This window comes from Cibotium barometz, chromosome 17 (genome assembly GCF_041138505.1).
Source record: "Cibotium barometz isolate CiBa-2024 chromosome 17, ASM4113850v1, whole genome shotgun sequence".
Classification (NCBI taxonomy): Eukaryota; Viridiplantae; Streptophyta; class Polypodiopsida; order Cyatheales; family Cibotiaceae; genus Cibotium; species Cibotium barometz.
Window position 1 is genome coordinate 41,078,806 of NC_141062.1, and position 72,089 is coordinate 41,150,894.

The following is a 72,089-nucleotide window of genomic DNA, read 5'->3' on the forward strand; positions in this document are numbered from 1 at the left end:
CGAATTCCGGGAAACCTATTGGCTTTCCGAATTCCGGGAAACCTTTTGGCTTTCCGAATTCTGGGAAACCTTTTGGCCTTTCGGATTTCAGGAACTTTTGACCTTTCACATTCTGATTTTTTTTTGTCTTTTCATTTTCCCGAAATTGTTGGCTTTCCGTATTCTAGACACCATTGGGATTCTGAATTTTTTTGATCGTTCGTATTTTTATACGTTGGGGGTAAATTAATTTTTTTTAAAGAATCTTAAAAATTAGTGGAAAATTAGACAAAGGTTATTTTAAATTTTTGGAAAATGTGGGGTTGGTGTTTGGCACGTGGTCTGTCCATTCGGGCGCCCGTGACAATTCAAATCCTTTAAATATATATTTTTTGACCCAAAAATTTAAAAAATCCATTAAAATTATAAAGTTTCATTGGATTTGAGAATTGTCAGGCGGAATTAGAAATTTTATGAATGATGGGATTCTCAGGAAAAATTAGAAATTTTCTAGAAATTATTTTTAGAAATCTTAAAAATTTGGTATTTATAAAATATCAATGGTATTTTTGTAAATTAAATTGCTAAAAATTTTCTTGAAAAATATAGGTTTGGAATGCCATAAGATACGTTTGGTGGAGTTCAAAATTATCGTATTTTGAGGCCCTATAAAATTAGGAAAAATTAGGAAAAAATCATGATAATTTTTTTCCTCGAGAAGTTAATATTTTCGAGTGTTATTTAATGTTGAAGTACATTTTCTCGTACTGACATTACATAGATGCAGGTTATTCGCATATTATTAATACGATTGTACCTCGTATTAGTAGTTTTTTTGTTTGGATTAATTCTAAACGATGTTTTCATGATTTTTTTACCGTTGTTTAGCCATTCTTTTTGGACATGTTCCTTAATTTCTCCAATGATGGCTAGAATCTGTGTTCAAAGTGTGTTTCACCTTTGACACTTTTCCATGATAATTTATTTTGCACTTATTTAAGTGTGTCTATGCTTAATTTCTTAAGCCTAAGACAAATTCTATCATGGGTTAGTTGATCTGTTTGTTTTGGTGGATTTTATTGGATGTTTTCCAAGTTTTATATGGACTCATCAGGTTCTACCTAGATCACTTGTGTCTAGGGGTTTTTAATGAGTGCTACACGTATGTGTTTCACTTGCTTAGTTTGGAGTTTAGTTTGAACAACACCACGTTCGTATACTCCGGATTGATGAGTTGGCCACCAATTTTAATGCTTCTTTTGGCATGATTAATGACCATTAGATGGTATGCATTGATTTTTATGATCAACTATGGTTTTAATGGATTCGAGGAGCTTCTATGCTTTTATAAGGATCTTTTGATCTTTTGGATAATTTTATGTGCTTTGAAGATAGCATTTGCCTTTATTTTTGCACGTAACTCTTGTACATATTCCAACTCGAATACCTAATTGTTTATGTATCTAGGTGAGTTATTTTTCTACCCTAACTTTATTGTGTTTATTGGGTAGTTATCATTAGAAAGGCGCCAATAATTCAATTTCTTTTCTAATGATGTTCTCGGAAAGAGTTATTCCTTGATGTAGTCTCACGTATATAGGGACAGGTTTTAGTATGTGAAAGTCTGGGATAAGGCCATCTTATTCCTTTTATACAGGATTTTATTCATCTTATATAGGGACAGGTTTTAGTATGTGAAAGTCTGGGATAAGGCCATCTTATTCCTTTTATACAGGATTTTATTCATATTTCCTAGACGACATACTAGGGAGTTTCAAATTGGTAAGGTATGTATGGGTCGTATCATGGTGGTATGGGATGCTAGCGATCCCTCACATATATTATCTTATGGGATAATTTGGGCTCAAGATTGTTGCTTTGCTAACATCACTTAGCATGTTGACCTCAACATTCAAAGACAATCTCATTTTCTGAATTCATTTAAAGTTGTTGTGTGGGCCTTCTCTAGATAAACTTCTTTTATCTATAGCCTATATGTTTTGATGGATGTAATCTCGTCGGCATATTCATTTGTTGAAATCTCTTTCTTTAGAGTTCAACGAGTTTATCTTGTTGTGTTCTGATTAAGGAAATTTGGATTTTTCCTTTGTTGGCATTTCTTTCTCTAGTTTCGTACTTTAGGTGATTTATACAGTCAACCTGATGGTTTACGGATGGACATATGTGACTCATCGAGACGTTGATGACACATTATGTTGATATAGGTAACTCGGGATGTCGATAATTCCATAAGCAGATGTGGGTATATCGGGCCGCCAATGGACACGTGGTTCCTGCTGTTATAATGCCATGTTTTCCTACTTTATTCCGAATGGTTTACAACGAGAGGAAACTACTTTGAGTATGAATTCCTCTGATCATCCGTTAGTCTGATGGGCAAATAGAGCGTATGAATCAGATTGTAGAGGATATGCTTCGTGCATATGTCTCTAGAAAAGCATCAAACTGGGAAAAATATATTTCAATGATGGAATTTGCCTATAACAGTTTTAAACATACGGCTATTGGTTTTAGTCCGTTCATGCTTATGTATGGGTATCAACCCAGGGCACCTATTGATATCGGTCTTAAGGACATCGAGCTTGATGCATCAACGAGGGATTTCTTGCGTAATATGCAGGAAATGCTGATCGAAGATCGGGATTCTATCAGGAGTGCTCAAGATAGGGCATGGTTCTATGCTGATAGAGGACGCTCAACTTAATGCTCGAATTTATCTCCTAGAGATTGTGGTTTATTTCGAGTTATACATCGGATTGGCACGGTTGTGTACGAACTAAAGCTACCTCCAATTGTTAGTGTTCATCCAGTCTTTCATATCGATAGATTGAAAAGGAAATTGGGAGGTGAGGATAACACAGTTACTCGTTGAAGTCGAAGATTTATCCTATGTTCCACACATGAACCTGATAAGGTACTTGAATTCAGGGAAAGAGAACTTTGTAGTTGACTAATCCCTAAGGTTAAAATTAGGTGGAAAGATAGGAAAATAGAGGATTCGACTTGGGAGTCGGTTGAGATTGTTCAGCGTAGTTCTCCTTCTTTTCATTGCAAGAGTGCAATGTTTTGAGAGAGGGAAATTATGTTATATGCACATTATGTGTGCATATACTAGGAGGCTAACCCACATTAGGCTTGTGCATGGGAGCATGGGAACAAGCTCCAGTGGAGCATGGGTTAGGACTAACTTTAAGGGTTAAGGTTAGGGTCAGGCATCCAAGGGTCACACATGGGAAATGGAGAGTTAAGAGACACTTGAGCACCCTCCTATATAATAGGGGCATGGGGCACACTCAAGGGAGGCTAAGGCTATGTTATCTTGAGGCTAGGTTATGATATGATGTTCTTTTGTATAGAGGATTATATCTACTCACCTACCATTTCACACTATAGCTACATGCTACTGGATTGGAGTTATACCTCTTGATGGTATGGGACATCAAGGTAAAGGTATGATGTACTTTGTTATAATTCATGTGTGCATCCCGTGGTCGAGTGGATGAGTTTATGCCTGATTTACGCATGTTTATGCATAACAATTATCTAGAGAGATCTTAGGGTTTTAACAACCTCCCTTTTTTAAAAATGAGTTACATGTGGAGTTGTTTCATTAAAGATTTTTTTAATTCTTGAATATTCTCCCTCCCTCCCCACTGTCTCCCCACTCCCTTTCACAGTTTGGATGAAATTCTCTCTCTCTCTCTCTCTCTCTCTCTCTCTCTCTCTCTATGTGTGTGTGTGTGTGTGTGTGTGTGGATACGCATAGCTCTCTTTCTCTCCATGCCTTAGAAAATCTCTATATATATATGTAAGATGCATTGATGATCTAAGAAGATCTCATAATCTCTCTCTCTCTCTCTCTTTCTCTCTCTCTCTCTCTCTCTTCAGTTTTTACAATAATATGGAGTGCAAAAGAGACAGATTTGCAGAGAATAGAACGTTTTTTGAGGAAGGTATCATGGACTTGTTTTTCTTCATCTTTGAACAAATTTGTCTAGATTGTTTTGCCGTACTGCATGTTCTCTTTTTATTGGAAGGTGTGAGATCCTAGCCCCCTCTGTGCATCAAACCTGGAGTGTTGGTAGCAGAAGCAGCAACCTTGCGCATAGGGCAGAGCTTCCCACTCGTCGGGGCCTCGCCCACAAATGTCCAGACAAGAGACTAATCCGGCGGTTCTTCCAAAATCGAACCCGGAAAAAACTTCCCTTGCCCAGAACTGTCCGGACAAGAGACTAATCCGATGGTTCTTCCAAAATCGAACCCGAAAAAAACTTCCCTTTCCCACAAATGTCCGGACAAGAGACTAATCCGCCGGCGGTCCTTCCAAAATCAAACCCAGAAAAAACTTCCCTTGCCCAGAAAGCATAGGCAATTCCTCTAGGAAAATCTTCTAACTTAGTCAATGGCCTTATCTATCCTTTGTATTCTGACCGAACCCGCGGGTCACATGGCCAAATCAAAGGAGGAACTTGCACTTGGTTCATAGAGACCAACGCTTTTTTCCCCATCAAAAGAGGCACATCTGTTGATTCTTTTCCATAGAACAAGGATTATCATATGACTTACTTCAACTATCATAATTCAATTTTATTATAGGAATCCATCGATCCAGCCTAACCCCATCCAATCCCATGGGTCAACCACTGTATTGATAGGATCCATGAAAAAAATTTGGTTATGTTTTGTCGCGGGTACCAGGAAAAGAGTTCCCAGGCCCCCTAGCCGGTTCTCATGCAAAAATTGAATAGACATACCACTTACGCACCCAATATGAAATTGCCTTTTTCTTAGATTCAACTATTCCCAAAACAGCATTGCAATAAAACCACAATGTTTCCATCATAGTCCTCAGTATTCCAGTTCCAGCGTCCAATTCCAACTTTTTCACTTTCCAACCATAAAATCCAAATTCCAATCATTCCTTCCTTGGCGTACCTATGGCATCATCGGCAACCAGAACGCTCACCACCTACTCACTCAAGAGCCTTTTCAATAGTTCCTAACCCATAGTACCTAGGAATATAATCAAGTATTCCATTCATTCCTTCCTTAGCGTACCTATGGCATCATTGGCAACCAGAAACGCTCACCACCTGCTCACTCAGGGGCCTTTTCAAGAGTTCCTAGCCTATAGTACCTAGGAATATAATCACATAAAATTCATATGGACTCTCCATTGAAGATCAGCTAGATCAACCAACAAGGTCTATGTAAAAGAGCCATGAACTCATCCGTTGATCAACTAGATCAACCAACAAGATCCATGTAAAAGAGCCATGAACTCATCCGTAAGACCAGCAAGGCCAATCAACTAGATCCATGCCCGTGTTCATAAAACAACTTCAACTCATTTTCTTCCTCGTCGACACACGCATGGGAATCCTGGGCGAGCACAATATGGTCAGCACCCTCTAGGCTCCTTCACAGGTGACCTAGCGCTTCACTCATAGGCCGCTTCCTTGGTCCCTCATCCACCATACTGGAAGCTCACCATTTTAATCAAACCGAGACTGGTCAAGACCTTGATCGACCTTGCCATGCGAGACATCCTTCTTTGACTCTCCGTCGGCTGTTGTTGCAACGTTTTCACTTAGGTCCCCACTACGACCTCATTCCACAAGATAGTCAAAATGCTTCCCCCAGCATTCTTGACGTAAAACAATCCTTTAAAAAAACACGTTTCATATGCAAATACAGTTTCCAACAAAATTTCCATCTTTCCTCATCATTCCACATCCTTTCTCATCATTCCATGTCATTTCTCATTATTCCACATTTTTCTACATCAATTTACATCCATTCACATTATCCCACATCAATACACATCAATTCACATCATCTCACATTATTCTCACATTTATTCACATCATCCCACATCGTTTCCACATTCATTCACACATTGTTTCCACATTCATTCACATCATTCCACATCATTCCCACATTCATTCACATGATCCCACATCGTTTCCACATTCATCCACATCATTTTCACATTCATTCACATCATCTCACATCATTTCCACATCATCCACACATCAATCCACATCATCCATATCAATGCACATTAACCTCATTAGTCTACACATCAATCCACATCAACCACACATCATCCACACATCACTTCTCATCACTCCACATCATTCCACACATCCCACACATCACTTCTCATCACTCCACATCATTTTCCACATTCATTCCACACCTCAATCCACACATCCCACACATCACTTCTCATCACTCCACATCATTTTCCACATTCATTCCACACCTCAATCCACATTAACCCATCAATCCCCACATCAATCCAATCTCTACAAACAAGATGGTCTCTTTTCGCTTTGAGCGAATCAGGTTTGATTATCAACTTTCCCTGATCTAGTTATCAGAATCTTCATTCCACATCAACTAGGTTAAAAGTACAGTTACTCTACTTTTCATATTGATAGAACTTCTGATCTAGTTATCAGAATCTTCATTCCACATCAATTAGGTTAAAAGTACAGTTACTCTACTTTTCATATTGACAGAACTTCTAAGTTTCGGCCATTACTTGGCTCAGTTAATTGTAACTTTTTCTTGACTCAATTCCATTAAATCTAAGTTTCCATTCACTTTTGGATCCTTGATGCTTTCAAGTTTTCCAGATTCCTTTCCCAGGGAATCTAGGAATAAGTCAATCACAAGAATTCACGTTCATCCAACTAAGCGTGTTTCTAATCTTTTTTCGAGAAATTCTTTTTCCGTTTAGAATGTACCCAAGATTCTATTTTTCGAGAATCTAAACGTATTCCCAAAAGTCAATTATGTTCGTGATTCCTCTTTCTGATTAAAAATTAATCTATGTTTTCTCAATGCACCCCTATGAATATTTTCACCTTCTTTTCTCTATTTTCCCAAAATAAAATATCATGGAAATCCCTCTTTTAGCATAAAATATTTATGCACCCAAAATAATTCATTTTTATCTAAATGAATTATATTCATAATCATTTCTATAATTCTCATAAATTGAATGAATCTAGAAAATTTGTGCATAGCCTTCTTTATTTTTCTAACAAATGAATAATGCTCAAAACTCCACTTTTAACATAAATTTTATTTTGCATAAATTCATTGTCTAATGATATAAATTTTTCCATAGCTTCCCCACATTTTCTATGAAATGATAATACTCAAAATTCTACTTTTAATATCAAAATTATCTATGCATAAATTCCATTTTCTAATGATAAAGAATTAACCATAACTTTCCCATATTTTTTATGAAATGAGAATGCTTAAAATTTCACTTTTAGCATAAAAATTAATTATGCATAAAATTCATTTTCTAATGATAAAAATTCTACCATAGTTTCCCCGCGTTTTTTATGAAATGAGAATACTCAAACTTCCTCTTTTAGAATAAAAATTATTTATGCATAAACCTTCATTTTCTATTGATAAAATTTTGCCATAACTTTCCCGCATTTTCTATGAATTAAGAATGTTCAAAATCACACTTTTAACATAAGAATTAGTTTATGCATAAACCTAAACTTAAACATAAACATTAATTCATCATAAATCAAGAAAAGCATGGTTTTAAGAGAAAAACCCATAAAATAAAATGCTTCCCAAGCATGAGGGAGGTTGGGAAGAAGATTAACAATAAAAAGAGAGCATAAACTTCATTGTTTAGGATTACCCTTGGTTTGCTTGATTCTTTACCTTGCTAGAATTGTGTAGCACTCAAAGAAAAGGCTTAGCCACCAAGGGGAAAGGGTAATCTCCAAAGCTTTACAGTGGAGGGCCAATGAAGAGGGAAGAGGAAAATACACTAAATTAAAAATTACATTAGCATAGAATTACTCTAATATGAAAATACAAAGGAATATGGGTCTATTTATAGGTGAGGGAGGCCACCAACCAAGTCCAACTAGAATCTAGAGGTTTCTAGCTTCAGTTTGATCCAATTTGGACAAGTTTTGGACCAGTTAGGCCCACTTTTCTGATCTAGTTTGAAAAAGGTAAGAGGAGAGATGAAAAATCTCATTTTTTTTAAATTAAAAAATTAGAGTAATCATGAGGATTCTAGGCGCCTCCTTCATGAGCTCCACTCACCCTCCTGAGGTGTCAAAATTTTATTTTTTTACTAATAAAATCCTATTTTTTACTATTAAGTCCTGTACTAGTCAACTCTTCATCTTATGTGAGAATTTACTCCTTTTGGGGGGATTTTCTTTTATTCTTGCATTTTTCTCATTCCAACACTTAGATTAACCCTATTGGCCCTTTAGAACACTCTTTGGACCTTAATCTATAATTTTCTGAAAATGTGGACCCTTAGGCTAAGGTGTCTAATGCACATATTCAATTAATTTCTAATGCACATTAGAAAACTCTTTTTAAACTTTTGTTTCAGGGGAATTCATCTTAAATAAACAGACTGCCAGTTTAGAGTTAGCATATTAGCTCACACGGACCTAGAATGCAAAAGCACACTAAGCCACGTGAAACTAAAATGCATCACACCATGATCCACAAGAGATCAAAATCTGATTAATTACAATTTTATTGTTATAAAATTTTAAATTCATTTGCATATTAACACACTTGAGCCTAGAATGGAATTGCACACTAGACCACAAGAAGTTAAAATGCACCACACATTGATCCACAAGAGATCAAATGCGGTATTTTCATTAAATTTTTACTTTTAAAAATATGATTAAATGATTATAAATTAATTAAATCAATTAATATAAATTTTCATACCTATAATATAAAAACTATAGAGGAAAATAATATAAAATAATGAGAGCAGATAAAAAAAGACTAAAAAAAGGAGTGATACAAAATAAAACAAGCATACGATAAAACTTATCTATAGACCTGTTTATATAGAGATATATATCTATTGTGCGATAGAATTCCATCGTATGATAAATTTTATCATACGATGTAATTTTATTGTACGATAGAAACTATCGTATGATAGATTTGGGAAGAAATTCCTATTCATTGAATAATTCCATCAAAACATGAATTATATGGAATTATTAGATTTTTTTTTAAAAATCAATCGAATTAATGCAACCCAAATTGCCACCGACATATGCCAAGCATATGCCTCATGCTAGTGCCTCCATTTGGCTTCACATAGAACGGACATGGTCGTCCCCACCAATGCTCTCCACAAAACTCTAGTTTTATAAAGCATTTCCTAGGAGTAGCAAGGATGCAAGGTTCATTGAGCGACATGGCTATCTGCTGCTGCAATGTATCTTCTTATCTCCTTCTTTCGATTAAGTTAGGGAGGGCAACAAGCATTCTATAGGAGCACATTGGATTGATTCAGGGAGGGTGACGAGTATTCCATATGATGAGGACATTTATAGATTATGAGACAGAGGTATCCTACATTGGAGAGAAGAACTAATTTGTTTTATCCCTTCAAACAAGCACATTTGTAGATTATGAGATAGAGGGATCCTATGTTGGAGAGAAAGACTAACTTATCTTATCTATGCTTCAATAAAAGAATTTTGAATTCACTGAGATAAACATTAACCTATCTATGGTGTAACACAATTTTAGGCATGAGTAGAAAAGCAATAACAAAGTTTCTGTTTAGCAAGGGCCACCTTATGTGTGAGAGGCATAAATGCACCAATGGAGTCCCAATAACAACAATAACAATAATTGCACTAGTGGAGTCCCAACAACAACAACAACAATAACAACAAGGCTCCCTCCTTGAAAGTGACATAGTGTAGCGATCAATGATGGTAGGATTTTTAAAAATGTATAGCTAAGAAGATAATATATATCATTGCTACAGTCTTAATCCATACCAAGGATCAATCGATCGAAATATTTAAGCATATTGTTAAGAAAATGTTTTGACCTTTCTATTTCCCTACTATGGAATGGTTGTTTTATGTGCTCAAGTAAGCTTTATCCAAGTTTCCTCTCCCCCTCAATCTTCTATCAAGTTCTATGTTACTCTCTCGCAGCTCGCTTTGCTAGAGGCTTTACAATCATGTACAATGTCTTTTAGGTCTTGAAAGGCTTTGATTTCATAACGAGTTGCGTGCTGCATGTTGTCACGTAGCCCATCATGAATCTTCAATGGTACACTACCAACATGAGTAATGAGATGCTGCATATGATCTAGAGAAACCAGGCTTGATTTTTGGTGGGCATCCTTGCCCTTCAAAACCGACGGATTTGATGAAATATAGCAACAACAAAAAATTTGCATTATAGTGTAATTTTGACGGGCATTTCAAATTTTACAAGTATTTTACGCGTCAAAAAGCAACAATGAGAGAAATCACGTATGGTGAGAGATTGATTAGAGTCTTTCCCAAAGGGGACAAAGAAAAAATAAAGGGCCCAAGGAGGACGCCTTTTTCCTGCGCATGAATGCGATTTTCATAGTCAAGTTTGAACTTTCGGGCATGACGGCTGTCCAAAAAGCAACTATGAGAGAAACCACCAAGTCCGCCAGCCCGCCCCCCCATAAATAATTAATGCATGCACCCTCGTTAATTATAATAATGTCATCCACCATCCCCATTTGCAATTCTGTTATATTAATCCGACCATTTTAAATGTAATCCAGCCCATTGATGCAATTATATTAACCCGACCTATTCGCCTATGATCTCCTCTATTCGCCTATGATCTCCTTCATGTCTCGTGATTATGCTCAGTGCTTTTCACCTTAATTGTCTCTGTGTTCATTTCTCCATTAATTAACAAAAATGTCTAAAATTTCCTAAAACACAGAAGAGACTAGATTAATCAAGGATCTCAAAGGAGTGGTGCAATATATTCCTATTGTCACGGCCTGTCTTTAAACATGCCTTGAGAATAGGGGCAGTACCACATCCCAACTCAAGGCAAATACCACCATCACGCGCAAAGAAAAGTGTCCAAAAAGAATCGTTAATTATAGCCTGTATTGTTTTTATTTTTAAATTTAATTTATTTCCTTGTTTTTTTAATTTTTTTGCGAAGATCCTTTTATGGATTCGCATCGCACTTCCCACGACGCTGACGCAACTCTGAGGAAGTGCACTCGCCTGAAAAAGAAAAAGAAAACGAAAAAAAGCATTTTTTTTTGCCACAATTATAAAGATAGATTGAATCGAAGAGTTGTCTTTATTTTGATTGGTTGAAAAATATCCGCTTGAATAGATCGAATCGAAGAGTTGTCTTTATTTTGATTAGTTTAAAAATATGCGTTTTTCAAGCACTCGTGGTGCTTATTTAAAAAAAAAACCTTTCTTATCTAGCCAATGATATTTAAAAAGATGGACAACGTGGGAATACAAAAGAGTTTCGTTCATCTCGAAAAACTCATTTAGTTTCATGTGATGTGTGTGGGAGGTAATATCGTGATTACATTGAGAACTCAAGTTGAGTTTGATATCGTTCTAAGATGACCACCTAGGGTTGCAAGAACTCTGACTTTGACCAACACTTTAATGAGTAGATCATGGCCTCTCGTTCAGCGCTGGTCGAAAAACACATATTTGTCAACCAATCAAAATAAGGATAAATCTTAAATCTATCCTGTTTTTGTTTTAAAATCTCTACAATATGGGTGCCCAATTTCATTTTTGGATTAATCAATTAAACCTTAGTGAGTCATTCGAAAGCAAGTGAGGATACAAAACCTTAGTGGGAGACGTGATGACACAAAACCTTAGTGGGAGACTTGATGATACAAAACCTTAGTGGGAGACGTGGTTATGTGGAGACTTCTCTTTCAAGCAGTTTCCAGAGGCTTCTAAGGTGCCTTTAAGAGGGCCTTGCATTTTTTTAAAGGTTCGGGCCAGAGCCCCAAACAAAGCGAGATGTCTGAGAGAGAGTGTGTGTCTTATCGTGTGGAATATGAGAAAGCGAGAGAGTGACGATGTTAGTGATTTGAATAGAGAGAGAGACGATGTCTGCAACTTGAATTAGGAGAGAGATGATGTTTGTAATTTGAATAGAGAGAGAGAGAGAGAGAGAGAGAGAGATGATGATTGTGATTTGAATTGAGAGAGATATAATGTCTGTGATTTGAATCGATAGAGAGAGAAAGAGATGATAACGGTCTAAATAACAAATAAAAACCTTATCTGTAAGGTTCGTATCACATTAATTAGTGCCCGCTTGCAGGCACTAATTACTATAGTGCCCGCTTGTTGTTGCAGGCACTATAGTAATGTGATATGGGTGTAGCCCGCTAGCAGGCACTATAGTAATGTGATATGGGTGTAGCCCGAATATATGAAATAAGGGCAATATGCCAGTTTTATAGCTAAAATATATGAAAAATCATTCCTTAAAATAAGGGCTACTTAAAATATTAGCCGGTTTTTCTTAATTCTGGCCGGTACAATTACACTAGAATGCTATTTTTTTCCGAGCCCTGCTTCTCAACTCCTTCCTATCATTATCGACAACTTTTAAAATAGAAATCACAACACCATAATCATCATTTTGCAACCCATAGACCAAACTTGTTTCATTTATAAAGCAATAAAGTCACTAATTCTTAAAATAATAGACTCCATACATGGGTAAGGTTGCATAAAGGCTATAATGTAAGAAAATAATTTATAACTTATTGAGATGTAATTACAAAAACTAGTATAGACGATGGATTGAGATCTAATTCAAGATACAAGGATTTTCTAAATCCTAGAACATCTCTTCGTTAAAGATAACACATTTAAGAAACATATGTTTCTCATGTGCCTAAAAAATTATGGGCTCCAGGATTGATGGTTTGATTGCCCGAAAAAACCAAATTCAAGTCAACCCTAGTTATTGAGAACATTTCTTTCACTTTTGATGAAGATGAACTTTTATAAAATTTGATAGGGGAGATCCATCTACATGTACATGATATTATTATCATAGATTACAAACATCAAAACATAGTATTTGTATATCCCATTCTGTGTGTGTGTGTGTGTTCACATTTTGAATTTCAAAGCTAACTGGTAGTTTGGGGATAATTTTCAATTTAAGAATCGTAAGCCTAGATTTTTCATGGGTGCCCCAAAGCTATTTAGAAACTTGCAAGGATTTTGTAAGAACATGTTAGTATACACTTAGCACATGTGTCACACATCTATGCTTGGTGCATATTATTTAGAGCGCATGGGTGGATAGCACTGCATAATCACCCTCCTAAAAGGAAAGAGTACTCATGTGGTAAAAAAAAATACAAGTAGCCTCTTCTATCTCTGTCAATCATACATCCATACATATAAGTAAGTAGATGCATGACTACTATGTGTGTGTAAATTTTAATTGTACCTACTCTATGCATGCGCATGGGTATAAAAAAATAAATTACAACTACTGTGTGTGTACGTGTATGTTTGAATTAATACATGTAAGTCAAACCCTTTCTTCGGTGCGTGTATAAGTATGTGTGTGTATAAGAAGTTGCTCTTACTAATCCACTCCCCCTAGGTGTAAGTGCAACTTGGATTCTTAAACTTGCTATACAAAACATATGGCTAAATGTATACCACAAAGTTAATGCACATATTAACTACATGCAATTCAAATCACAATCCCACATAACCTTTTGTCATACTTTAAAGGCAACATTCTAAAAAACTCACTTTCCAAATAAAAAATTTCATACTTTTACTTTTCAAATTCTTTCTTATACCACATTTTTTTAAAATAATTTCACCCACAAACGCTATTCAAATTATTAAAACATTTAAAACACTTTCAACTTCAATATAAGAACTCTCTCAAACACACACAGCACACGTTCACACACGTGCACACACAAAGTTTCAACTATCACTCTCTTTCTCTCTCTCTCTCTCTCTCTCTCTCTCTCACACACACACACACACACACACTCTCTCTCTCTCTCTCTCTCTCTCTCTCTCTCTCACACACACACACACACACACACTCTCTCTCTCTCTCACAAAGTTTCAACTATCACTCTCTCTCTCTCTCTCTCTCTCTCTCTCTCACACACACACACACACACACACACACACAAACTTAAGACACCAAAATAACTCTTCGTCTCTCTCTCTCTCTCTCTCTCTCTCTCTCTCTCTCTCACACACACACACACACACACGCATCCATCCCCACACACGCTTTTCTCATTTGGATGACTAAAATATTTTGAAACACTTCCACTCTCTCTTTCTCTCTCTCACACACACTCACGCACACCCACACACTTTTACTATTCAAATAACTAAAATATTTTAAAATACTTTCACCTTAAAAAAACCACTTTTTCTATTTGAATAACTAAAATATTTGCCTCTCAAATATTTACTTCTATTCAAATTATTAAAACATTTAAAACTTTTCAACTTCAATATAAGGACTCTCTCAAACACACACGGCACACACACACACACATTATATACATATACATATTATATATATGTATATGTACATGTATATATGTATATATGTGTATGTACATGTATATATGTATATATACATATATACATGTATATATACATGTATATGTACATGTATATATACATGTATATGTACATGTATATATGTATATATGTATATAGATAGGTATAGTGTGATGGAGCTATCCACCCATGCGCTCTAAAGTAGAGCTTAGATGACGATTTAGACAAACTCCAGATGGAGTATGTAAAGTAGAGCTTAGATGACGATTTAGACAAACTCCAGATGGAGTATGTACATACTCCATCTGGAGTTTGTCTAAATCGTCATCTAAGCTCTACTTTAGAGCGCATGGGTGGATAGCTCAAGGTCTTCTTCATTCTTCTATAAGTCAATTCTAAGTTGTGCCAAAGAACATTTTTGCCAAATGGATATTACATTAATACTATTTTCATTGATATGAAAATGTCAATATCCATGAGTGGATTATCACATAAGCATTCAAGTTCTGATCCAAAGGAACAAGTCGTCCAACCAGTACCACCGAATGTCAGAGCCTTTGCCCCCATACAACTTTGCCATCTCATCCCACATTGCCTTAGCGGTCTTCATGTTGGCCACATGATGAATGAGCTTTTTGTCTATATTTAGGGCTATAATGGACTGAGCTTGTTCATCATCTTCCACAACTTTGGAATCATCAAAATCCACCACCTTCATGCCTTTCACCAAAGGCCACAAACCTTTTGCCCATGAGAGCATACCACACTTGGACTTGCCAAGTGTGAAACCCTTCTCTATCGAACTTGTTAATGACGTAAGTATCTTTCAAAATGATGATGATGGGAAGCTAGGAGAGGTCTTACTACTTGCCTTATAGAATGGCAAGAGCAGTGTCTAGCTCGCTTAATGGACTGTCGTGAGAAGAGGGCCCAAACGAGAGTGAAACTGCAACTCCTTTTATCCTCCGTGTGAAACTGTAGCAGCCAACATTGACGCCAAGTGACTCGTAGTGTGAAGCTATAACAGCTAATGTGTGGACGCCCATTGCAACTCCTTTTAACATCTGGCCTCTCTCTAGAGCTCGTGACGTGGCATTTGAAAAAAATGAAAGCAGACTGGCACTGTTGCTGCCCTCGGTATGGTTGGGTCGAGGGGTTGGCCAACAAAGCTGACTTGGAGGACGTGACATGGAACCAAGCACAGTAGACGCTTACCTCGCCCTCAGTATGGTTGAGTCGAGGGATTTTCGCCTCTCTTATTGCAACCAGGCGCGCGGGTCATTTGCTGGTGCTGCAGGTAGCAAGGAGAACAACATGCGCATGTCTGAGCAGAGCTAGCGCGTAGCAGCGCTTATGTGTTGGGAAGATCTTGTGTGGCAGCGCTTATGTGCTAGGCAGATGTGCGCGTAGCAGCGCTTATGGTATTGGAGGCAGATGGCGAATCAGAGTAGCAACGTAGGAAGAAGGAGACCACCATGTTTTTGGCTCTGATACCATGTTGATAAGGGAAATGTGGATGAGAGAAATGTGGATAAGGGAAATGTGGATGAGAGAAATGCTAGCAAGGTAAGGTTAAGGTGAACGTGGAGAGAGAGAGAGAGAGAGAGAGAGAGAGAGAGAGAGAGAGAGAGAGAGAGAGAGAGAGAGAATATAGCAAAAAGCTTATTGATTGCTTAAGCTAAAACAAGGCTTACAATATACCTTTCTCCTCTCACACAATATGAGAGAGAGTTGATCCCTTTATAGCTTCTAGGCTAGGGTTTGGTACACACAAACATTATCTCAACATGAGATGATTTGCTACACACACCTTACCTCTAGGATGAGCATATAATTTCAACATTTTTGGCATATCTAAAAGTTGCTACACCAATGCATCTTTCTTGTGGTATACATGAGCATGCAACTGTGTGGCTTCCTTGGCTTCTTGCAGTTAAAGCACTTGTTTCTCAAGAAGTTGTTAATGCATCTTACACTTGGCCTTCTAGCCTTTTTTATTATAACTCTGCATACTTCTATTGTTTAAGAATTTATGTTACTGTAACTCCTACTTTTACTTCTGTAAGAGAGTGTATCTATGTGTATGTAGATCAAGCTCCAATTCTAGAGAAGCATTGTTAAGAGTTATTTATAAGAATTGGGCGAATTGGGCTTTAGCCTTCTCTTTTTCCTACACAACAATCTCTACTTTGGCATGCATTGCAACCACTTGTTGTTTACATCTACCAAAATATCATTGTAACTAGTGATGTTTCTCTACCAGCTTAATACATTCGTCTTGGAGAAGGTCCTAGATTACAAGAAATAAAAGAACCAAAAGTGCAAGCAACTACAAGAAGAAGAACATAGACCACAACACATAGTTGCTATAAAGGGTATTCATCAATTACTCTAAGATTTTGCTCATGTATCTAGAATAAAAAATTACTTTCAACATGTTTCCATTTTTCTTGGATGGGGGGAGCTATGTTAGTATCTCCCCCCTCACGTATCTAAAATAAGAAACTACTTTCCATTTTTCTTGGATGGGGGGAGCTATGTAAGTAGCTGTGAACACATGAAAGAAACAATTGAATGTAACTATTAGTTGTCACTAGGTTGAAGGCCTATTTGGAACAAGAAGATGAGTGTAAAATGGGGTAGTTTTGGATATAGCTCCATATATTATGCCGTCTCTCTTATTGGAATTGTGTGTGCATGCCATAACACTAACAAAATTGAGAGGTTTACTTAAAGAAACTCCAAAGTCTTTTTTTTTTGGCAAGATTGTTATGTGCACACTCTTTAACCCTAACCCTTTACAAGTGGGAGAGGGGAAGGGGGGGAGTCTCATCCAAGAGACTGTATCCTAACACTCTATTGATGAGCTACCCAAAGTCTAATCATAATAGTAATAATCACCAATGGAGAGTACAATTGGAAGGATTGTTTTTTCTTTAAAGGTGTGATTTTGGTTGGTGGATCATAAGTTTATATTCTCTCTAACGTCATTTGCTAGTTGGTCATTTTGGATTAAGTTGTGGGTTAGCTGACATGGCTAACCCCCCATGTCCATGTCGACCTTGGGCACTATATATAGACTAGTTTGATAGCCTTTGTTCATCATTGAGTTCATTGTGCGCTCAAGCACTCTTATAAGCAAGACATTCTCCATCCAGAGTCTGTTTAGATCACCATTAAAGCTCCTTGCTCATAGCACATGGGTGGGCGGAAAATCATTGGTTTGAAATCAAAGTTTGCAAGCAGTAATATCAGTTACTCCCCACACTTCTTTCTCTAATTCAATGCTTTGTAGTATGAATATTCTACTTCCGCTATTGTGTTTTCGGGGACTTACCTTACTCTCGAGCTTGGTCCTCTTGTAGTACTCAAGCTCAACTTATGCAACTCCACTCTCCTCAAGCCTCTTCTCCAAGCCATCACCAAGGTGGTTTCTTCCACTACTTGCCAGGGCAACTCTCCTCTTAACGTATGCAGCTCCACTCTCCTTAAGCCTCTTCTCCAAGCTGTCACCAAGGTGGTTGCTTCCACCGCTTGCAAGGGCAACTCTCCTCTCACTCTCTACTCTCTCTCACACAGAATATTTTGCTTCTGCTATTATGTTTTCGGGGTACCTTACTCTCGAGCTTTGGTCCTTGTAGTACTCAAGCTCAACTTATGCAGCTCCACTCTCCTCAAGCGTGAAATGGCAAAAGCTAATTAGCAACCTTTCTATGCATAGATATCTGCACACAAAAAAGGCTTCCAACTTGGAGTGGTTAGAAATGTGCAAAAGAAGGTGGACATATTGCGAAAAACTTTTTTTTTTTGGGAGTTGGTGGGACTTACCTTAGTCCCCATAATAGAAATCACTTTACCAAACCAACTTGACTATTTTTATTTGTTGTTGATTAGATGTCCAAAAGCTTTAATATGGCTTCTGCCTTGTGTGGATGATAAGGCCACATGTTCGGCTCTCCCTAGTGTGACCTCACCCTAAGGATGTTTTAGGGCAATGCGGGCATGTCTACGTGTGACCTCACCCTTATACAACACCATCATCTCTTTAGGGCGATGCGGGCTCTCACACTCAAGCAACTCCATATGTCTACTCTTTAGGAGATCAATGCTGCTTATCGTGTGAACTCAACTTTGGAGCCAACAGTGTTATCGGGGAGAGAGAGAGAGAGAGAAAAAAAAAGAAAGAGAGAGCGAGAGCGAGAGCGAGAGGAGGAGACACAATGCAGAGCCTGCTTCGCCAGCTTCGAGTCCCTGTGGTGCTGGTTTCTGGCCGTCCTTTCTCGGCGGCTGCCCATCTCGAGAAGAGCGAGGTCATCGATCGCGTCCTCAACGTCGTCAAAACCTTCCCTAAAGCGGATTCTTCAAAGGTTGGTGTAATCTCTTGTTTCAATCGGAATGTGTGCTAAGCACCTGTCCAATCAAGTGTTAATCACTTCCAGGGCTTTTTTGTGCCTGCCCGTACAAAAATCCCACATTGTTAAGCTTCTCACCTGTTATCTAGATGACATCTTAACGGAGGCTTATAAATGTGAATAATTAATTACTAAATTTACGTGCTCACGTGTATGCGTCTGTATGCACGTGTATGTAAGTGTTTGTGTGTGTGTGTGTGAGAGAGAGAGAGAGAGAGAGAGAATTTACTGTACTGTTTTGAGATTTGTCTTAACCGTTGCCTTCTCATTAGGGTGCATGCCCTACAAGAAGATTTCGAGGGGTAGTTCAAACCCTTTCAAGAGGCATACTTGACGAGTATTTCATAAGGAGTTTGTTCTAATGTTCTTGAATGATAATCCCATACAATACATGATGCGTAAGCAAGAGCTATCAGGAACTGTAACTAAAATGAAACTTCTACTTCACTCAATGTTGATGCATGCACATATGTCTCTAGTGAATACCAACGATAATCGGAAGATTATAAGGCTACATTCTTATTCCTAGAAACTTGCACAATGTTTTATGTAAAAAAATGTGACTAGGAATGTGGACATGCCTTTATGCATAAATTTACACCTACACTTGGGCACTCATGACTTGTGTCATAGGCATACCTCAAACGAGATGCACGCGGACTTGCGGCCATCTTTTAGGCAAGATCTGGAGAGTTTGGACTGATCGGGGTAGTTTTGACAATCCTATAGGCTCTTAGAAGTGCCGAGGACATGCATTGTGTCACATGCATGCCCGTGCTATGGCTAATCCTGTGCATGAACAGGCAGCCAGCATGGGGTGTTAGGCAACAGGTGGGACAACACCCAAGTGAAGGCCAGCCATGGGACATACAAAGGCAAAAGCGCAACATTAAAAGGAAGAAAATCAAGGAATATTTGTCTAGCATTCTGGTTGACAGCAGAGGAGCTGGCTGACCTGGTCCTCAAAGAAATATATAAGCATGAAGTCATTCTCAGCATTTCAGCAAGTCATCATTCATTCATAAATCATTAGAAGTCAGTAGTAGTCATGTAGATAGGCCAGAGGTCACCCCTCCGGTGCTGACCATGTACATTTAGTCAATAACCTTTTTGTACAATATTAAATATAGAAAACCTTGACATGAAATCTCTCTTCTTCTCTCTTTTGTCCTATTCATGTTTGATCAGCATTAATGTTCTTAATCAGGCTCAGGGCTATGGATCAGTACAACAAAGGCTTTCGCGCATGCAACATTAGTATCAGAGCATTCAGGCTTAGCCCACTAAGCATTGTCCCAAGAAAGGTTTACAATTACAGCAAAAAGGATGAAGCAGGGTAGCAGATGGAGTGGTTTGCAATAGACGAAGCTAGAGGAAGCATTCCCGTACACATAACCAGTACATCATTAAGCTCTCATATCAGTTCCAAAGGTCTAGCAACAGGCATGATTAGTTTCGGCAGGTGACCCATCGCTGTGTTACGGGTAAGGGAAGGGAGGCATGGGGACAACAGTTGAATGGATGCTCAATTCTTCACCAAGATTTGGAAGTGAAGATCAGGAGTGAAGGTGTTCAGACAAAAAGATCAGTCAAAGTCAGAGTTAGTAAAGTAGAAGTCAAAGTCAGTAGCAGTCCAGGGAGGAAGGATGATAAAGTGTCCACCCTGTCATCAAGTTTAGCAAAAGGAAATGTCACATGCATGCCCGTGCCATGGCTTATCCTGTGCATGAACAATGTTAATCCCTGATTAGTAGCAGCTAAGTCTGAAACCGGCCTCTGGTAGAAACCCAAGTGCGGTAGACTAGCAGTCACCCTTCCAGTTGTAGTCCAGATATAAAAACAAATTTAATTGGAGCTAGAGTGTCCCAAATTTGAAATGAAACCGACACCTGGTGGCCCCAGAGCTTAGCGCCCCTTTCGGTATTTCTTTATTCAAATTCAAAAAGATGTAAAGCTGAGTACAACAAAACCAGCCACGAGAATACACCTGTATGTCCAATCTGGTAGCCCACAATACCTCTTAGCACAGAGGAGTCACACACAGATCTGTGTCCCACAAAAGCAACACTCTGTGTTTCCCTCTGATCAGCCAAGACCATTCAGCAGGGCAGCCATCTGGCATATCCCAAGAACATGGTTCCACAATTCAGCATAAACATACATCCACTGTCCAATCTCTGTTTCCACCCTTTTCAAGCTGCCATACCCCTCCTCTCACAAGGGGCCAGATAGCACAACTCTGCAGCAGACATAAGCCAATGGAAAGAAAGAATGATGGACAAGTTCAGAGCTTACCAAATCAGCACGTGGTTCTACACTCGTGAAGCAGTTCGTACCAGTCTGTACTTGTCAACAACTGTCTGTACTCTTCCTCCTGCAACCACCTGATTGTTTGCACCAACCAAGCTCTGGAAAAGCTCTGCCTGCAACTGTCCAAGTCTGAACAGAACTGAGAACAGCTGTACCTGTCCGTATAGGTCAGTAAAACCCTAATGTACCTATCCGTACAGTCGCTGCAGTCGCCTGTACAGTACAGATTAGTACCTGCACGGTAGCCGCCTGTTGTCTGTTCCTGCCAGCATAGCCTGAATCAATGTCGACTGCACCTGTTCTGCCCGTACAACTGTACCCTGTAGTCGTACAGCTGCCACGTGGACTGTACCTGCAGTTGTACCTGCCTGCGCTGCCTGAATCTGCAACTGCAGCCGCCTGCATCTGTTCTTCAAAAACTCCAGCAAAAACAGCAGCCACACCCTATGCAGCAGTCGACCAGCTTCTCTTCTCTTCTCCACGCTTGTTTCTTGCACCACTCCCAAAAAGCTAGAGAGAGAGAGATGAGAGAGGCGTGTAACTCCAAAAGTGGAGTGGCCTCTCTCCCAAAATTATCCTAGGGCCCAACTTTAATATTTATTAAAGTTCCCTAGGGGCCACTTAGGCCTAGGGGCCACCCATGAATAAAACATTAAATTTCATTAATGTTTTGGTCCCCCTTCACACTTGCAGATGTCCACACATCATTATCTTTGTCTGGGTACCCCAAATGTGAATCATTTAATATTTTTGCTCAGCAACCACCATGCCCACACTTGTGCTGTTCCATTTTCACAGGGTCATGACATACCCCCCTCTTGAAAAATGGCAAGCGTCCTCGATTGCATTTTGGTGATACAGCAAAATATCCAAAGTGAAATATACAATATGGCAAGATCAGCGTCCCAATCTCTCTAAGCCATGCACATGTAACATCATTCACTACAAACCAATGGCGTAGTAGTAGTCCAAGTTGTATACCACTGTGAACCATACACAACCACAATATCCAATGTGACTAGTACACATATATCATAGAAGTCCCATAAACAGATGTACTGTCAGCCATCAGTACCTTCGGGTGAGACAAAAACTGCACCAAGCGACCTCTAGATGTCATCTGAGCCTGTCTGTATCAAGGGAGTGGAGGTGCTACCCCCCTCTTGAGCATCAGGCAATGCTCAAGACCCATGCTCTGCTGAACCTGAATGAGCCGTAACAAGAGTCAGCTCCAGCTCAAAGGCATCAAGATAAAGCTGCAAAACCTGAGGTGAATCTGTTAAGTCACCTTCCTCCATCCACTTCGCATCCATCGGTGAATAGTTCTTGAACTTCACAAGATAGCGACGGGAAACTTTACCTCGTACCTTTCTTTCCTTATGTGCCAGTATCTGCTCTGGAATAAGAACCTCATTAAGTTCCTCAACTTCCGGCTGAGCCTCATATGATACATCCTCAGGCACATCCCCACGGAAAGGTCTAAGGAGACTCACGTGAAAAGCATTGTGAATCCTCCGGTGATCTGGTAGCTTCAAGCGATAGGCCACCTCACCAATCTTTTCCAATACCTGAAAAGGCCCATAATAACGCATGCTCAACTTAGGGAATAAGCGCTCTTTACCCTTCATCTTCTTGAGTCTAGTCTTTTCAAAGCGCAAAAGAACCAAATCACCCAATGCAAACTCTAAAGCACGTCTGTGACGGTCTGTTGCTTTCTTTTGCTTCTGCTGAGTTTTCTGGAGTGCCAACTTAACTCTCCGATAAGCTTCATCCATACTCTCCACATACTGACCAGTCTCAAAGATCTTATCCTTTGTATGCAAAATGGGTGGTACCTTCTTCCCTCCTTCCACAATCTCAAAAGACGCCTTGCCCGTCGAGGTATGGACAGTGTTGTTATATGCAAACTCCACCAAAGGAAGATACTTTTCCCATTGTTGCTTGTGCTCTGACACATAACACTTAAGAAGATCCAACACTGTAGAGTTGGCCTCTTCCGATTGACCATCTGTTTGTGGATGAAATGATGATGAAAACTTGAGAGTTGTACCCATGTTGTCATACAAACCCTCTCCAGAATAAACTCGTCATCCGTGGATCACGGTCACTAATGATAGACGTAGGCAAGCCATGATACTTGAAGATGTTCGCCATGAACAACTTCACCATATGATCCACTTTGATCGTCTTACGCACGGGAATGAAATGAGCGTGCTTACTGAACCTGCATATGATAGTCCAAATGCCATCATTTCCCGTTTGTGTCCGTGGAAGATCAAATATAAAATCCATGGCAATGCTCTCCCAAGGTCTATCTGGAATAGGTAAAGGCTGTAATAACCCTGGTGTCTTTTGACGGTCAAACTTTACCTTCTGACATACGATGCATTGCCTAACAAAAGCATCAACATCTCTTCTCAAGGTTGACCTATAAAAGAAAATCTCCACTGCTTTTACCGTGGCGTCAATACCTCTATGACCTGCATACGGTGGAGCATGACTTTCAATCATAACCTTGAGTCGCAATGGCTTGGTAATACACAGTTTGCCATGCATCAATAAAAACCCATCTCTGAGAGTATAGTGCTCATGCCGCTGACCCTCAGATATCTGATTATACAACCTTTCAAAGTCCTCATCATGGGCATACTGCTCTTTCATTTCATCAAGCTCATGATGATAGGCAAGTGAAACTGCTGAGACCTGTGGCTTGCGTGACAGAGCATCATTCTTTTTGCCTTCCACATGCACAATCTGGAAGTGAAACATAGACAAAAAGTTTGCCCATCGCATATGCTTCTTTGAAAGCTTAGTTTGCGTGAGGAAATAACGCAAGGTCTGATGATCTGTCTGCATAGTGAAATCAGCCCCAAGCAAATAGTGTTTCCATGTAGAAAGAGCATGAATTACAGCCAACATCTCTTTCTCATAAACTTGTAAATGCTTCTCAGCATCTTGCAATATTCTACTCTCATAGGCTATCACATGTCCCTTTTGCATGAGAACTGCCCCAATGCTACTTCCACGTGCATCACATCGGACAACAAAAGCCTTTCGGAGGTCCGGTAACACCAATACTGGATCCGAAGTAAGCTTTTCTTTAAGCTTTTTGAAGGTTGTAATTTCCCGATTAGCCCATCTAACGGAGTTGCCTTCTTTGTCAAGGCATGAAGAGGCGAGGCAATTTCAGCAAAATACCGTATGTACCGCCTGTAATAGGAACACAATCCTAGAAAGCTGTGTACATCATGCACGGTTCTCAAATCTGGTCAATTAAGAATTGCTTCCACCTTCGCTGGATCCATACGGACTCCATGCTTAGACACAATATGCCCCAAGAAGTGTATCTCTTGCAAGAAAAACTCACTCTTCTTGCCATTAATAACCAGCCTATGGTTCCGGAGTTCTGCAAACACAATGGCCAAATGTCTTCTATGCTCCTCCTCAGTTTGTGAATGCACAATCATATCATCAAAGAGTGTGCCCACAAACGCTCTATGAGGCCGGAAAATCCTGTCCATCATTCTGTTAAATGTGGCAGGTGCATTTGTCAAACCAAAGGGCATAACCAAAAACTCATACAACCCAAACGTGGTTCGAAATGTTGTCTTATGCACATCCTCGGGTCTAATACGTATCTGATGATACCCGCTTTTCAAGTCAATGCGACTAAAGACTGTGGAGCCCTGTAAGCGGTCCAAAATGTCATCGATCTTTGGAATGGGGAATCGATTCTTGATGGTATTCTTTTTCAGAGCCCGGTAGTCAACCCACATGCGCCAAGAACCATCCTTCTTTTGCACTAAGAGTACAGGTGAACAAAAGGGTGATGAGCTAGGCTGTATCAACCCTTTATTCAAAAGCTCTTGTACCTGACTCATAATTTCTTCTTGTTGGGCTGCACTAACACGGTACGGCGGTCTATTTGGTGGAGTACTACCAGGAATTAGATCAATGGCATGATCTTTTGGCCTCTCCGGAGGAAGTTCCCTTGGCAATGACTCGGAAAAACAATCTTGGAACCCACATAAGAAATCAGTCCTTATCTAACATAGACAAATTAGACTTAGACTCATCATCTTTTGCATCCTTTACATAAATCAAGTACGCGGAAAGATGCTTTTTCATTACTGATGAAATTGCTGAAGCTGATACAATAGGAACAGATTCCCCTTTAAGTTTTACATCCAAAACATGTTCTTTCCCTCTATGAGTCAGAGTGATCTTCCTATTGTATGTATCCACCACCGCATGTACTCTGTGGCACCATGGCATACCCAACAAAACATCACATCCATCAAGTGGCATGATGAAAAACTCGTCACTGTCCACATAACCCTGCAAATGAAGCCTGAGTTTCCCAATAATAGGAGTAACTTTATTTCACCGGATTTGGTTGGCCGATTGGGGATTCGTGCAGAGGAGATGGGGCCGTTATATGAGGCTAACATGGCTTGTCCAGGGTATGCTGAACCCGTCGGCTCTAGCACCTGTGTCAAAGAATATCAAGGCATTTTGATCTCTCACTTTGCCCCATGCCCTGCACAACTCTGTCTCTTCACCACCTGGCTGTTCCCCAACAAGATCAGGAACTAACCTTGAAGAAGGTTTTGGTTTCTTTGACTTGGGCTCTCCTTTATTGTCAGAGTCTTTTTGGGACTTTCTCTTGGGACAATTAAAAGACATATGTCCCTCTTCTGTACAATAAAAACATTTCCGAGCATCCCTCAAAGCCTCTCTCCTCAGAAGTTCTCTTGGGCATTGGCAACTTCTTATATCGCGTCTCTGTAGACCCTTTTGCATCACGCGAAGCATGCACAGACTTTTCAGATTTCTTGCTCGAGTTCTTACTGCCTTTAAATCCAGATGAGACTCCAGTGAGTAACGCATTAGCTGTCATAGCATTCTCTATCATCCGTGACATGTTCGTTACTCGAGTCTTTATGCAATAGTCACGCACTTCCTTGGGCAGCCCACAACAATATTTCTCTACTTGCTCAGACAAAGGCACTACACGGTAAGAAGTAACTGGGAGTATTGTAATGCATTGCCTTTGAGAAAAGTCGCAGCTTTTCTCACTTTAGAGGACTCCGTGTAATTACCACCAGAAAAAGCAGCATCAAACTGCTGTAAAAAGGTAAGTGCTTTTAATTTATCTTTGGCTCCACTGAATGTATCAAATTTCACAGCAGCTCCCCCTTCCTTATAATCCTTCGCCTTACCCATAGGCGTTAGATTATCGTAAGGAAGTGGCTTCACAAGATTGCTACCCCCAGCATTCATGCCCATCATAGGGTCAACATTACCCATTCCCACACCTGGCATGCCATACATTCCAGCCATGTTTCCAAACATTCCATTATGCATACCGGGCTGCATGCCACCATACATATTTGCTTGCATTCCAGGTTGCATGCTCCCAAACATGTTTCCTTGCATTCCGGACTGCATACCACCATACATATTCCCCTGCATTCCGGGCTGAAAATTTGCTCCAAAAGTCCTTGGCATACCCATGCCTCCCTGAGGATAACCCCCAGTCATAGATTGGAACACAGAGCCACCACCAAAATAACCTGGATGCATAGTTTGCTGAGGAATAGATGGCTGTCCAAAGAAGGAACTCTGAGAGTTAGCACCAAAAGCATGCTGCATGTTCGGAAACTGTCCAAAAGATGGATCCTGTGGGAAGGCACCACTATGACCCTGAGGAAGGTTCTTAGAACGCACCTTCTTCTTCTTTTCAGGCTCTGTACGGGATCTCATAATTTCAGCAAACTTCTCACTTTGTGTGAGCTGCATAAACACATCCATAACACCACCCAAACGATTTTTAAACTGAGCATCATCTTCCTCTTTACCAGGCACATCTTCTGGCTGTGTTACATCCTCATATTGCTCATCATCTGCAGCCTGTTCTCTTGCAAGAATATCCTCAGATTCATTTCTCTCAGGAGAGGTCTCTTGCTCTTCCTCTTCATAATATAAATACTCATCTTTTGTATCAGACATGTTGCTGAATTTTTTTCAGCGCGATGACTTTCCTCGAGTCAACCATGAGCTCACCCCCTTAAGAAAGTTGATGATGGGTCCCGGCAACGGAACCTTGAAACCGGCCTCTGGTAGAAACCAAAGTGCGGTAGACTAGCAGTCACCCTTCCACTTGTAGTCCAGATATAAAAACAAATTTAATTGGAGCTAGAGTGCCCCAAATCTGAAATGAAACCGACACCTGTTGGCCCCAAAGCTTGACACCCCTTTCGGTATTTCTTTATTCAAATTCAAAAAGATGTAAAGCTGAGTACAACAAAACCAGCCAGGAGAATACACCTGTATGTCCAATCTGGCAGCCCACAATACCTCTTAGCACAGAGGAGTCACACACAGATCTGTGTCCTGCAAAAGCAACACTCTGTGTTTCCCTCTGATCAGCCAAGACCATTCAGCAGGGCAGCCTTGAGCACACATCTGGCATATCCCAAGAACATGGTTCCACAATTCAGCATAAACATACATCCACTGTCCAATCTCTGTTTCCACCCTTTTCAATCTACCATACCCCTCCTCTCACAAGGGGCCAGATAGCACAACTCTGCAGCAGACATAAGCCAATGGAAAGAAAGAATGATGGACAAGTTCAGAGCTTACCAAATCAGCATGTGGTTCTACACTCGTGAAGCAGTTCGTACTAGTCTGTACTTGTCAACGACTGTCTGTACTCTTCCTCCTGCAACCACCTGACTGTTTGCACCAACCAAGCTCTGGAAAAGCTCTGCCTGCAACTGTCCAAGTCTGAATAGAATTGAGAACAGCTGTACCTGTCCATATAGGTCAGTAAAACCCTACTGTACCTATCCGTATAGTCTCTGCAGTCGCCTGTACAGTACAGATTAGTACCTGCACAGCAGCCGCTTGCTGTCTGTTCCTGCCAGCACAGCCTGAATCAGCGTCGATTGCACCTGTTCTACCCGTACAACTGTACCCTGCAGTCGTACAGCTGCCACGTGGATTGTACCTGCAGCTGTACCTGCCTGCGCCGCCTGAATCTGCAACTGCAGCCGCCTGCAACAGCCAGCAACAGAGTAACAGCCGCCTGACCTGCGCTGCCTGTTCCTGCAGCAACCGTACACAGTACCTGCTGTCCGTACAGAGCTGTACGGCCTAGCTGTACGGCCTGTTCTTCAAAAACTCCAGCAAAAACAGCAGCCACACCCTATGCAGCAGTCGACCAGCTTCTCTCCCCTTCTCCACGCTTGTTTCTTGCACCACTCCCAAAAAGCTAGAGAGAGAGAGAGATGAGAGAGGCGTGTAACTCCAAAAGTGGAGTGGCCTCTCTCCCAAAATTATCCTAGGGCCCAACTTTAATATTTATTAAAGTTCCCTAGGGGCCACTTAGGCCTAGGGGCCACCCATGAATAAAACATTAAATTTCATTAATGTTCTGGTCCCCCTTCACACCTGTAGATGTCCACACATCATTATCTTTGTCCGGGTACCCCAAATGTGAATCATTTAATATTTTTGCTCAGCAACCACCATGCCCACACTTGTGCCGTTCCATTTTCACAGGGTCATAGACATACCCCCCTCTTGAAAAATGGCAAGCGTCCTCGATTGCATTCTGGTGATACAACAAAATATCCAAAGTGAAATATACAATATGGCAAGATCAGCGTCCCAATCTCTCTAAGCCATGCACATGTAACATCATTCACTGCAAACCAATGGCGTAGTAGTAGTCCACGTTGTATACCACTGTGAACCATACACAACCACAATATCCAATGTGACTAGTACACATATATCATAGAAGTCCCATAAACAGATGTAGTGTCAGCCATCAGTGCCTTCGGGTGAGACAAAAACTGCACCAAGCCACCTCTAGATGTCATCTGAGCCTGTCTGTATCAAGGGAGTGGAGGTGCTACCCCCCTCTTGAGCATCAGGCAATGCTCCAAACCCATGCTTTGCTGAACCTGAATAAGCCGTTACAAGAGTCAGCTCCAACTCAAAGGCATCAAGATAAAGCTGCAAAACCTGAGGTGAATCTGTTAAGTCACCTTCCTCCATCCACTTCGCATCCATCGTTGAATAGTTCTTGAACTTCACAAGATAGCGACGGGAAACTTTACCTCGTACCTTTCTTTCCCAATCGCAACATGAATCCACGTGTATGGTGGAGTGTTCATTGAATCGCCCTCTCACAATCCCAACATGAATCCACATGCATGGTGAGATGAACAATGAACCTCTTGGCCTCTGTATGGGGAGATAGTGATTCTAATATGACATAAAGATAAATAAATCCATGTCCCAAATAAATGGGCGAGACAAAACAGTCCCATAAGTCGAGATATCATAATCATGTCCCAAGTAAATGGGCGAAACAAATCAATCCCATAAGTCTAGATATCATAATCCATGTCCCAAGTAAATCCATGTAGACCTTGACTAACATAGAGACTAACGGTAATCAAATTAATAAAGAAGACCACCTAGACCTAAACTACGGTTTATTGTCAAAACATGAATATATAAAACGAGTCTCACATGGGACTCATTCCTTTAGCACCCTTTCTACGTACTGCTACTGATGATATGTTGCTTTTATGTTTCATATCTAGTCTTCCTTCAGGACAGACTTTTGATAGCTTTGCATGGCTGTGGAAAGCATTGGGTAACTTTGGAAACGTTGGACCCAAAGATTCGGTATGATTTGAAGACAAAGATTGTACTTTTGAGATTGGCTTCTTGTGCCCATGTTTTGGGTTTTCTATGGTATGTAGGTATATGGATTGCGTGTATGGATTGACAGTATGGATTTGTGGATTTGTTTAGTGGGAATATGGATCCACCTACAGGTTTATGGTTTCATCTTGTGGAGACATGGTTTTGCATTGGTCACTCTCAGCGTGATCAGTTCTCCATCCAGTGTTTTGTGGATGTTGAGGATTCTTGGTTTATGCATGACTTAGGACTTGATGGTCTTGGACCTCTAGATCTTACAGGAGGTTATGGTTTTGGACTTTTGGATCTCCAGGACATGTTTGAGAACAGGCCGGTGATGTCATCTTTTCTAAGATTTGCATGCATTTATCAGTATTTTATCAGATTTACTGGATTTATAGACTTGTGGACAAGCTTTGGGAATGGAAGGTTATCCAAATATGGGTTTTGGGCACCTTGGGCATTATGGTGGGCATTTGAGAACAAGATTTAGGCTTTGGTTTACACGGGACATGTACCCGATAGGTCTTCAGAACGATGGCGTGGACATGTGAGAAACAAACTTAAAACATGCTATTTATGTGTGTTCACACTATTAGTAAATGGGTGGACAAGTTTATTGATAAAAGGCCAGCCCATTCTGGTCCTAGTGTGGTGTTTGTAACATGCGGAAGGGTACAAACATGATTATACTTTTGTCATGTGCATCATAGATGCCATGGACATTCTCAGGGCTAGATCCAGAAGAGGCAGCCAGATAAAGAGTAGAACCGAGATGAAGGAGTACAGAGCACTTGTGGCAGAGTAGACTGGCATGGAGAACAAGCTGAAGATCAGAAGTGTGTCGGCTGCTGCAGGACATTGGTGCTGGCTGCATAGAAAGGACTGTCGGCTGCTCATGGAGGTGGTCGGCTGAACCAGCATCAGGCGCATCAAGATCAAGGCATCAGGCGCATCAAGATCAAGGAAGACCACCCAGTCGGCTGAATTAATAAGCATTTAATGCATTAATACTGGCCGACCAGCAGTCGGCCAGTCTACCCTTTGTCCAAGGGACCTATAAAAAGGCCCAAGTACTCATTGTTTTAGGCATTCAATCCCACTAGGGGTTTGGATCCTTAGAGGTCCCATAGGGGACAGATTTTAGGGTTAACCACCTTTTTTATGAAGGCAGCCCATGGCTGCAAGATATGTACCTTTTTGTACCATAGTATACACTGAATTTCCAGCACTTCTCTCTCTCTCTCTCTACTCTCTCTCTACCTGCGTTTTTGCATCAGATGGTGCGTTTTTGCATCAGAAGGTTTTCCAAGAGTGTTTAGGGCTGAAAGAAGACTACCCAGAGCTTCCGCGTGTTACATTGGTATCAGAGCATCAGGCTCAGCCAAGCTAATCACTGATTCAGTCCCAGATGATGGTGTACAGGTCCAAGGTACAGGAAAGTACACGGATTCGAAGCCCAAGGCAAGAACACAGATCGGGAAGAACTCCCAGGAGGTTTGTTGGTGGTGTTCCACAGTGCCAGATGGGGATGGCAGTTCCGTGAGCCAGATAGGTTCTCAGGTAACGGTCCCAAGGGAGGTTTATCCTCCAAGGGTGATGTGAGAGTGCCAGACTCAGTTCCAGGAATGAAGACCAAGACGGTGTTTCAGAGCCAGGGCAGGAATGGATTGTGGACTAGAGGAAGACCAGATGCATAGATCTTCATCAGAGACAGAGTGGTTTGGAGAACAGACCGGATTTTCAGAGAAAAAGGTTTTGCCAGGGATGGATGATGACAGAGGGACTTCAGGATAGGATTGGGATGATGACAGTCATCCAAGAGCAGGTTGGAATCCCGTCATCAAGTTTAGTAGAGGGGGATGTCATGTGCATCATAGATGCCATGGACATTCTCAGGGCTAGATCCAGAAGAGGCAGCCAGATAAAGAGTAGAACCGAGATGAAGGAGTACAGAGCACTTGTGGCAGAGTAGACTGGCATGGAGAACAAGCTGAAGATCAGAAGTGTGTCGGCTGCTGCAGGACATTGGTGCTGGCTGCATAGAAAGGACTGTCGGCTGCTCATGGAGGTGGTCGGCTGAACCAGCATCAGGCGCATCAAGATCAAGGCATCAGGCGCATCAAGATCAAGGAAGACCACCCAGTCGGCTGAATTAATAAGCATTTAATGCATTAATACTGGCCGACCAGCAGTCGGCCAGTCTACCCTTTGTCCAAGGGACCTATAAAAAGGCCCAAGTACTCATTGTTTTAGGCATTCAATCCCACTAGGGGTTTGGATCCTTAGAGGTCCCATAGGGGACAGATTTTAGGGTTAACCACCTTTTTTATGAAGGCAGCCCATGGCTGCAAGATATGTACCTTTTTGTACCATAGTATACACTGAATTTCCAGCACTTCTCTCTCTCTCTCTCTCTACTCTCTCTCTACCTGCGTTTTTGCATTAGATGGTGCGTTTTTGCATCAGAAGGTTTTCCAAGAGTGTTTAGGGCTGAAAGAAGACTACCCAGAGCTTCCGCGTGTTACAACTTTGGATAACGAACATTCAGCACCTTGGTTCCTGACGATTTGCACGGTTTTGGGCACCTTGGGCATTATGGTGGGCGTTTGAGAACAAGATTTAGGCTTTGGTGTACATGGGACATGTACCCGATAGGTCTTCAGAACGATGGCATGGACATGTGAGAAACAAACTTTAAACATGCTATTTATGTGTGTTCACACTATTAGTAAATGGGTGGACAAGTTTATTGAGAAAAGGCTGGCCCATTCTGGTCCTAGTGTGGTGTTTGTAACATGCGGAAACGTACAAACATGATTATACTTTGGATAACAAATATTCAGCACTTTGGTTCCTGACAATTTGCACAGTGTAGCGGAAGAGAGAGAGAGAGAGAGAGAGAGAGAGAGAGAGAGAGAGATATTAACGTCTGCAAAGGGCCAAAATTGGCCTGTGAGACAAACAAGTAGTACAATGATGTTCCTCTAGTCATCAAGAGGAAAATGTGGAGTGAGAATAAAATGTACAAGTATGACAACACGACCATAGGGGACTTAATGGTGGTGTACAAACGAGAGGGTGTGGATGGAGTACTAGGGCTACTAATGCATCTCTATATGCTGAAGGGGTGATACAAGTATGATATGTTATCTACTCCTAACTCCATCCAGTCCCATAGTGTGGGTACAATATGTCATACATCCGATCTGAGGATGCCGTAAATGTCTGGAACATGCGTCTTGGATCAGAGCGAAAATGTGCCAGCTGCTCCTCGACCTCCTGTTGGTGTCGAGACCAGATGGCCGCGATCTCTCTGTGGTGTAGCCGTGGTGTCTGGTAGCCGGCTAGTCTGGGTCGTTGCCTACTAGCTCGAATCTCCTCCGCTCGCTGAGATGTCACTCCCAATGTATGTGGCTGGGCTATTGGTGCCAATCTCTGGAAGAAGTCAGTCAACTGGGACTGTCTTCCTCCGCTATGATGTGCGGGTGTCTGAAGTAAGATCTCCCAGTGCTAGTAGTAGTCTGCCTAGCTGTCTCTGGTCCGATCTCTCCCAGATCTGTCTAAGTGATGTGGTCCCTCTAAAAACCTCAGGATAGCATGCCCTGACCTCCTGCAAAGCACCACACTGGCAAACAAAATGCTCCTCTGTCTCTACCCCCATCTGGCATAATCTGCAAATGCGCTCTGCTCGAGGGATGCGTGCTGCTCTCCCAGTCTCGATCTCTAGTTGGTGTGATGAGACCCTTAGTCGCCCAATGGCTACTCTGGCTCCATGTGATAAGTGGACCTCCAAGTATCGTGGTCGCTGGATGAAGCCGTCTGTGGAGGTGCTCAAGAAGTGGTCTCTGTAGTAGAGCATCTTCGTCGGGAGTGGCTGACTGGGAGATAGCCAAGTATCCTGTACGTGGCCCTGCCAAATGTCATGTCTCATGACTCTGTTCCTCTCTGTCTGAGAGAGGCGTGTGTGTGGTGCAGCTAGGTCATACTGTAAGGGTGGTAATCTGTCAATATCAATCCTGTGTGATGATATCCGCTGTACCACCTGGGAGTACCATGATGAGGTATGTCCCTCCTCAGCAAGCTGTCTGGATGCCTCAAAAGCAGCCCGAGATACCCGATTTAGTGGGAGCTCCCGCATCCTGTGTATAAAAGATATAGTCTGGAACATGGCCTCTACTAACATAGGTGGTACAGTAAACTCCGCTCGAAGGATATCATGTGGTACTGAAGGTTTGCTGCGGATCATCCGTGAGAGCATCAAAATCTGAGGGCGCTCTATCTGTGTCCATGAGGATGTAGCCAAACCTGGTGCCCATACTGTTGCTGCATACATCACTGCTGGAGTAACTAGTGTATCAAATAGCCACCCCTTAGTACGGGGCTCCTGGAAGTGTGCCTGGTGACACTGGCGTTCCAAAATTGCTAGTGTTGCGTACCCTCATGTCACTCTGTCTCTGGCTGCCTGTGCCATAGAGAATCTCCCTGATGAGCTGGTAAATGTGACCCCAAGGTATACATATGAGCCCACCACCTCTACCTGTCCCCGGGCTAGTGTAAGGATAGTCTGGCATCTGATTGCTGCTGAAGTATGAAAGACCATAACCTTGGTTTTCCCAAGGTTCACTGTGAGTCCTCGCTCCGCACAGAAAGTATCCAGAGCTTGTAGATGCCTTTGTAGCCCTGTCCGAGTATCCGACACAAGAATGATATCATCAGCATATAATAGAACGTGTACAGTCGTAGCTGAGATGTCAATCTCAGAGCCTCCTCCGTGTATGATGTAGTCTGCTGCCTCGTCGATGTATAAGCCAAAGAGTGTCGGGGAGAGAGGGCAGCCCTGCTTCACACCAATGGTGCTGGCAATCAGATCTGATAGTCCCCCTGGGCATCTAACTCGTCCAAACACTTGCTCATATAATCTGTAAATCCCCCACATCATGTCGGGGGGTATGCCCAGTGTCTGTAAGCGGTGGAAGAGGCGCTCTCGAGACTGTGTCGAAGGCTTTGCGGAAGTCCACAAAACAGCAATAGAGTCTCTGTCTCCGTGCCCAAGTTTGGTCAATCAGGCATCTTAGGGTGAAAATGTGATCAATAGTAGAGAAGGCTCGCCGAAAACTTGCCTGACCAGGGGCGCGAAGCCCCTCCCTCTCAGCGTGTGTGCTCAATTCTACCTCCAAGATAGCCCCATAGAGTTTGGCCAAGGTATGACCAATCATGATAGTCCTGTAATTACCGGGGTCCAACATGTCCCCAACTTTGTGGATCGGTACAATAGTGTGCATCGTCCACTCAGCTGGGAAACCTTCTACCAAAGCCCTGTTAAAGAGGTAAGCAATAAAAGGAGAGAGTGTGTCAGTTGCATAAATGAAATGCTCACCTTGTAAGCTGGTGTGATCCTCAGCTCTCTCATGTTGGAATCTATGTATAGCTCAAGATACCATATCGGTAGTAAAGAAAACCGATGAGGTTGGTGGAGTCTCGGTGGGGCGAGGGATGAGTGGCTGGTGCGGAACATCATAAAGCCCTTCTGCATAACTCTGCCAGTGTTGAGGATCAGTAATCGGGGTGGGGGGGCGTGGCTCTCTGAGTCGTCACCAAGCAGTGGCTGCATCTTTGCTCATGAGCATGTGGTAGATGTCCCAGTATTGAGCCTCCTCATATGTGCGTCGCTTACGGCGTGTAAGAGACCGCATGTGTCTAATGGCCTGCTGCTGTGTTATTTCCCCTTTCGCTAGCTGGGCTCGGAGATGTTGATGAAGCTCTCTGCACTCATTATCATACCATCTATTCTGGGGCATGTCTCCGGATCTAGGTGGCTTCCCTGTTTGGAGATGGTGTGGAAAGCTGTGGCTAGCTGCTGTGTGCAGTATGTGTGAAAGCTGGGCCGTCAGTACATCGATGGGTGCTGTAGGGTCCATACCAAAGAGGCCATCATGTACTTTTGAATCATAAACGTCTGCAAGCTCCCGGGTAAAGTGGAAGATGGTACGAGATGCCTGAGTGGTCGGGGGTGGCAGATCAAGAGAGCTCCTAAGAGAAAAAGCCAAATAAGTATGGTCTGCACCAATGGGGCATGTAGGGATAGTGAAAGAGTCTATCAGGTCTGTGCTCTCCCGCGAGCCCAATATGTAGTCCACAGTGCTGCTGCCTCCTGATGATGGGAAACATGTGAGTCTTCCCGATTCTGTCCATTGTGACATCCCGTTATAAATAACGAGATGGTGTCTAGCTCCCAGGTCCAGAAGGTGTTGCCCATAACCTGTACTGTCTGGCCCACTATCCTCTGACATCCTCGTGGTCCCTGCATCTACATCGTCTAGTGCCTGTAGGATGAGGGGATCTGTGAAGTCGAATGATTCACACTGTCGATTCTGTGTGCGTGCATTGAAGTCCCCCATTAGGAGAACCTCCCCCATGGTCGAATAGTGTAGGATATCTGCGGATAGAGTGGCGTATGGAGACTCACTAGGAAGGGCCCCTCTCTCCTCTCCTCCTCCAATCTGGTCCTCCATGTGACCTGTGTTGAATCTCGACCCCTTCGGCAGGAAGTAGCATATTGCCAAGTAAACTGTTCTCATCTCTGAGAGCTGTAGGCTAATCCACATGTAGCATGCCTTTGGTTCTCTTGACACCACCCTGATACACTGGTGTAGTGCTCGTCTGAATAGTATAGCGATCCTTCCTGAGCCTCTGGAAGTGCCCTGTCGCATCCCTTGTCTATACATTGATTCCCACTGGTACCCTGCTACCCGTGGTAGGCCTCTCTCTGGGCTTTCATGTGTCTCTGTCAGAAACATGATGTCCCGGTTCTCCATAACCTCCTCTAGTCTGCCTGGATGTGTCCATAGAGCCCCATTGTAGTTCCAAACTGCTGCATATATCTCCTTGTGCTTCTTGATAATTTCCTGTGTCCCATAGGCCATATGGCGCTATGCCACCATCTTGCCCTCTATGTATACATGGCCGTCTCTGTAATGTGCCTTTTTCCCTTCAGCACGTGCTGCTTTAATTTGTGGCATGCATGATTTCCTATGTTGTCTCTGCATCCAAGTTAGGTCATCATCAAAGTAGATGGGGTCCCCTGGTAGGTTTCTCAGAATAATTCTCTGTCTCTTGAAGGTTTGCCTGCTCACTTCGTCTGTGAACTGTAGCACTAGGGCTTTACTTTGGGTGGGGTCCTTGGGTGGGGCTGTCCTCCATATCTTGGTGAATGGAAGTGGTGCATCCTCCGCATGGCCTAATTTTATGCGTAAGTTTCGGCCGTCCGCCTCAGGGGTGCACCCCTCTGTCTCTGGAATACCTGTCACGCGTATGTTCAGGTGACGGATTCTCCTCATCTTCTCTTCATCTAGTGTGGATTGGACCATGTGCATGTCCTCTTGTACTTCTTTCTTAATGTTTTTTTTGACCACTTCCACCCATCCTTCTCTTACTGCTTCCATCCTGCCCTCCAGGGTTTTGGTAATCATCTAGGTGAGCTCCTTCTTCATGGCTTCTTTGTCTGCCTCGAGGATTTCCCCTTCTTTTGGGCGTTCACGCAGTGAAGCTACTTCGCCTTTAAGCTGGGCAATCTCCTCCTCCATTGTTTCCTTTTCTTTCTTCCATGTTTCTGCCTCGGTCTCCAGCTTCACAATGCGATCAAGGAGGCTCTTCTGGACAGTGTTGAGGTTGCTGTCCGTGGTTTTCTTCAAATCCTTCAGCATCTTTTCGAGCTTTTCCATACGTGCCTCCATGACGTTTCTTCTGTCGTTAATCCTTGTGGGCTGTGACTGTTACTTCAGCAGACCAGGGTTGGTCTCAACATGGTGCTGACCTTCAGGAGAGAGAGAGAGAGATGGAGGGGACAAAGGGCGGGGTGCAGGCGGGCAAGAGGGCGCACAGGTGGGAGGGAGGGGAGGGAGATGTTGGGGTAAAGGCATAATGCCCACCCTTATAGTGTGTACAAGCCCATAAGTTATAGTACATAGTACACTTAGTACTTTTAATGTACTAAGTGCACTATGTGTACTAGTGCAATATACATGTGTGATAGGGGAGTCACACACTCATGCCTCATGAGTTGACTTATCCCCACAACTCTCTCTCTCTCTCTCTCCCTTGCTTCTCTGTGTATGTCTCCCATGAATGAACTCTAACCCTAATTCCTGTTTTCTCCCCATCAACTGGTATCAGAGCAGGTTATTTTTTCTAGGGTTTTGTCGCTGCAGAGAACAGGCGTGTGTTGCTTCAGAATCGCCTATGTGCAGTGCTGGTTACTGGTCGACTGTGTGACCAGTCGCAGGCGAAAGTGGAGAAGATAGCGTAGAGCTATCAGGCGAAGTCGACTTCAGGCGTGTAGAAGGCGCACGGCGAAGCAAACAAAAGCCAGCCCAAGTCGCGTGTAGAGGCTAAGCAGCCAGGCGAACGTGACGTGGAGTTCTAGCGCAAGGCGAGCGACCTGAAGCGAACGCAAGGCAGCACCTAGGCGAGTGGCGCTAGGCGAAACTGAAGCGAAAGCGTAAAAGCCAGGCGTCGAGCGTGGAGCACTGGCGGGCGTTAAGCATTGGCGAAGGCGTGTTAATCATCAGCGCGTGGCCCAAAGCCGCCCTCGCTTCAGCCATCTGTTGCCCCCACTGACGTGCACCACCGTACGTGTTCGCTCGTTGAACTCTGCCGTGACCGGTAATTCCAAAAGAAACGCAGAGAAGGGTCCTTCAAGACCGCTGGGCTGGAGTCGCAGAGCTGAATGAAAGCCTTCAGCTGCGCGATCTTGCCTGCATCCATCTTTAGGTCAGAGGAAGAGTAGCAGCAGTTCCTTAGGCGGCAGCAGCAGCACCTACTCGTCTGGAAACATAATAAAAAGCAATACCTTTCTGCAGCAGCTAGGCCTGCATTAGAAGTGCCCCCTCACCTGCACAGAACAGAAGCAGCAATCATCAACCCCTCTTTTCCTGCAACAGCCTGCAAATTGAAGAAAAATCAGAAATTACAAGGTATTTTCCTCAATTTTTTTTTGGGATTTGCAATTGAGCAAGTACAATCAACAATTGAGCAGATACAGGTGTCGAATTGCTCAATTTTGAGCAAAATTGGCAAAATTGGGTGACATTGGTCACAATCAGGATCAATTTGCAGGAAATTGGTCAAATCAGGATCAATTTGCAGGAAATTGAATGTCGAAATTTGGGGCTTTTGATGTAATTGTGCAATTAAGCACTCATACATGCTGTATGATGTGAAAAATCGCACATTTGGGCAAAATTGCAGCAAATTGCAGCAAATTACAGTGCAAATCAAGGGGCTTTTGTGCCGATTTGGTTGATTTGCATGCAGGCAATCGCATTTGATGCTGTGGATAATGTGTTGATGCCTTACAAGCACTCAATGTGCCTGTAAATCAAGGGGCTTTCATGTATTTGATGTATATGTGGCCAGGGGAAAGCATCGTGAACACTCTGGATGCCTTCATGTGCGTCAATGTACCATGTATGATCAGAAATTGATCTTAAATCAAGGGGCTTTTCAAGTTTGTATGCTTGTTGAGCTTGGCAAAGCAGCAGGCAAGACATTTATGCCTTGAATCCTCAAAAATCAGCTTGCAGTCAAGGGGCTTTTGCCCAATTTCTGTTCGGGATTGTTGTATGCAGTGTTCGAGACTGTAAAAGTCTGATTTTCACTCATTTGGACAGCCAGGAGAGCATTTATTGCTACTGTACCTGCTGGTACAGATTTGGCACAGCTTTGTGCATGTTTTGGCATGGCTGTACATTGTTTTGAGTGACCAAAAGGTTCAATTTCAGCTGCTGTACTTGCCGGTACAGGTTTGGTACATCATTGGTAAGCACTTGGTACTGTTGTACAGTACTTTGGAGGGGCAACAGAGCACATTTAAGGTGCTGTCCAAAATCTGCAGCAACCAGATTTTGGTGATTTCATCACATAAAGTGGGAGAAAAGTTGCATTCTTGCTTCCGCAGTGGGAGATAAAGCCTGGGAGAATAACTGTGAGCACTTTGTGTGCTTTGGGTGCAGTGTTTGCACATTTTGCAGGGAGTCAGGCATTTACAGGTTGCATATTGCTATGGCAACCACAGGTGAGAGCTCTTCATTGCTTCACATCAAGAAGCTTGAAGGCTCGCATAATTATGATATTTGGCAAACCCAGTGCTACAATGTGTTGCTCCAGAAAAAGCAGCACAAGCCTATCAAAGAAAGGGGTGTGATGCCCGCTTCTCTTACTGCTGAAGAGTGGGAAGATATGGATGAGCTGGCAAGATCTACTATCATGTTGTCTGTGTCAGACTCATTACTTTTCAGCATTCGTGAAGAGAAGACAGCTTGGGGAATGTGGCAGAGATTGCAGGACTTGTATGCCCAACAAAGTGCCTCAAGCAAAGTGTATTGGTTGAAGAAACTCATAGGTCTTCAGATGAAGGAAGGGGCGTCTATGACAGCCCATTTAAATGAGTTTAATGGTATTGTCAGCCAGGTCATTAATCAAAAGTTGGCAATGGACGATGAGTTCAAAGCCACTTTTTTGTTATGCACTTTGCCAGAGAGTTGGGATACATTCAGGACAGCCACTAGCAATTCGCATGCTATGCTGTCATATGCAGATGTTGAGGGTGCTCTTCTTCAAGAAGAGATGAACAGGAAAAACAACTCTGTTGGAAAGTCCAATGCAATGAATGCACGTGGGAGATTCCAACAAAGGGGAAAAAGCCAAGAAAGGGGAAGGAGCAAGTCTCGCTCCAAAAAGGATTTGGAATGCCATTATTGTGGCAAGAAGGGACACATCAAAAAGCAATGCTACAAATGGAAAAATGATCAAAAAGAAAAGGGAAAAGGCAAAGACAAAGACAAGGATGAAGCCAAAGATGTAAAGCCAAAGGGCAAAAGTGGAGTCAAGATCGAAGAAATCAATGTGTCACATGCAGGTGGCAGTGAGGATGAGGTCCTCTTTACGTCTTCACTTGATGCCCATTCACTTCTTACAGGTGGTCATGGTATGCACTCATGGATCATTGATTCAGGTGCCTCCTTTCATGTCACAGGTTGCAGAGACTTGTTTGTCAGGTACACTGCTGGCAATGAAGGAGTGGTTTATTTGGGTGATAACCATGCATGCAAAATTCTTGGCAGAGGTGATGTGAGGCTTGTATTTTCAGATGGCTCATAGCTTATGCTCCATGATGTTAGGCATGTGCCTGAGATCAAGAAAAATCTGCTTTCTACTGGACAGCTTGATGATGCTGATTATGTTACCACATTTGGTAGTGGAAAGTGGAAGATTAGTAAGGCCTCACTGGTTGTTGCCAGAGGCTCTAAGGTGGACACTCTTTACTTTATGCATGCAGGTGTTTGTCACCATGCTAATGTAAATGCAACCGAGCTGCCGGAAATCTCTATGTGGCATAGCCGGTTGGGACACATGAGTGTCAAGGGAATGGAGCAATTGTCTCGTTTGGGTTACTTGCCTTCTCTAAAGTTTTCAAGTTTTCAGTTTTGTGAGCATTGTATATATGGTAGGCAACTACAGTGCCCCCACAAGAAAGCTCTTGGACAGAAAGATGCTCAGTTAGAGCTTGTGCATACAGATGTATGTGAGATGCCTCAGCTTTCTTTGGGAGGGGCAAAATACTTTGTGTCTTTTATTGATGATGCCACACGCAAGGTGTGGGTCTATCCTCTTCGTTTGAAGAGTGATACATTCTCAGTGTTTGAGAAGTTTGTTGCTCTAGTTGAGAATCAAACTGGCAAAACACTGAAGGCTTTGCGTTCCGACAATGGTGGAGAGTATATGTCCAAACAGTTTCAGGACTTTTGTGATGCTAAAGGCATCAAGAGGGAGCTCTCTACTCCTTATGATCCTCCACAAAACGGGACAGCAGAGAGGATGAACAGGACCATACAGGAGAAGGTCCATTCTATGTTGTCACATGCTGCATTACCTCATGGTTTTTGGGCTGAAGCTGTTATGACAGCCGTTCACCTTATAAACAGGTCACCTAACACGAGGCTTGGTGGGAAAGTGCCAGAGGAAGTATGGACAGGGAAGCCTCCGTCATACAAGCACTTGAGAGTGTTTGGTTGCGTTGCGTACGTGCACATACGCAGGGAAATGCGCACCAAACTTGATCCTAAGTCTCACAAATGCATATTCCTAGGATATGGTGACAAAGGTGAAATGGGGTATAGACTTTGGGATCCCATGAATAGAAAGATTATACGCAGCAATGATGTCATTTTTGATGAAACATGCATGTATAAGGAGCCTGCAAGGCAACAGGAGCCTGGCAGAGTCATCTTTGATGATGATGGACATCATGGACAACAACAAAGGGCTGTAAATCAGCCATTACAGCAGGAAAACCAGCCCTTAAATGGTGCTGAAAATGGTCCAAATGGACAGCCAGAGATGGCAGAAGATATCCCTATGGATATACCACAGTTAGAGGATATACCGGGCATGATTTTTCAGCCTTATGGCATGGAACAGGAGCCACCAATGGGTGATGTGCAGGCTGGACAGCAACCTGCAAATGATGGTCATTGGGTACGGAGGTCCACTAGACCCTCCAGAGCCCCTGACAGGTTTGTTCCAGGGGTTGACTACTTGATGCTCACTGACTGTGGGGAGCCCTCATGTTATAAAGAGGCTTTACAGAGGGCAGACAAAGCTCTATGGGAGCGTGCCATGAAGTCAGAGATGGATTCTCTGCATAAAAATGGAACTTGGAAGTTGGTGCCTTTGCCTGCAGGCAAGAAGGTTTTGCCATGCAAGTGGGTATACAGGCTCAAAGTTGCATCAGATGCAAAGCCAAGATACAAAGCCAGGTTAGTGGCTAAGGGCTTTAAGCAGAAATATGGTGTGGACTTTGATGAGATCTTCTCTCCAGTGGTCAAAATGACCACACTTAGAGCTGTGTTGGCTTTGGTTGCGCATGATGATCTGGACTTGATTCAGATGGATGTGAAGACTGCTTTTCTTCACGGTGATCTCCATGAGGAGATATATATGCAACAGCCAGAGGGTTATGCAGTAAGTGGAAAGGAGAAGCTTGTATGCAAGCTGAAAAAGAGTCTTTATGGGCTTAAACAGGCACCAAGGGAATGGTATCATAAATTTGATACATTCATGAAATCACAGAAATTCAGGAGAAGTGACATAGATCACTGCTTGTACACCAAGAAAGCTTTGGATGGCAGTCTATTGATCCTCATCTTGTATGTTGATGATATGTTGATTGCTGGGGAATCTCGTAAAGAGATGGATGCATTGAAAAAGAGGCTGCATGAAACCTTTGATATGAAGGATTTGGGTGATGCAAATCACATCTTGGGTATGCGGATACTTCGGGACAGAAATCAGCATGTGTTGTATTTGTCTCAGAAGGAATACATTGGCAAAGTCTTGCAGAGGTTCAATATGGATGGGGGGAAGAAAACTAGTACTCCTTTGCCTCCATATGTGAAACTCAGTGCTATGGACAGCCCACAGTCGGATAGAGACAGGGCTGATATGGCCAAGATTCCGTATGCTTCAGCTTGTGGCAGTCTCATGTATGCCATGGTTGCTACTAGGCCGGACATTGCATTTGCAGTGGGAGTGGTTTCTAGATACATGGCCAACCCTGGCAAGAAGCATTGGGAAGCAGTGAAAGGTGTCATGAGATACCTGAAGGGCACACAAGATTTGTGCATTTGCTTTGGCAAACAGGATGCATTAGTGCATGGTTACACGGATTCGGATTATGCCGGTCATCCAGATAACCGGAAGTCTACTACCGGTTATGTATTTACATTCACAGGAGGTGCTGTGTCATGGATATCCAGGATGCAGAAGTGCACAGCCTTATCTACTACAGAGGCCGAGTATATTGCAGCCACAGAGGCTTGCAAGGAGGCATTATGGCTATCTCGGTTAGTGGTTGATTTGGGTTATACAGGGGATATTCCATTGTTGCATTGTGACAGTCAGAGTGCCATCCAGTTGGCAAAGAACCCTGTCTTTCATGCAAAGACGAAGCATGTGGATGTGAAGTATCACTTCATCAGAGAGGTGATAGAGAACAAGCAAATTCAGCTTGTTAAGATTCATACGGATGACAACCCGGCTGATCTGTTGACAAAGAGTTTGCCTCCGGAGCGGTTTGCTCATTGCAGACACTTGATGGGCATTGGATGAGGCCAGTTTCAGCCTTGATATGGCCTTGTATATTATCATGTACATGCTGATTTTTTTTCTTCTTTTCCTTTACTTAAGGGCACTTTGCCTTTAAGTGGGAGGTTGTTGGGGTAAAGGCATAATGCCCACCCTTATAGTGTGTACAAGCCCATAAGTTATAGTACATAGTACACTTAGTACTTTTAATGTACTAAGTGCACTATGTGTACTAGTGCAATATACATGTGTGATAGGGGAGTCACACACTCATGCCTCATGAGTTGACTTATCCCCACAACTCTCTCTCTCTCTCTCTCCCTTGCTTCTCTGTGTATGTCTCCCATGAATGAACTCTAACCCTAATTCCTGTTTTCTCCCATCAGGAGAGATGCGCAGGAGAGAGAGATGGGGGGAGGGCAGAGAGAGAGAGAGAGGAGAATCACAATAAAGGCACAATACACCCGATTGGGTCCCAAAATACCCTTTGCAGGGCCTCCACCAAGGATGGTGTATTTGTTTGATTGAATGATGAGAAAAAGACTCAAATTTGTACATCTTCTCTTGGCTGTAAACCTTCAGCCTGTAGATGATCTGTTCTTGTCCTTCAATCCACCTTTGCGTTATGCACCCATACAGCTGCCCTGGCTCTTGGAGCAATTCAGCACTCTCTGAATTATGAGATGTCTAGACTCTTGACTAAGCCATGCTTTTATAGTATTCTTTTATGCTGGTCGGTTTGGAATGTGAACTTATCATTTATGTGTGTATGGAAAATGAAAGAAAGGAGGGGAAGTAAGTGTCTGCTTTTAAATGCATCTAATTTGAGATTAAGAAAGTGATTAGCTAAGATTGAGTGAAAATTGAAGGCTCCTCATGTTTCTCTGTGTGAATATATTATTTTGAAGTGCTTTTTCACACTCAACAGCTTTTCCTAAGCATATATACATATGCATAATTTGAAGGAAAAGCAATTGGTTGCTTTTCCTACAGATGTGTATGCTATATAATATAGACTGTACACAAATTGTATCACATGGCTGCAGCAGTGGCTGTATTGACAATCCTCTCTCTCTCTCTCTCTCTCTCTCTCTCTCTCTCTCAGTTTTGATGGTTGAGCAGGTAAAACTTTTTACTCTTTGAGACTTCACATTGATAGATGTAAAACTGGTTTGTTAATGCTAATGTTATAATTTCCAGGTTTCTCCATCAGCACATTTTCAAAAAGATCTTGGCCTAGACAGTTTGGACACTGTCGAGGTGGTAATGGCCATTGAGGAGGAGTTTGCTCTTGAGATTCCTGATGGGGAAGCAGATAAAATTGACTCCTGTGCTGCTGCCATCGATTATATAGCTGGCCATCCCATGGCAAAGTAAATTCTGTCTTATCAACTTGGATCAAACACAACGATCTGGTCGGTAATGGGAAGTACAAGAGTTTTACTCTTGTACCACTCCTTTGTACTGGTGCTCCATTTGGTCTAGTTTTTTTAGGCTCCTCTAATAAAGTAAAGTAGGTGTATAAAGTGAAGTTTGTTGTGAGAAGATATCAGAAATTTTGGATGCCTGCACAAGTGTGATTATTATTTCTAGTGGGATTGCATGTATGGCATCTCCTTTGTGTTATCGACTGATGTGCAAGCTGTTTTAAGATCTCTGCGGTCTTGGTAAAGTAGGTGTCAATGGTGTGGTCGGGGGTGCATGCAGTTGGAACAGTCCGTGCAGGTTGGAATGTCTCCCATAGTTAGGGGGAGTGTTGGCTACTTGAGAGTTAAGGTTTGTGGTCCTCCATAGGGAAGCGTTTGATCTCATGACCTATGGAGGTTGCAGAGCCTCTTTTCCATGTCTGAGAAGTTCTCACTAAGGCACTAATGCACTTCCTTGTTTACCTGTTTCACAAGGTTCAAGCATGCCTAATGCACATGTATCTTCGAGTTGTAAGCCTTTTCAAGGTGGCAGTGTGTTTGCTTTGATTCTGTGTGTGGTGGAATCTTTGGGGTTGTAGGAAAACCTAATATGCCTATGGATATCATAATAGAGCATCCAATGTGTATGGTATGCAAGTTGGGAACAGTGTGTTACATAGAATGATGTGCAAGTTATCAGGAGGTCTTCAGAACCTTGGTAAAGTAGGTTCTAGGAGCTCACAAGACCTGAGTAGGAATGTCTTAGTGATACATAAATTATAGTACACGAGTTAAGCGATACTCACATTTGGGTTCATGGGATACTCATGGGAAGAGGTTGGGCGCCTACAAAGGCAAGGTGAAGAGACGTTATGATGATTGGTAGAGCAAATCATATCGGTGCCACAGTTGGCTTTTCTTCTGTTGTCTCGATAGTTCTTTTTTTTTGACACCCAAGGTTAGGCCCAGATCAAGCTCACTACATGCACGGTATATTCCTCTTTTGCCCTCATATATCCTCATGCCTATGTTTATTTAACAATGCATTGAGATTTTTTTTTGGGGTCAACTCAGAGGTTTTTCAAGATAAAATAAAGATACTAAAAAAATTACGCATCAAGATTTTTTCTTGGTAAACTCTTTCAAGTCAAGGTAACGCGTCGTCTGTTTGTATTTAAGCTATGGTGAAACCCCTTCATGTATCATGAAGGTACAAGAAATATCGTAGCCGAGTAACTTTGATCATGTAGATTCTGAATTTAAGGAGTTTGCTTGTAAGGGTTACCCTAAGGTCTAGGAGGAGTCTTAGGCTAATTGACCAATTCAATGGGACTTGCCAACATTAAAAGTATAGATGAAGTGCCACACCCTCCCCTCCCTCCAAGCACACATTGACCAATTGACCAATTGACCAATTCAATGGGGCTTGCCAACATTACAAGTATAGATGAAGCGCCACACCCTCCCCTCCCTCCAAGCACACACGTATGTGTGAGTGTGCGTGCACACACAGACACCACTAAAAATATAAAATTAAGTAATATTTACATACATACATGCACACACACATACATGTATATGTACACACACAGATATGTGTGTTTATACATATACATATATGTGTGTGTATGCATGTATGTATGTAAAGATTTCTTTCTACACAAATATAAATATAAATATGAATAAAAATATATATATATACATATACATGCGTACACATACATAAATAAATAAATACATACATACATATGTGTGTATATATGCATGTATACACACATACACAAATATAAACACACAAATATATACGTACATCTGTGCATACACACATGTATACATATAACTATATATGTAAAGAAAAAATAAAAGGAAGAAAGAAAGAAATATATATAACTATAACTATATATATAAATATGTATATATAAAAGAAAATAAATAAATAAATAAATAAATATATATATATATATATATGACGCATATATACCTAGGTATATATGCGTACACATATATAGATATATATACATATATGTTGGAATCATGGATCGAGCTCTCTTAATGATAATTAACTATCTAATGAGATGTTAATCTTTAATGATAATATAATTAACATGATTAATCTAAGGTGGGTGATATCTAAGTCAACTCATCGTGAGTAAGTGGTGCTAATGAACTCAAGTACAATTAGGTTACAAGATTGAAACTTGTACTCATAGAGAGATTTGAGATTTGTGCAAGTGATATGTTTCATTGTTTAAAATGTTATCCTTATGCTTGTACATCAATGTGGGATAAATCTCTTTGTTCATGTGGTTTCATGTTAGTCTTTGTACTTTTTTGGTTGTTCATTCTCATTCTCTATCTCTTTCTTGTGCTCTATGACATCACATTTTTCAACACTCTTTTTTCTTGGTGCCATTTTCTTAAGCTAGTGCAAGGTGATAGATATAAGTTTTTTAACATATTTTCATCTCCTCATTTTTAACTTGGGTAGGCAAATTAGAGGCTCTTTGGCTTGGTTACTCTCTAGCTCAGAGGCTACTTTTAAAGATGGTCGAGTTGATTTTCACTCTCCCAAGGTGTTACTTTGGCTACTCTTTGGGTGGTCGAGTTTTTTACATTTGTATAATTTTTTCTTAGTGCTCTCTGGCTATTGATAGGTGATCAATTGTGTCTAAAATATACAAATTTACTTACGCATTTGGTGGCTTTTATAATATATGATTTTGATTAGGGTAGTGTTTGGTAACTGCTTCTTTTCTTGTTATGGATGCTTCTTGGCTTTTAGTACGACAGGTTCTTTGATACGGATTAAATACACTTTTCTATTTATGGTTTGCATACATATGCTTGCATACTCGTGGTTGCAGCTTTTTTACACAGACTGTATGCTGCTTTTTTATATGCACATACATTAGCGTACTCATTTGGTCGCTTACAACATAATAATTTTTGTTAAGATTTTATCGATGTCGAGATTGTTTGAAGAACATGTTGATGATGATGTCTTTAATGAAGTATACACTGCTACACATGTTGTTGAAGAATTTAATATAACCCATGTGAGAATTGATGATGATAACGAGTTAAAATTCTCGTTTGATGGTACTTATGTTGATGATGAATTCCATGCCAATTTAGGACATGTTCATGTGAACAAGGTCTTTTATGAACTTGTGTGAAAAATCTCTTATGAGGCTAAGGTATATTAAACCTTCGATTTTTATTTTTAAAATTTTATATTTTTAATTACATCTTTAATCTTATCGTTGTGAAACCTTATCTCTTCCATGAGACTAGTGACGTGGTGAATATTTTCTCTGCAGTCTCCTCACGATGGTGTGGTTACTCTCTTTGCCTTTTGACAATTCTTTTGCTATTGTATACGACATCAACTTTGTCTCTCTTTGTTGCGATCGTTTGCCATGCTTTGCTTTGCTGCATCTTTCTTATTGTTTGCTGCAATGCTCTTGGAATGCTTCCATAGCAAGCGTCCTGTAAGTGACAAACAAGCATTGCCCATTTCCCATGAATGAGCTAGCACTCTTTGAATCTCTGCAAGCCGAAGACCTCAGTGTAAGGTTGGAAGGGCATAGCCTTGATGTGAATAGTGCTATCCACCTTGGTCCCTGATCACTTCTCTGGCAGGGTTCTTGGTGAGAGTCTGGCTCAAAGAGTCGAAATTAATTTGTAAATACTCGGTTGGCTTATCTAGTGAGATGGGATTAAAACCATAATTGCCAATCGACGAGCCATCCAAGCATGTAAGGGACTTGGCTCTCGGATATCACAAGGGACGATCTTTGCTCCCTGCGCAAGCGGACGCACAGCCTTCTAGCCCCCGAACCTGGCCACAACCTGCGACTCATAACTTATACCAAAAAACTTAATAGTAGATGAAAGCTCCTGGGTTGATGCCTCCAAAAATGAAGAAGCCATAGACGTAGCAGCCATTGCTTCACTTCTTCTTACTCAGCTGGGAGAGTCATTAGCTACATAGAGAATCACACTAAGAAATCTTAATGATAGAGATTAATACTAATAATATGCACTAATACTAAACTAAGCTAGGAGAAAAAAATCAAGCTTTAATACTATGTTGGAATCATAGATCGAGCTCTCTTAATGATAATTAACTATTTAATGAGATATTAATCTTACTCTAATGACAATATAATTAACATGATTAATTTAAGGTGGGTGATACCTAAGTAAATCCATCATCATGAGTGAGTAGCGCTAATAAAGTCAAGTACAATTAGTGTTACACTCATAGAGAGACTTGAGATTTATGCAAGTGATATGTTTCATTGCTTGAAATGGCCTCCTTTTATATGAGGACGTACATCCTTGGGCTTGTATATCAATGTGGGATAAATCCCTTTGCTCATGTGGCTTCATGCTAGGCTTTGCACTTTTTTTGCTACTCATTCTCACTTCCTACCTCTTCCTTGTGCTCTTTGGTATCACATTTCTCAACAATATATGCGCAAAGACACACACACACTGCACGCGCGCACACACAAATACACTGATATATGTACATATACTACGTGTGTACATGTGTATATATGTATGTATGTATACATACATACATACATATATATATATATATACATACAAACATACATATACACATAAATATGTGTATATACATATATTTATACATATATACACAGATATATATACACATATGTTTATGTGTATATATGCATATACGCACGCATAGATATATATACACATATATATGTTTGTGTATATAGTGTGTAAATACTTATATATATATATATATATATACATACATACATACATATATATGTGTACACATATACATATGTATATGTATACATACATACATACATATATACATACACACATATACATATATGTAAGTGTATGTATGTATATATATGTACACATACATACATACATATATATGTGTACACATATACATATGTATATGTATACATACATACATACATATATACATACACACACATATACATATATGTAAGTGTATGTATGTATATATATATGTATACACACATAGGTACACACACACACACACACATATATATATATATATATATATATATATATATATATATATGTATGTATGTATGTATGTATGTATGTATGTATGTATGTATGTATGTATGAAAATATATATTTGCTTATATATATATATATATATGTGTGTGTGTACATATGTATCTATGTATGCATATCTGTGTTGTGTGTGAATATATATATTCACACGTGTATGTATATACACTATATATAAATATGTATTAATGTACACACATATATATGTGTGCGTGTGCGTGTATATATGTGTATATACACACATATATATGTGTGTATCACACATACATACACGCACACATCCATATACACACATATATATGTGTGTATGTGCATGTACATATATTGATATATGTATACACACATACATACATACATACATGCATGTGTATATACACACACATACATATACATACATACATATATACATACATGTATATGTATATATATACATATACATACTTACACACATACATACATACATATATACACACATGCATACACACGTATATATATACATATGTATTTATATATATACATATATATGTGTATATGTGTATGTACGTGTGTGTGTGTATATATGTATGTATGTATGTATGTATGTATGTACATACATACATACATACATACATACATACATACACACACACACACACACATACATACATACATACATACATACATATATATATATATATATATATATATATATATATATATATATATATATATATATATATATATATATACATATGTATGTATGTAATAGAAGGATGTCATTACTATGTATCTTTCTTTGAATGATCACATAAGGAGAGAAAAGTAAATTGTTTACTCACTTTTAGAATTTCAAAATTTTAGCTAAAAAGCAAACATGTTTGTAGGTTAAGTGCTAAAGGTCAGATGGACGGGGAGAGTACTTCTTCAATGAGTTCAGTGAATACTTAAGAAAGCATGGAATTCAGAGACAATTCACATGGAGGTATACTTTGCACAAAATGGTGTTGCTAAGAGGAAGAATAGGCACACACAAAGGTTTCTCATGCATTGATGGTGGTTGGAAAGAGCATGCCTCACCATTATTGGACTAAAGGAGTTACAAATGCAGTTTACATTATGAATAGGACTCCCACAGTAGTAAGTGAATGGTGTGACTCCAGAGGAGAAGTATACTAGCAAAAAATCAGATTTGTCACTTGAAAGTGTTTGGATGCATTGCATATGTACACATTCCGGATGAGCTACGTAGTAAGTTGGATGCAAAGGCTAAAAATTGTGTATTCATTGGTTACTCCCTTGAGCAAAAGGGGTACATATGTTCTAACCCTATCACATGTGAGATGAGAGTGAGCAAGGATGTTGTCTTTGATGAGATAAGTAGTTAGTATACTAATGTAAAAGACATATTGGTGCTGATACATAGGAGCATGTGGTTGCACAGAATAGAAGTCAACAAATCACAGCCATTAAGTAGATTGAGAGAGTCCTCTAGTAGTGGGTCTATTGATAGACCATAGAGTGGTAGTCTGAGTCAGATTATCAGTCTTGCAAGCTTAGTAAGTACATCACATAAAGGTAAAGAGAAGGTTGATCAGTGTCTTGGTATGCTTGACATTTTAGCAGGGCATTCATATGTTGATGGAGAGTCTAGTGGCGCAGAGCAGAGCCTTGATGAGTTGTTTGGGATTCTAGTTACTATCAGGACACCTGATGCAAGGAAGGCTAAGGTAGCTGCCCGTCGCAAGGGCACCAAGGATTGAAGATTGACGTATGATGGGTATGTTGCTCACCATTATGCATACATGGCAAAGTTTGAGTAGGAGGTTGAACCCACATGTTTTAAGGATGCTATTGGGACATGGACATTGCGAGAAAGCCATGGATGAAGAAATGGCTACATTGGATACAAATACGACATGGGAATTTGTGCCTTTGTCTAAGGGTTTAAAAACTATTGAATGTAAGTGGGTCTACAAAGAGAATTATACCTCAGATGATGGAAGCATTATTAACAGGTATAAGGCAAGATTGGTTGTCAAAGTTTATGCTCAAACCTACAACATTTATTATAAGGAGATATTTAGTCCCATTGCCAAGATGGCCGTGGCTGTATCAAAAGGTTGGGCTTTATATAAGATGGATGTAAAGAATGCGTTCTTGCATGGTGAGTTGTAAGAAGAAGTATATTTAGACCAGCCACTTGGTTAAGAGGATTTGAGTCACCTAGATTATGTGTGTAGGCTACATAAAGCATTGCATGGCCTTAAGCAGGCACCCAGAGTATGGTGTGATAAGATTGCACAGTATCTTATCACCATTGGCTTTCAGATGGCACATTTGGATCATCCACTCTATGTGCAAAAGAGTGATAAGGGGATTTCGGTCCATCACCATCCATACGGATGACTTGATTATTGGGGGTGACTGTGAAGAGGAAGTTGAGAATGCAAAGGGTCTTCTCAAGAAGAAATTTGACATGAAGAACTTGGGCGAGCTGAGATACTTTCTTGGCATTGAGGTCATTAGGATGCCTCAAGGCATATGGCTGTCACACAGAGACATTATGCATTGAACATGTTACCCAAATATGGTATGGCTATATAAGACCATTTTTGTATTATTGGATAGAATGGCAAGCTCAGTGCAAATGCATGTGAGATTTTGGAGAATGCCACTATGTACAGGAAGATAGTGGGTAGCTTGATCTACATGACAATCACGAGGCCAGACATGAACTACATAGTTTGGTTGGATGGCCAGTTTATGCAGGTTTCTCGGAAGCCACATTTGGATAGTGTGAGGTGCACACTATGCTACGTGAGATCCACAACGGATTGTGGCCTCTTTTATGAGGTTGGTATATAGTTGCAAGTGTATGGATACACTAATGTAGATTGGGATGGTAGCATCTTGGGACATAAGATCTAGTAGTGGGTTTATATTTTCCTTTGGGAGTGGTGCTGTTATGTGGAGCAGTAAGACGTAGCCGTAAAGAGGTAGCATACAGGGGTGCTGTGATTACAGCATGAGAGGTAGCTTGGTTACGTAAGCTACTTGGAGATTTGGGCTTGCATATAATCATGCATATTGTCATCTATTGTGATAACCTTAGTAGCATACAGTTGGCCAAGAACCTAATGTTTCATGCATGGACCAAACACATAGAGTTCCATTATCACTTCATCAGAGAGAAGGTCTTGGCAAGTGATGTTTATCTCGTATACGTCAGCATAGATGTTGGCCACCAATCAGCCCATTTGGACGCCACCTAGACTAACCGTTGTGCAACAAATCAAGGCTTCTTGTTTTGTAACAAACTTGTAAACAGCTTCTTGAAGAATGGGTAGTACCAGTGTAGTTGTAAAGGAAAATGGGAATTAGTCAGAGAGAAGGGGATATAGGGGATGGAGAAGTCTTGGTTTACCTGGCTGAGATTGTAGGGAAGGAGTGCGTTTTCACTTGGATAGTTCAAGAATCATGTCGGGTCTACTTGGGCCCAAAGGAGAGGAACGATATTGAATAGGAAGATAGGAGAGTTAAGTGAGCAGTCTTTGACTAGAGATCTTGCTAAGGCATTGTACTATATTGTTATTACTCAAGAATGACACATGGGTCTTTGTCTTACTTCTGTTTCATTCTACATATCTTTGTCTATTCATCATTAAATATTGTGTTAAGTGTAGTCCTATCTGGATATGGATTCCTGTCCAGATTCAGGATAGACCTAGGAAGTAACTTGCTTGCATTCATGATCAATTTCCTCGTGCTTAGGCAGACAGATAGCTCAACATCCTAGCGTTGGCTTATTGCATTGGGCATAGTTGCATTAGTCGCCACTCCTCTGGAGCTAACTAGGTGGTCTGGAACCACGTAAGTGCAGAACTCTGAAACTTTTGGTGATCCTACTAGGGAATTGGTACGTCGCCAGGTAGGGGAGTAGGAAGATAGGGGCTAGTTCTAGGTCAGCCTTACACAGTGAGTCAGTAGAGTAAAGTGAGTTAAAATAGATCTAGAAAAGAAGTGTGCACACACTGGTGTCAGGAATGTTCACGAGAGTGTCATAAGAGTATGATGGAGTATGCATGGATAATGAAGGAAGCTCAAACAGAGCAATGAGGTACCACTATAGACAGGCCAAAGCTGCAGAACATGAAGGAGAACTCCATCATCCAAGAAGACTCTGAGAAGGGATTCCATGCTAGTTAGAACCATAGATTTAGGAACCACTGAGAAATCAAGAAGGAGATCACCAAGAGCTACAAAACAGGAGGCATGAAGCTCAAGGAGAGGAAGATCTGACAGCTGTGGAAAGAATCTCTTGAGTACCCTAAGTTTAAGGGCAAGAATGAGGAGGATCCAGATGCCCACATCTTTGCCTTCAAAACCACATTCCTAGCCACCAGAGCTCCGTTGTCGCAAAAGACTGAGTATTTTGTGACAACTTTGGGTGGTAAGGCCACCAACTGGTATGAACAATATTGTCTCGAGCACTTCCAAATATTAGAAGATTTGAAGAAAGCCTACCTGAAAAGATTCAAGAAAGAAAAAGACCATAATAGAAGTATTGGAAAAGTTGTAGAGGCTAACTTAGAAGAAGAGGCCAACAGCAGAGGACTATGCAATAGGTGCATTTTGAGCATTACTAATTCGTCTAGATCAACCCAACATACCTGCTCCAACCACGCTAAGTCAGTGGTTTGTGAGAGGACTGAGGGAAAATCTCAAACAACAGTGGCCTCATATGACTTGGATACCCTCACCTTCGAACAAGTGGTGGTGGTTGGGGCAACCAGAGCTGAGGGGATCTTGAAGCAAATAAGCAAAGACCCCAAGAAGGAGAAGAAGGACAAAAGGAAGAACAAGGAGGAAGAAACTTTCGAAACGGATTTTAGAAAAGGCACCTCAAAATTAGAGTCCAGCACCAGGAGTTGGATGCCAAAGAGAAAAATCCCCAAAAAAGGAAGGCAGAAAGCAGGCAGTAAATGTTCAAGAAGAACTCAAGGCCACCTAGCCAAGATTGCCCGAGAACACGCAGGATCTAGACGACTTAGACCGGACGTTTAGTGCACAAGGTGTAACTGTTAAGGTTACACAAAGGAGTGCCAATTGAAGAACATGCAGCAGCTATGCATTGCTCGAAAGAAACAACCACACCACATAGACGTGATTTTACAATACTCAAAATAGGAATCCGAGAGTGATGGAAAGGCAACAACAGCAGACCGAACGTTTAGTGCACAAGGTGTAACAGTTAAGGTTACACAAAGGAGTGCCAATTGAAGAACATGCAGCAGCTATGCATTGTTCGGAAGAAACAACCACACCACATAGACGTGATTTTACAATACTCAAAATAGGAATTCGAGAGTGATGGAAAGGCAACAACAGCAAGCCCTAGCTGTCAACCAGGTCGCCACACAGGGCCTCGAATCAACAAACCATATGGAAGAGGAGGTGGAAGATTTGGGCCAAGGGGAGCTTGCTTCTACTGCAGTGGTCTAGGGCATAGACAAAATGACTGCACCATATTTTAACGCCATCAGAGCGGGAACTGCAGAGGCAAGGCCGCAGAGGGAGGCAAACCCAGCAAGAGCTGATGCACCTGTAAATATGGTAAAAGTGGACCATGGGGGAGGTAAAAAACAAGAAAAGTCACCAGAGGTGATGGCTATGACAAGATCACAAGGGCTTGTCAAGGTGTCGAAAAGAAAGAATTCCGAGCCGAAAAAGATCTTGAAGCCAAAACAATGGGCAGGGCAGTAGAGAGTCCGTGTGAGTAAATCACCAAGTTGGTGCAGAGTGCACAAGGGATGGTGCGGACAATTCAAGAAAGCCCACTCCTAGGAGAGCATTCTGAGGTAGGACAAGCCTGGTCAATAAAAGGAAAGAAGTTACAGCAAGAAAGAAGCTGGTGTGAAATGGTAGAGCAATCGAAGAAAGGATGCTAAGGAGAGGCAACTGGGACCAATTATAGCCCAAAACAGTGGAGGTGTCTTGAGAAAGGAAATGGAAGGAAATCTAAAAAAAATACGGATAGGAAAACTGACAAGGGAAGGTCGTCAGGGAAAGGAAAGGGAAGCAAAGGAGGAAGAAGAAAGAATGTATAGAGGCCAATTTATGCCCACTTACAAGGAGAAAAGCAACAACTTTGTGAAGGAATATGACTTATGGGAGGATCTTAGCAAGATGAAGCTGAACATCACACTGGACCAAATGCTGAAGCTAGTTCCCAACTATAGGCAAAAGCTGCTTCATGCCATAGTACCAAATGAGAAATTGGTGGCATAGATGCCTTTGCAAGAACGAGAAAATCCGATAGCAGAATGTAGGAATGTGGAAACAGTCCAAGATTGTGATACGTACGTTCCAGAAGTAACCATTAAGGTTAGAGGGTAGAGGTTGGTGAGGGTCATTCTGGATAGAGGATCAGGAGAGTGAACATAACATCAGATAGCCTGGCCAAAAATCTAGGTATCAGACATGCAGCCAGCTTCGTTCCGGATTTGCATGGCTGACTAGAGAAGAGTTTGACCAATTGAAATAATTAGGGAAGAACAGGATGCATGTTCATTCACTGCCATGTTCATAGTCCTCAAAATGACTGAGATAGCAGGTGCATATCCCATGCTGTTGGGAAGACTGTGGCTCAGAAGTGGAAGGATCAAGCACAACCAAGATATGAATAAGATCGCAATTCAGAGGGGAAAAAGAAGGTTTGCATCTCGATCTCACAGGAAAAGATAAGCTGAATTTGGCCAGCTGACCGCTTTGCATGTAGAAGGTCTAAATTACTTGGAAGGGGTAGAAGACGAAGAAGAAGAGTACATCCTAAAAGAAAACCCAAATCTACTGTCACTATTTGAGGTGGATATTGAGAGGATTGTATAGAGATACGATCTAGAAGTCCTAGTTGCTCACCTTGAAGTGCTACTAAATGAAGAAAGTACAAAGGAAGATGAGGAAGACACTCAGGACAGTGTAGTAGAACTGCAGGTAGAGCAAGAAAAGTCCATAATGGTTGTCAAGTAGGAGGAAGCCGAGTTGAGGAAGCGGAACATCAGAGAGTCTAGGAAGATGAGCTTGAAGAAGTGTACCTGGGACAACTAAGAGCCCAAAACAATTAGAATTAGTGCTAAACTGAATCAGGAATTCAGAGGAAGACTCCTGGAACTGCTAAAAACCTACAAAGGTGTGTTCTCACCTAGAACTACTCTAACATGAAGGGGATTGGTCCTAGCTTCTACCAACACAAGATCAACCTAAAAGAGGATGCAATTCCTATTAGGCAAAGCAGATATATAAAGAACCCCAACTATGCCAAATAGGTGAAGGAGGAGATTGATAAGTTGCTAAGAGTAGGGTTCACCTATCAGTGGACAGAGAGGAATGGCTTTCACCAATAGTCATTGTCCTTGAAGAAGAATTTAAAGCTGAGGGTTTGCATAGACTATCGTGCAAGCTGAAAGCTTCCATCATGTTGGATCCGTTCCTGCTACCATTCATAGATTTCTTGTTGGACGTGGTAGTTGGGCAAGAGACATACTCCTTCTTGGATGGCTTTAGTGGGTACAATGAGGTACAGATGGCCCCAGAGGATAAAGAAAAAATAGCCTCCGTGACAGAATGGGGGGCTTTTACCTCCAATGTAATGACTTTTAGGCTGAAAAATGCTCCAACCAAATTCCAAAGGATGGTTTAGGAAATATTCTACGAATATGTAACCACCTTCATGAGGGTCTTCGTGGATGATTTTAAAATGTTCAGAAAGAAAGAAGACTACATAACACACCTCACAATGTACTTGGAAAAGTGCATAAAAGTTAGAGGATTGAGCCTTAATCCAGCTAAGTGTGCCCAAGAGAGTATCTACGCATAGTTTTGCAGAAGGACTAGTAGTAGATCCGACCAAGGTTACTGTAAAGCTACAGCCGCCCAATAATGCCAAGGAACTTTCTAGATTCCTTGGACTAATCAAGTGGCACAATAGATTCATGAGGTTACTGGTGAATGTGGCAATACTCCTGTATAGCCTGACGGTGAAATACGCAGAATATGTTTGGTTCTTATCCTATCAGGAGGCATTCCTATCAGGAGGCATTCCAGAATCTCAAGTGGATACTATCATCAGCACCCATTCTCCAATAGCCAAACTTTGATTTGGTATTGCACGTATTTGTTGATGCCTCTAATTTTGCCACTGGTAGTGCTTTGATATAGGAATTGCAAGAGGGCTGGTTCAGACCGTTTACTATGCAAGCATAAGGTTGTCCAAACCAGAAAGGAACTACTCCACCATAGAAAAAGGAGGCATGGGAATGATCTACTCAATCAAGAAGTTCGAGCACTATCTGTTAGGAAAGGTGTTTGAATTTCATGTGGATCACAAGGCACTCTTGTACCTCGTGAACAAACTAGACTTGGTAGGAAAATCAGCCTGAGATGGATGCTTCTCTTACAAGAGATCAAGTTCACTATAAGGCACACCCCAATAAACAAGCATGCAATAGCAGATTTTATAGTAAGACTGGAGTCAGGAGAAGATCCAGAGGGGGTGAAAGATGACTTCCCACATGCGCAGCTATTCATAGATGGAGAAAAACCCAGTTGGTATGATGAGATGCTGTAGTTCCTGTCTGACTTGTCCTTTCTGGAGTACATATCCAGAGATCAGAGGAAAAAGCTCACTCTCCGGAGCATAGTGGTAGCAAGTTAGCTCGACAAGGTGGGCATTGATTAAATACTGAGAAGATGCATCCCCAAACATGAACAACAGGCTGTGCTATAGCTGAAGTGCATCAAGGAATAAGCGAAGGGCACTTTTTCGAAGAAGTCACGCGGCGAAAGTATTCTAGGAAGGATTGTGGTGGCCAACAGCATTAAAAGACACAAACAAGTTCGCAAAGGAGTGAGATATGTACCAAAGGCTAGGGAAACCAAATGATGCATATAGAATGCCTCACAACCCAATATTGCCCCTAGAGCCATTCCAAAAGTGCGGTCTAGATTTTGTTGGCCCATTCAGGTCAGCAGCTCAAAAAACAAGAAATAAATACATTCTGGTGGTAGCTACGGATTATTACACAAAATGGGTAGAAGCCAAGGCCTTGAGAGACTGTAAGACATTGTTAGTAGCAAAGATTCTTTATGAAACTATCATGACAAGATTCGAAACCCCAATAGAGATAATCAATGGGGCAACGACCAAGGAAGCCACTTCCTCAATGAAGTGATCAAGAAGCTGACAGAGCAATGTATGATAGTACATAAGAAGTCAACAATCTACTACCCCCACAGGAAAATGGGCAAGCACAATCCACCAACAAAATCCTGAAGGGAATTTTGGTCAAGACAATGAATGAAAACATGATTGACGGAGACACAAAGCTGTACTCAACATTATGGGCATTCCAAATAGCTTACAAGAATGCAACAAGACTTATGCCTTTTAGCATGGTATATGGACTAAAAGCAGTACTGTCCCATATAGTTCCTCACACGAGCCTCAGGATAGCAACTGTAGTAGAAAGGCTCTCTCTGGAAGAATCAAAGTGCATAGGATTGAGAAACTCCTTAAGCGGGATCAAAGGAGACTGCATAGTGCATGGACAACCAAAATTGTATAGAAGAGGAGAAAGCTGCACGTGGACAGGAACACAAAATTCAAGATCTTCAAAGAAGGAGATGCATTCCTGCTTTTCTCATTAAGAATGGGATCCCACCAGGAAAATTGAAAATGAGATGGATGGGCCCATTCAAAATTGTCAAAAAATGGGGACAGGAACCTTTGACCTCGCAAGTCTAGATGGTGAAAGGCTAAGAAAACTGGTCAATGGGTATAGGCTGAAGCCTTATCATGGATGGATGCCGGAACAAGAAGAAAAAGTGTGTCCAAATCCAGATCCGGAGAGTGTCCAACAAGTAGAATCCGAGTCCAATCAAAATCGGGAATCCGAACAGGATTCTGGAGAAAATGAAAAAAAAGAAAGAACAAAATCCAAAATTAGGCATTACATATGTAAATATGATTGCAGTGTGCATAGAGAATGAGAAGCCAGTTGTTGGCAGCAGCATGGAGGTGGCATGAAAATCAAGGTAACCACCCAAAAATAGGATGCATGGATGGAAAGGGAAACGTGTCGCATCATTGTTGCCTATCCTCAACCCGGCTATTAATGACCTTGCAAATAGTGTAACAGGTACTCATGGTCAAATTTTGAAAGGGATTTGGGAAAATCATGGAGATGTCGAGCAGTTATGGCCGTATCTAGGGGAGGCGTGCATCACAACAATGGCTGGATACCTCTCCGTCGAAGGCCTAATTCGCAAGTCCCTCTATTGTGTAAAAATTCCTTGCTACCCTGCACTTTCAAGCCTTCTAGTTGCTAAACTTTACTTTCACCCCCCACCTTCTATCCCTCAACCCCCGCCTTCTATCCCTCAACCCCCGCCTTCTATCCCTCAAACCCCAGCACTCTCAAAGATGAAAGGATGGTGGAATTATAGAAGGAGACAAATGGTTGGAAAAGATGGGATTGAAAGAATTTGTGGACCTGCCATGCGAGGAGCTTTAGCACAATTTCAAGGCTACGGGCAGTTGGAGAAACTGCAAAAGTCCAACATCATCACGCTCCCATTAGGTGAGAAGAGTGTTCAACCCTTTGTACATTGTTTTAAAGTATTCAACCCTTTGTACATTGCTTTAGCACAATTTCAAGGCTACGGGCAGTTGGAGAAACTGCAAAAGTCCAACATCATCACGCTCCCATTAGGTGAGAAGAGAGTGTTCAACCCTTTGTACATTGTTTTAAAGTATTCAAATTGTCGGCTGAGGGCGAGGTTGAGATCAAGCTAGCCGATTAATTAAGGAGTTCGGCCCACTAGAGGGCAAGGCCAAGGAGTTTAAAATCATAGGCACAATAGATGAGGATCGACAAAAGCAAATGCGTTTTGTGGTGGAGATGATTAATCTCACCCACAAACCATATTGCATGTGAAGGAAGACCTTGAGGATGGTGACGGCTACTGAGGCGGGAATGAAGGTGGCATGGGCAGAGATATTGTATCACAACCTAAAGGATCATCTAGGAAAACTCAACCGCCCAAACACAAAAACAAAAATTAGCACATATCTGATAGCCCTATTTAAGGCACAAGAAGGAGCTAGAAAAGATAAGGAGGACGGCCCCAAAGAGGATGCAGGGCACAAGGAGGCAAGTCACATGGAAGATGCAATAGAAAATCCCCAAGAATACGTAAGTTTTAGATAGGGAAAAGACCATGCAGTGTCGGGGAAGAAAAGAGTCTTTGAATTTGGGGAGAAAAAGACCAGTAAGAAGGGGGGACTACCAATGAAGGAACTAGTGGGGCAACAGAGGCAAGGGGCAGCCGATAACTTAAGGATGCCTTGGCTGACATTGGCAAGTCTGTCCTGTCACATAGAAACTAGAGTAGCAGCAGGCAGTAGGGGGTTGTAACCACCGTGAGCTTGCAGCTTGAACAAGCACAATCAGATATCTCTGCAACCAATTTTATTTATTTTCCAGATTCCATCGACATAGATTAGGTGCAGGGAGCTCTCAACTACCTCCAATGTTGCATGACGGATGGGTTGAAGGAAATGACCAAGTTGTAGAGCAGGTAGTCATCAAGGAAAAGGATGCCGCCATCCAGATGGTGAGGAGCCAACAAGAATCCCTGCAAGAAGAGCTGCGTAGGAGGAGGATGGAAGCGGGCTGATTGGAGGAGATCAAAGGCAAATCCAGGATCTCTAAAAGGCCAACGGAGAAATTAAAATGGAAATGGAGAAGATGAAGGATGTGATGGCCAAGAAAGAAAAGATGACTATGCAACTACAAAATGACTTGGACAGGGCCAAGGAAAGCCAAGCAAAATGGAGGGCCAAGTTGCCCTGATCAGAGAGGAGCACCTCAAGGTCATAAAAGAAGTACAGTCCAGGGCCGACAAAGACAAGGTAGATCTGGTCAAGGCAGAAGCTAGGCTGGCGTTCCTGGATGTAGAAGAATTCCTGGAGATCGATGAGCTTGATGCTGAAAAATGGAGCAATGGGAGGGGCACACAATTGAGGACCTGAAGGAGGTGTGGGGAAAGTATCTGGACAAATTGACAATAGTAATGCAAGCCCCCACACCTTCCTACAAACAGATGGTTCCCTACCATTCACATGTTGAGATTACAAGCTCGATGAGACAGCTAGAGCTAGGCACGATATGTACTGGCATGGTAGATAGCTCAAAATCGAAGCCATTGGAGCCCATTTATATGAAAATTGCAAGCATTGATGTGTGGGACCATTGCTAAGCCATGTATGAGCTCATTGGTGATTACAAACACTCCAAACTCCCATAGGAGTAGGCGATGCTGAAAATAAAGGTTCTTGGAGCAGATTTTAAACATCTTACACATGTTTGATGCCTCCCAAGGCTATATAATGTGGTTGGATGCATATGAAGCTTAGAAATTGTGTGCATGTGAGCTTGGAGAAGCCTTCCGGGAGTTCATTTGTGAGAAACAACAAGATTGGAGTTGATTTGGAGCTGATTAGCAAAGGATTAAGCTTATAATTAGCAAAACAGAGCTTACTAATTCATCAATTACTCACTTACTACTCAAAATTAGATTAATTAATCTTACACAGAGGTGGAGAAACATCATATGGAGATAATGAATGCCTGGGCCCTGAATTTGGATCTCATTTGAAGCGATTAGAGCAGGATTAGTGACTGTAAATCACTGTTTATAGCTTTTTATCAAAACAGAGTACAACATTTGGCATGTAATGACCTTGAATGATGTTTATATGTTACATGGAGGATGTATGGATGTTAATGCATATTGTCCACACTTGATTTGATCATTTCTGAGTGTTTTGGAAGATTGAAAAGCTCGGAAATACCCATGACAACAAGGCAAAGTGGACTGTTTTCACATAGTTGAGCTCAAATGCTATGTGGATGATCTTGTATACATAATACGAGCAAATTTTAAAGGTTTCTGGAAAGTGGAGAACTTTTTTGGACGCATTTCTTAGAATTTGTGAGCGGTGCCAGGTTGTTTTCAGCATTTGCAAACAGTGTTTTTAAGTCCAAGAAGTTATCACCATAAAAATTTTGGGCTGTGTGGACAACATTGGTGCCAAGGTTTATGTGTGTATGTGCTTGTTTGAGTTGATTATTAGAAATCCTCAGTGGACATCGTGGTAAACAAAATGAGTGACAGTCCTGATAAAATTGTTGTTGGTGAGAAGCTTCAAATGCACAACTTTCGCATTTGAAAGTATCGTAGGACAAATTTTCTCAAAGGCAAAGACCTATGGAACTTGGTGGATAGGCGATGAGGCAGAGCCAAAGGGTTCCCCAAATGAATGCAACACCTACCCAGCTTACATCACATCGAAATTGGACAGAGAGAGCATTCAAAGTGTTGCATTACTTCTCGATATGTGTTACAAACAACATGTTATGCCATATATAGGACACACAAAATCCCAAGGATGCATGGGAGCATGGGATAAGAAGACAAATTACATGCAGGTACACACCTCAGCAGAATGGTGTTGTTGAGAGGAAAAACAGGATCATTGGTGAGATTGCAAGAGCTATGCTTAATGAGAAGTCTATGCCAAATTATTTTTGGGCAGAAGCATGTGCTACTGCAATGTACGTGTTGAATAGGAGTACACCTATTATGAGGATGACAGGATTTAGGCCGGATATTGGTCACTTGAAAGTATTTGGATGTGTTGCATATGTTCATGTACCAGATGAGAGAAGGAGGAAATTGGATCCAAAGGCTGAAAAATGTGTTTTCATTGGGTATGCACAAGAGAGAAAAGCATACAAATGCTATAATCCAGCGACAAAATAGGTTGTCATTAGCAGAGATGTGATCTTTGATGAGATAGGAACTTGGTGTACAAAGAAAGTGAGCATGTCATAGTTGATGACATAGATGCAAATGAGGATGTGAATCTTCCTATTGCAGGAGTCTACGAGTATGAGTGGACCACTTGAGTCATCCAGTGATAATGTGAGTCCATGGTTAGTAAGATTGAGACATGATGTGAGCATTGAGAGTAGTGCTATGGGGACAAAGGAAAGAAGAAAGTGGAAGGTATTGGCATTGGTACTACAGGTTATGATTCATCAAGCTCAGAAAGCCTTGATGAAGAATTGGGGATTCCAAAAATAAGAACTCCAAGTGTTAGAAATGACAGATATGTGCCACCACATGCTGGAGCACATGAAGCTCATAGTGAGCCACAACTAGGGATGAGGAGATCATAGAGAGTGAAATACCTAGTACAGATGTTGACACATATAGGGGTTATGCTATGCATTATGCATATATGACATCAGTGGTCGTAAAGCATGTAGAGCCTTCATGTTTTGAAGAGGCTATTGGCAAGGAGACATGGGATAGAGCCATGGATAAGGAGATGGATGCCTTGGTTGCGGCGAGGACCAAACACATAGAGGTCCATTATCATTTCATTAGGGAGAAAGTGTTGGATGGACAGATTGATTTGTCTTATGTGAAGGACAGATGAGCAAGCGGCTGACATATTCACTAAGTCACTTGGGAAGGACAAGTTTGAGTACTTTCGAGACAGGCTTAGAGTACGAGAGACGGATATGATGAGCTTGAGGGGGAGTGTTGATAGCCCAAGCTCATCTTCTTCATCGGCTGTACATCATGAGCTTGAGAGGAGCTGCTGAGATTACAAGCTCGATGACAGCTAGAGCTAGGCATGATATGTGCTGGCATGGTAGATAGCAGCATGTGTGTGACAATAAATGTCCACATCTAGCTGGCCACAGTGTGTGGACATTAGATAGGGTTATTTGGTGTTTGAACACAACACATTTAGTGTGTGGTGTGTAGTTCTTTTCTATTATGCATTATGTGAGAGTGGATATGGATTCTCTCTTTGGTTAGGGTTACACTAATGGATTAGGGTTTGCTCTCTTGTGTGTGTGCTCTCTCTTTATCAATCTTTTATCATCACAGGGTGGAAATCTAGATAGAGGATTCAAAAATCTGAATCCAATCTAGATAGCAGGCCTAGAACCAACAAAAGTCGTGGAAGCAGCTGCACCTAGGCAAGTGGGTAAGGAGGCCGAACAGTGGGGGAGGCGCCATCAAAGAAAGAGAGCTGTAAATGGAAAATGAGTAGCTGCGGCAAGAATTAGAGGTTTGGAAAAGGAGGTTCACCATCTTGAAGGGAGACAAAAAGAAGCTAGCCGCGCAGTCAGAAGGGTAGGGGAAGGAAATTGTGTCATGGAAAGGTTCATCAATGGACATGATCCCCAATGAAGAGTTGAAAGAACATGCATGGGCAGCTCTATAAAGAAACTAGAGGAAAAAGAAAATGATGAGGCCATGCTAAAAGTCTAGATTGAAGAGCTAGAGGCGCTTGAAGAATTCAAAAAGCAACAGAAACAAGACGAAAAAACAATAAAGGCCCTCAAAAAGAAGGTAGAGGTAGCTATGCTTACAAGGGTGACAAGAGAAAAAGCGGAAAAATGATAGTTCATGACTTGAATGTCGCCTTGACAACAGCCAACATTGACCTCAAGAAAAGAACAGAGCAGATGGATGCCATAAGAAAGGCACACGCGAAGGAAGTGTGAACAAAGGACAAAATGTTAGAAGGCTTACAAGGCTGGGCAAAAAGGGAAAAAAGGGCAAAGGAGGACCTGCAAAAAAGAATCCAAGAAGAAATGGGCCAAAAGAGTATGGGCATCTTGAAGGAGACTGCTCTTAAATGTATGAAGAATTTAATCCAGATAGCTCAGAAGCAGGCAGGTGCCCTGAGATCTTCCAACTGGGATGAAATTGCAAAATTCATGAACCAATTGGAAGCGCCTAAGGTAGAAAGATAGGGCCACAACAGCTCTCAAGCATGCAAGAGTAGTAGACAAGGAAGAAGCCCCTCCCTTGGATCCTGAGAGCAGTGCGTGGAAGTAGCAGGCTCTTGTGACTTGCGGATCTGGGCGAGGAGGCAACAACTCATTTGAAGAGCGACTTTGCTAATGCCCCTTGCCAATAGAGTCACCTACAAGCGGGAAAAGAAGGGGAGTGTTGACGACAGAACCTACAAGCATATCACGCTATAGGTGGAAATGGAGTCGAGGCGGGAAAAGAAGGCCAAAGGAACCTGAGCAAACTATCTTTGAAGAAGATAGCATCACCCCAAAGTAAATAGAGCCCCATGCTTTCGCAGTAGGCATGGTTGTGGATACAATGAAAAGGGAAATGGCAAGGGCAAGGTATCCGGAGGCACGGCCCATTGATGTGCAATTTCGATGAGCCGACGAGAGGAGGGGCATAGGGCATGCCTGGGTGAGTAGCAGGAAGAGGGATTATGAGCCAAGATATGCCTAGGATCACCCCATCAAATTCATCTCAATTCATCTCAGGGGGAATTACAACAGAAGAAGAACCTGACACGAAGGTGGCTGGAATAGGCCATAAGGCATATGGACTGGAGGATTTGAACTTAGAGGCAATCAAGATACACAATTTTTCAGAACAACTGTGGGTTGCTGGCGCAGTGTCCACCATGATCACCGAGTGTTGGTGGCCAATCAATTGGTTTGGACGCCGTCCAGATCGCCACCCAGAATGACCATTCTGCAACAAACCGAGCCTTCTTGTTTTGTAACAAACTTGTAATAGCTTCTTGAAAAAAGGGTAGTACCCGTGTAGTTGTAAAGGAAAAGGGAATCTAGTTTGAAGAAGGGGATATAGGGGATGGAAAAGACTTGGTCTACCTGACTAAGATTGTAGGGAAGGAGTGCGTTTTTGCTTGGATAGTTCGAGGATCATGTTGGGTCTACTTGGGCGGCCCGAAGGAGAGGAACAATACTGAATAGCAAGATAGGAGAGTTGAGTGAGCAGTTCATGAGCAGAGCTCTTGCTAAGGCATTGCACTCTGTACCATTATTACTTAAGAATGACACATGGGTTGTTCTTTGTCTTACTTCTGTTTCATTCTACATATCCTTTGTCTATTTAGCATTCAATCTTGTGTTGAGTGTAGTCCTGTCTAGATATGGATTCCTGTACAGATTCAAGACATACCTAGGAACTAACCTTCTTGCAATCATGATCAATTTTCCCGCACTTAGACAGACATGTAGCTTAACGTCCTAGTGTTGGCTTATTGCATTGGGCACATTTGCATTAGTCGCCGCTCCTCTGGAGCCAGCTCAACCTACTTTATGTGTTCATATTATGGACTGTTTATACATAGTACTCTAGTACTTATGTTAGTTTTTACTTGTCTTTTTTGTACACCTCTTTTTAGAGCAACAAGTAGAAGAAGATTTCAACCTTCCATCTCTATATGTGTCTTATCCATTGTTTGTGAGAGTGTGTGTTTGCTTACAAGAGCTCAAGCTCTCTGTCCTCCCCCAATCTTTTCATATATACGTACACACACACACACACACACACACACACATACATGCACACATATATATACATACACACACACACACATACACACACACATATACATATAAACGTATATTTGCAAGACAAGGATGTAGAAGTCGTGGAACAAACCAAGAGATAGGGGATGCAAGACAAGGATGTAGAAGTTATCCACCAAACCAAGAGATAGGGGAGACTCATCGGCAGGGCCAAGGGTGCCCAACCATAACCAACTAGAGTCCTAGTCAAGGACATGAGTATGTATGACTTGGTAGAGAATATGCTAAACTATTTAGGCACCAGTAGTAGTGGTGAAGGCTAGCCCTAGCATGTACCTCAAGCATGACACTGACATCTATTCCCATGAAGAAATGGTTTGGTGTACAATTTGTCATTGAAATCATACATATAAGTACACAATGTCCTATGCTTAGGTAGTAATAATAAGTACACGTCTTATGCTAGACAATAATAATTTTGTGCTCATTTGCTAATGCCCGAGAACTGTGGTGACACACATCTCATTGTTGGTTCTGAGGAAACGTAGCAAGGTGGATTTCGGCACCAAGGTAACCATTAGCCTTGCTAGGCTCATCAATCCTCTCAATAGGCAAAATCTCTAGCACTTGGTTATTAAAGCCTGTTATCACAAGATATGTGTAGACCTCCTTAGTCACTCCTGAGCAAGCACAAGCTCTAGTGCCTAGCTATCAAAACCCCTTACCCGTGAGGTATGCATAGATCTTCCCTCAGTTGCCCATCTATCAAAACCCCTTATCAATCATGAGGTATGTATAGATCTTCCCTAAGTTCCGATATCTACCTTTGGTACTACCACCTTAATCGATTCCTCCAAGAACCGCACCAATACAACAATACTCGATGACCCTACCTATAGAGATAGAAAACCAGGAACACGAGAGCTATAAGTCGTATGACCCACAAGGTCCATATAAGCAGCAACAATATGACCCCTATGGGTATCCTAAATAGGCTTCACTCATTGACTATGCCTCTCTGTTTAACCCCAATGTAATCCCTTATTAAGGCACATGATATAAGTGCAGATTCACCCATACTTATAAGGATTGAACTGTCCCATAGTAGAAGCTTCTACTAACACTTCAATGAGCCTTAACTTATTAAGTGTAGAAGGAGGAATTATTAACACTCCTTCTTAATGCCATCATAAGACTCCAAGCCAAGACGAGGGGAACATCTAAGGCTACCAATAAGCAAAAAGCCCCGGCTTCAATCTCAAAGCAAGCAGGCCCACAAGTAGCCAAAGAGCCAGGGGTGCAAGTCCCAATAAAGGATGTAGTAGCCCCTAAAATGCCAATGAACCATAATCAAAGGTCCAAAAGAAGAAGACCTCAAAGCACACGGAAATGCAACACACAATCACTTATCAAAAGCGAGGGAAATGACATTCTGACCATTGAAAGTGGTTTAGGTGAGAGCTTCGAAGCTACTTCCCTTGCAAAGACAACCAATGGTCTCTTGCTCAAACCTAATCTTCCCAAAGAAAAGAAACCCATAGATTACAAAAAGTTTCCTAATAAACTCAAGGAATACCCCAACCCTGTGTTAGAGAAAGAGAGAATGAAGCCAACCCAGGAGCTTGTAAGGACGGTTGAGGATGAACTAGAGCTAAAGCTAGAGTAAGTGGTTGAGTATAAACCACTAACCCTGCCTGAGCGTATCCTAGACCCTATACTAGAGCCCATCATAGAGCTAGTGAGGAACCTTAGAGTTTGTTAGATGTGTGACTCGTAGGATATTGTGGCTCAAGCTAGTAATCGCGACACCAAGCAATTTATGAAAGGGTATTGTTTCACACTTGGTTTGTGAGTTGTTTCTTGGATTGGTAAAAAGCACCCTATAGTGGCATTCTTGTTGATAAAGGTTGAGTACAAAGCCACTTATTTAGCATCTTACATGCATTGTAGATAAGGTGGAGTCTCAAGGACAGTGTTAAAGCAATCAATGGTGTTATATACAGTAATTTGTTTCCCTATCTATTCTAATTTGTATGGCCCCATTCATGAGGAGCAACCATGTTTGAGTGACTTAACACTAAACATCCCAATTTGGACAAGACCAGATGAGGCCATATGTGACCAAGATGATAGTGATGTCTTTTTATAGGTTTAGTTAGCTACTATTATATATAATATATAAATGAAAAAAGCTCATTGACAAATGCTCACCAAATGAGGCCATATGTGACCAAGATGATAGTGATGTCTTTTTATAGGTTTAGTTAGCTACTATTATATATTATATATAAATGAAAAAAGCTCATTGACAAATGCTCACCAAATGTTTTCCCTCAATTTCGTTTCCTACTTTTAGCTTTAATTTACAAATTTAAAGATTCTTGACGTAAGTATTCACAAAATAATTAATCATTTTCATATCTAAATCATCCTTTAGCCTTAGAACTTAATAATGATACAAGCAAGCCTCTGGTGAGTTTTTCACTTGTTGAGGAAATCATTCAATCTAGACTTTCGAGTAGAGCATTACAATATGTGCCAAGAATTTGTTAGTGGAGGTGATCATGGATCAATAAACTGTGACAATTATTATCTTACATCATCTTATGCTTGCACAAATTAGTAGGAACTCTTTGACTCAATGATTGCAACATGTCTCCCCTTAGCAAGCAAGAATTATCTTTAAGAATGGATATGACAACTACACAAGTATTTAAAAAAAGCACAATCACAAGCCAAAGAATTCTTTGGATTCTTTTTGATGGACATAATGCAGTAAAGAGTATTATTTTGTGATTGCATAAATCTTGTAGGTAGGAGATAAAGCCATTTAAAATAATATTAATAGAGACACCTTACCTTGGAAGGAGCTTTGGATGATGACTTTCCTATTCCAGCCGACACTCTGTGGAACAAAGGTGAAGCTTTTTGTGAAATGATTCTCTTTTTAAAAAAAAATGAAGGCTACAAGGATGGAGTGAAGTGAAAAGGGAGGTAATAGAAGGTAGGGTATAAGGGGAAGGAGAGAGAGAGAGAGAGAGAGAGAGAGAGAGAGAGAGAGGTATTAACGTCGTTAGAATACAACAAGAGGAGAGAGAGAGAGAGAGAGAGAGAGAGAGAGGTATTAATGTCGGTAGAATGCAACGAGGAGAGAGAGAGAGAGAGAGAGAGAGAGAGAGAGAGAGCATGCAAGGAAGATGCTTTGAATGTGAAGGGGGGAGAGAGAGAGAGAGAGAGCATGCAAGGAAGATGCCTTGAATGTGAAGGGGGGGGGGAGGGGGGAAAAGAGAGAGAGAGAGAGAGAGAGAGAGAGAGAGAATGCAAGGAATATGCTTTGAATATGAAGGGTTAAAAGGATGCCACTATCGAAGAGAAAGGGAACATAGGGCAGCTCACTCACTCTCTCTCTCTCTCTCTCACTCAATCAATCAATCAATCATGAACCAGTTTGCTTCAGTTGCACCTCTCCGAGGCACCTCCAGGTCAGACTTACATTCATCAAATCATTCTAAATTAAAAAAAATTAAGCATGATAAGCCACAATTAATTTTGTTTTGGGGTAAAAAATTAGTATTAAGATCAAGCTTTTTTGAGGTAGCTGTGCGGCTCATCATTTTGGTTTGAGCAGAATACCCCCCCCCGGCCCCTTATTTTACCACATGCAATTCCTGCTAGATGATGAGAATGAGAGAGACAGTGAAGAGTTTGGGGACGCCATGGACACAAGAACGAGAGACCTTGTCCTGAGCAGGTCTGTTGAGCAGGATGAGAGACCTGCAGAGCCCATTGACATAAACGCAGTTCTAAGCAAGTGCAAGAGGGAAGCTTACAAGCCCAAGTCCTTAGCAAGAGGAGGCAAAGCTAGGGCAGATGAGCAGACCGAATGCCCTGTGTGCTTGGAGCAATTTGAAGCCAGTGATGAGCTGCTCAGGCTCCCTTGTAATCACATCTTCCATCCTGATTGCATTGTGCCTTGGATTAAAGGCAACCACAACCGTTGCCCCTTCTGTAGGGCTGAAATCCTCCCAAAAGCACCCCAAGGAGATACCCTACCCGGCCCTTCCAATACCTCTATTTCTTCACCCATCCATCATCCTCACCCTTTCCCTCCCATTCCCACTAGAAATGTCCCCATTGCCACCCCTATTAGAA

At 41.6% G+C, this 72,089-nt stretch overlaps 2 protein-coding genes and 1 pseudogene across 3 annotated transcripts in view; 2 read left to right on the top strand and 1 right to left on the bottom strand.

The window, feature by feature from the left end:
- Window positions 1-18,504: 18,504 nt before the first annotated feature.
- Window positions 18,505-45,649, top strand: LOC147629999 (acyl carrier protein 1, mitochondrial-like). 2 transcript variants are annotated; one of them, XM_086811577.1, is made up of 3 exons: window positions 18,505-18,769; window positions 45,197-45,406; window positions 45,440-45,649. In XM_086811577.1, exons 1-2 carry the CDS (start codon window positions 18,623-18,625, stop codon window positions 45,371-45,373), a joined length of 324 nt encoding a protein of 107 aa, XP_086667703.1. In that variant the 5' UTR covers window positions 18,505-18,622; the 3' UTR covers window positions 45,374-45,406; window positions 45,440-45,649. The 2 variants fall into 2 exon arrangements, with proteins under 2 accessions (XP_086667703.1, XP_086667702.1); XM_086811576.1 differs by lacking the exon at window positions 45,440-45,649 and having other exon boundaries at window positions 45,197-45,413.
- On the bottom strand, window positions 21,127-36,404 carry LOC147630000 (uncharacterized; annotated as a pseudogene).
- A 25,685-nt stretch (window positions 45,650-71,334) lies between the features above and the next one.
- The window catches only part of LOC147630001 (uncharacterized), a 1,246-nt gene continuing 491 nt past the window's right edge, over window positions 71,335-72,089 (top strand). Inside the window, exons 1-2 of the mRNA XM_086810902.1 lie at window positions 71,335-71,419; window positions 71,566-72,089. The exon at window positions 71,566-72,089 is cut by the window's right edge and continues 491 nt beyond it. Of these exons, the coding sequence (XP_086667028.1) occupies window positions 71,376-71,419; window positions 71,566-72,089 (568 nt within the window). The 5' untranslated portion in view covers window positions 71,335-71,375. The remainder of the gene's footprint in view (window positions 71,420-71,565) is intronic.

Bases quoted from the DNA above. Each gene is read 5' to 3' on its own strand.
- LOC147629999 (XM_086811577.1), top strand. From the start codon at position 18,623: ATGCAGAGCCTGCTTCGCCAGCTTCGAGTCCCTGTGGTGCTGGTTTCT. The intron at 18,770-45,196 runs GTTGGTGTAATC...TATAATTTCCAG, and splicing joins CTAAAGCGGATTCTTCAAAG to GTTTCTCCATCAGCACATTT.